Source organism: Oxyura jamaicensis, chromosome 12 (genome assembly GCF_011077185.1).
Source record: "Oxyura jamaicensis isolate SHBP4307 breed ruddy duck chromosome 12, BPBGC_Ojam_1.0, whole genome shotgun sequence".
NCBI lineage: Eukaryota > Metazoa > Chordata > Aves > Anseriformes > Anatidae > Oxyura > Oxyura jamaicensis.
Genome location: NC_048904.1, coordinates 14,612,637 through 14,673,116, shown reverse-complemented (window position 1 = coordinate 14,673,116; position 60,480 = coordinate 14,612,637). Strand labels below are relative to the sequence as shown.

Here is a 60,480-nt window from a genome sequence, read left to right as displayed (position 1 = left end):
TACAACCCAGACAAGCTTTATTTTACATAAAAAAGGTAACACAGCACTTTGAGGGGAGAAGAGACAGAGCAACATGTCCCTCAGCAGGCAAGGTTTCAGGCCCCAGACAGAAGGCCTTACTGAAGGTGCAATAACAGCAAGCCAGCTGGGGAATGTCTTTCTCTTTCCTGAAAGATTTATGCAGATTTGTGGGCACAGTGCGTGTGGCCTCAGGGTCCTGGCAGAAAGCTCTCCATGCAACACTCTGCTGTGCTTCACCCCCCAAAGTTCAGCGGGCTGGGGTGTGAGAGCTCCCCTGCAACCTTCCAAGTCCAGCAGGCTGTGGAGCTAAGTCTCATGAAGACTGAAGTATGAAGCAAGTCTCTTGGGGAGAAGCAGTAGCTGTAGGTGTGCTCATCAGAGTACGAGAACGAACCTACATCTCTGAGACAATAGTTGGAAACAGAAGCTGAAGATCTGAGGCTGAAACTTTCAGCCCAGCTCTCCTGACCCCCACTGCTCCTCTGGCAGTCATCTGAAAGCTCACAGACCTGCAGAGATGACTCAGACTTCTCCAGACAGAACTAGAGACACAGATCTGAGGCCTGCAGAGCCTACCTGAGCAGTACAGCTGTGGAAATCCCAGCCCAGGCCCACAGAGGTCAGGTTTTGACTAGCTGCTCTTCACACTGCCTTCACTTCCAGGAGCGGGATCAGGTATTGATACGATGTTCACACTTGCAGAAGAGTCTGTAGTTTTCATCAATTTAGCTGCCTGCTCGACTCCTGAGCACTTGCGTGGACTCTGCTATGAGAAATCAATGATGAACTCCTATCGCTTCCAATAGGAGCGAGCTAGGAACAAAATAAAGCACAACAGTAGCCTTTTAAGCAAGCTTTTAGCCAGCTCCCCAAGGATGAAGGCAGACATGCTGTCTATGCCAGATCAGCTTCAAAGCCGTCAGCTGAGAGTGCTCGGGGCAGCCACAAATAGTCTGAGCTAATAAAAGAGCACCTTCCACAGCTGAGTGGCAAACTTCTGCCTACGCCTACCTGTAAGAAGATGCTGAGGCTCTTCCAAGTGCATCCCCCTGCTTTTGAGCATCAGGCAGGACTGTGAAGGGCAAGTGCAGATCTTGCACACCCCATCCCCATTCTTCAGAAGCTCTTCCAGCCAGGCAGGAGTGGGAAGCCCAGTGTGGACTGGCACCCGGTTCCAGCTCTGCTACATGCACCCAGCACGCACTGGTTTCTCTGCACCTCTGGTTCTTTCCCTACCATTCCAGTATCTTTGCTGCTGAGGAATTACTTCTTACTCTGGATTTTTGCTGTGCTGTGCACAATAGGCTTTTGATGGAAGCCAGGCACTCTGGATGCTAGTGCACAACAGGGACTGCATTAGAATACGAAGGGTTTGCACATGGCGAGGTGACAGAGTGAATTGATCTGACAAAAGGCTCTGAAGTCATTAATTCAAGTCACGCAAGATTAAGAAATGTTTCAGCAATAACAGAAACTGTGTTAGGACCTTAGCGATTTCAAAGAACACTTTCTTAATTGGCTTCACAATATTGTTCCTTTTGCCTTTTTTGTTGTAACAGAGGGATATTAATAAATTCATGTTTTCAAAGTCATCAGTAGCTCTCAAACAAGCTTTTCAGGGCTATGCCATATTTTCTTTACTTTGGTAGTGGGTTTTCATGCCAAGGAGTTAAATCTGGTTACTCAGCTGATGTTAATTTCCCTCTTGTAGCACCAAAGGTTTTCATCCCATCCTGTTTTATATATATTTATATGTACCAAAGCTAAATCACTGTCACCTTTTCAACCAAGAGAGAGGAGAAAAGGAAAGGGGTTGAACTGTTTTGCTTATTCACCCAGAGGGCTGCTAAATTCTTACCGAGGATGCTCTGTTACCAGGGTGTGAGAACGCTTTTTGTGCCCCAGAGGACTATTACAGTGGGCTAAAAGCAGGCTGTGAGCCAGGACCTTATAGGAAAAAATCAAAACAAACATGAGGATGGTGAGCATTTAGCACCGAGGCCCTGGCCCTAACCAAGCAGGGTGGTGGATCCCACCCAGTTCCAACACCTGCACTTCATCAGCTGCCCTTTTCCTACCTCCCCTAGTCCTGACCATCCCTGAGCTTATCTGCCTTCTCTTCACATTTTCAGGAAATAACGTGCTCAGCTGACTGACATCTTCAACTAAGTCACCCCTCTGGCCACACGAGCACGCCCCTGCCAAAGGTGCATTGCAAAGGTTGGACTTGGAAATTCCTTCCGCAGAGATCTCTCACTGAACGGGCCAGCTGGAGGAGGAAACAAAAATAAATAAATAAAGCTCTATCCAGAAGGCTTAGTGGCAGGCAGAAAAGCACACAGACTAAACTCAATTCTTACTGAAGGCTGCAGCAGATTGCCCCACGGGTGGCGGTGGCAAACCCACCAGGGGTGCTGCTCCACGGACCTCCCTGGGGGCTGCAGGGCAAGAGCCAGCCCTGGGCTCAGCCCCCTGGGACAGACACAAAGCCCTCTGCCCTGTTTCACAGCTGTTCCTGCCAGGACACTGCCCACAGGCGCTTTCCCTGCACAGAAGCAAGGTCAGGAGGGTTTGGACAAGACTTTATTCCATATGAAAGGGGACAGCAGAGGGGATTCAGGCACTCGGTGTTATCTCTGCGCGTGTTTCTCTCCCGCTTTCCTTGTAAAGTGCAAAGCTATTTCTTCCTTTAAAGCACCGGTCATTTGGTGGTTTTCATGTTTTTGATCTCCTGCAGCAGGTCAGACATTAGAGTGAGACTGACCAGCAAGATCATGAAATCTTCAAAGTCAATTTTGTTCTCTGTCTCCTCATCCAGAGAAGAGATTACTTCCTGGTATTTTGGTTTGTTTTCTTGGCCCTATGGAGAATTTTAAATGAGAGAAAAAAAAAAAAAAAAAAAGGCATTAAGTTCCTTTTATATTGTATCATCTGTAAAGAAAAAAAAAAAAGTAAGCATAACTTTTCGTTTCCTATCTTCCTATTCAGGATTTTATGTTCACATGCATATTAGTTTTGTTAAAGCTATCCCAAGAAACTCAAACAGAAATATTATTGTAATCAAACAGGAAAACAACCAGTCCCCAAAGTTTCCTGGATGCATCTTTGAGAAGATCCCTAATCACGACTGAAAATCTGGCAGTGATGAGTGCAGCTGGTAATTGCAGCATTCCTACCACTTGATAAAACTCCTGTTCTTTTTGGTTTAGAAAAGGAGAAAAAAAAATGCAAGAAGTTTGCAGCCACCAGTACTTATGTACTGGTTTCCCACCACAGCTGGCTGCTGGTTTTACTGGAGGGTGGGCTATGGATGGCGAGGTGCTCATGGCTCCGTAGCATGGGGTCACCGCTCTGGCAAACTCCCAAATCCCTAATTAAATGCAATGGGTTTCTCACCCCGTAAACACACAAATACTTGGCATTATACCCCTTTTTGTTTGTTTGTTTGTAATTGCTCTACTTTATCAGCAACAATACAAGCAGGCACAACAGTGGTTTACTGCTGATGCTCCTCCTTTAGCCCCACACCAGACACAGGCTCAGCACAAAGCAACAAATTCACCCAAGGGGTTTTTACCAAGCCACCAGCACTTCACCTAGGATCACCCCGTGGATGGATGTGCACACAGCCCGAGATGTCCCCTCGCCCAAACTCTCACCTGTATGAAACTCACGAACTGGGTCTGCAGCAGGTTTTTGGTTTCAGCTTTGCTGAGTTTGCCCTCGGGGTCAGCAGCGTTGTTATACACCAGCGCAGCAGTAGCAACAGCTTTTTCAAGGTCTGAGCCTTTTTCTAGAGCTAGGGGGAAAAGTGTTGCCAGCCTATCAGAAAAAGCAGCGTTTGAGGTATAATTGAAAGGAATGTGTCAGAAACATCCTGAGTGGGTGGAAATCAGTGTAGTTCCGTTAAAGTTAATAAGCCTGAAACTGTTTGCACCCACAGAGGACCTGGCCTAGATTTTATTTGGAGTGGGCCAGCAACACACCTTCTGTCCCGTGGAAACACACCTGAAGGCAGGTTTCACATGGCCAGGGTGGGCACCAGCAGGGATGGAGGGTTGTGGGTGAGACCTGCCCAGCTGTCCCCTTCTGGGGACCTGCTGTGCCATGGGGACAGGCTGCTCCGGACACCTCTTGGGTGTGCGGGGACTCCCAGGGCCCTCCAGCAGGGGAAATGCGGCCCAACAGATGTGTCCATGTCTGAGTATCAGCAACAGAGCTGCACACTAGCATTGCCATGTATTCAGGATTCTGGCATTTGGCTGGGTTTATCCCCTCACTCCTAAACCACATCCTAAAGACCATGTGTTCCCAGCCTGCAGTTCCCAGCGGGTACCAGATGTGGTTTGGGCTGTGATTTTAAGGGAAAGGCAAGCAGAAGAGGAGAGGTGGATGAATGCTGGGGCATCCAAAGGGGGGTGAAGGGTCCCCTTACCTTTTATTGATGCCAGCTGCTTGGCTATAGGTATGCTGGTAGGCAGAGAGAAAGGAGATACAGTTATCACCTGGTGAACTGAGCAAGCATTTAGTTTCTCCATAATAAGCTTTCTCACGTTTATTTTATTTAATCCCCCAGAAACCCAGGGCTTCCCAAAGGAGACTGTCTTTCCTTGGCAGCAGGAAGATCAACATCCCTCACAAGCGGCATGCACCATCACACAGCTCCCAGTTCTTAACCTAAGCAAGTAGCCTGGAGTTTTTATTAAAGATGGTAATTAAATAACTTCATCAGTGGAGAGAGGCACTGCAGCCTGCGGTAAGTCTCTTCCTGGAGCACTTTCATGTTCTGAAGAAGTTCCTTGGTTTTGAGCCCGTCCCCAGGGAAGCACAGAGGGCTTTGCCATCCCCTGCCCAGGGGTGCTCCCACTTGGGAGCAGACACTGACAATAAATATAACATTTTGACAGATAAATAGATCCAGATAAAGCCTTTCATGAACAAATCACCAGAGATGCAAAGAGCAGAGCAGTCACTTACCGCTTGGGCATCCCTGCTGCGGCTGGAGGGCTCTTCTGGGGGGAAGCAGGATTGACGGAGTAGTGCTTTGTGCTGGGGACGCTGGCCTTGCAGCCACACATCGCGAAGGCAGGCTGTTTGTGATCTCTAAGCAACTGGAGTAACAGCAAACAGGTGCATTCAGGCTCTGCCCTGTGCAAGCAGCCTGCCTGCAGCCATGCCCCATCAATAATGTAAGTGCTACCTGCTGGTCACGGGACCAGCAAATACGTGGGTCTCAACGGCCTCTGTGACTTTGGCAAGTAGAGTTGCGCTTTATTTTCTGGGAGAACTTAACAGAAACCAGACTCAGATGGGGCCCGAATCCCCTTAGATCTGTGGGGATGTAAAATTGCACCAGGACTAACTCAGCCACCGAAGCCATTCAGCAGTACCCATTATCGTGTTAATCAGAAGCCTTCCTGCTGTGGGATAAACTAACTTGCCCCAAGCTATAAAGAGAGCTGCTCCTGTAGACAGTCGGAAACCAGGTGTCTCCCAAATCCTGACCCAGCATCATCCTAGGAGAGCACACTCCTGCCACGACATTCACTCCCCCAGCGCAGCACAAAGAGCTCTGCTGGTGCCCCAGCTCCTAGCACAGCAGCACCCAGCACCGTGCCTTGGCTTCAGTTTTTACCCGAGCAGACACTGCCTGCCTCCAAAAGCAGCACCGAGCCATCTGGCAGAGCAGCCGCGCAGTGGAGGAACTGGAAGGGCTCTGATGAACTTTGTTATTTATTGGCATGGATATCGCTACCAGAAGACACACAGCTCGTCATGCCGCCCGTCTCTGGGCACGTTCTTGCCGCGCATCCTTTGTCAAGAGGTGTCCAGACAGGGTGATGGTGACCTAAAGGACTGAGCAGCTATTTTCATCCTGGGGGGTCTGTCAAAAGGTGCTGACTTCAGCTACCTCGTCCAGCACATCCTTCCTGGGGAAAGGATATAACACGATGTCAAAACTTCCCCGAATGAGACTTTATGTAACAGGACACGCAAAGGAGACTGCAACAGATGGCCTAGAGAATTAAAATGTTTTCCTCGTTTAGTAGAAGCTAAATTACTGAAGGCTAATGAATAAGGATGTTCACCACCTTACTGTTCCTGGATTTTAATTATCTTAAAAAGCATGGGAAAAGAGAACCTTTAATTTTCCATCTAAGAGTGTCATTACTCAAACAATTCAGAGCCTTTTTCTGAGAGGTTTAAGCTGTCTTAGATCTCTAGTGCGTTCTTTAGGACTGGCTCATGAATAAAACAGAGCCTATAATTGCAATGACGCAGCCAAAACACATATAATCAATGCTCATTATCCCATCAATTAACACACTAAAATTAAACAAGAATTCAGGCTTAGTAATCTGCCATAAGCTCTTTTTTTTTTAAAAAAAAAAAGTCTTGATATCACGTTGAAGTGATAATTCCCTTTTACATCTGTTGAACCATACAAGAAAAAGCCTTACACCCTGGTTAATCCACAGAATGGTGGTGTCTGGTCTCAGCATCCGAGGTAAAAACGAGAGTGAGGAACAGCCCCCGTCGTGTGTTTATCACCTACAAGCAGTGCTGGGAGCTGCCGAGCAGAGCCAGCTCCCCTGGTTTTGAGCTCTTTCCATCGCAGATCAGATTTCTGTTCATTTTAATTTTTTTTTTTTTTAAATTTAACTGGCTTTTGGGAGCCTGTTCTCCAGAGCAGGTGATTTCCTTTGCTGGGGCATTAGCAAGCCCAGGCAAGCCCGGGAAACTTTATCTCTCTAGGATGTATTAATTAGTGTACACAGGAGTGTTAGTGCATTACAGACACAGGGTAGCACAAGGATAACCCTTGCTATTGCAAGCGTTGATCAGCTTTGAAAACAGCAAGATTTTGGCTGTGTGTTGGTGCAGTATTCTGGTCAGCAAGGTGCGAGGGAGCAGGGCCATCTGTTCTGTATCTATTTTCATACATTCTATTTATGTTTGAGATATCCAGGTGCTTCTATCAGGCAACTTTTAGCACATTTCACACATTAACAGTATTGTCTGCACAAAATATGCAACCTGATGCTTACGACTACACAATCTTTACATGCAGTTCAGTTCAGATTTTGCAAGCGCTGCAAAAAGCCTCTGCCTCCCCTTCCTTTTTGGTACTTTCCCAGAGTTTTCCCATCTCTTCAAAGAACTTCCTGCCATTCAGGACGACTTATGTTGCAATACACTTGTGTGCACGGAGTCCCGGCTCCCTTAGTGATGCCCCTACAACAGCAGCCAGAGGCAGGTGTGAGCTTGCCCGTGCTGGGCAGGGGCGGTGGCACAAGGGAGTGCCTAAAGCTGCAGATGCTCTCGTGCCATCTTCCAGCCAGCCTTCATTTCTGCAGCAAACTCCCACGAGCTGCAGGAGAAGCGTTGCTAACTTGCACCCAGGGTGCTAACAGCCTGATTTCTTTGTGACCAGAACTTGGTCATTTTGATCTTACCTGATGTTAATTTTTTCCCCCAAAGGGTGAGGAGTGGGAAGCCCCCACGCGATGCCCCCGGGTCTGACTGTTCAGGCTGAGCCAGGACCTCCTGGTGCTCCGTGGGCTCAATCCCAGCACCGTGGTGGCTGTGGGACCACGGCAGCCTGCTGTCCCCCTGCACTGCAGCCTGCTTTGGGGACATTTCCAGGTGAAGCCTTCACCTAGAGACAGGGACGCTTTGTCTATAGAGGGAAACAAAAAGGCAGCTCAACAGAAGGAGGGTAAAGCTGACACCAGCCTCCTGCTGAGGCTTCCTGATTGCCTTTATTGAGCTCACATGCTGCTAAGCATCCAGAAGAAAACAAAGCCCGAGCCTGCAAAACCTGAGTCTAGGAGTGACCAAGGAGAGGTCCCCATCCCCATCTGGGAGGCATGGACACCTCAGCCCATCTGCCCACCATGCGCAGGAGATGGCTGCGTGTGGCGCTCAGCCTGGGGTTGAGCTCTGGGGTCACAAACAAATAAAATGTTAATGAATCCCACTGCTGAGGCAGAGCAGGTAAAATGCCATTTAAGAAAAGCTATTAGAAGCAGGCTGTCTGCAGGGAAACATCGTTTGTCATCGTACGCCCAGGCACTTTTCAGACGTGGCACATAGCACAGGCCAAAATCTGCTCATGCCTCCCATGGGGCTGCCAGGGAGCTCAGTGGCCGCAGGGGTCCCTGGCACACAGACACCCAGCTCCCTCACTGCCTTTGAAGAGCTAACGTAGAAACAATATAAGGCACGATCACAACAGTTTTGGTATGACATTCATTTTCAGTGTGAAGCCTGAAAATATTATTACTAAATAATCTTCCCTCTGAGACACATTTTACTAAAGGAAGATTAAGCTTTAAAAAGGCAGCTATACTCATTAAAAATGGAAAATCTTATTAAAGAAAGACAACAATAAAAATGTAAGAAAAAAAAACTGGTTGCTAAATGTGACAAAAGGGATGCTCCCCCTGCTCAACTACTAAAATTTTATAGCAAAATGCTAGCAAAATCCAAATCTTCGCACTAAGGATGTATTCATTGATAGATGATGGAATGCCAGATATTAATATTGAAATGCAGATTATTGCTGCTCTTAGAAAATTCCAGGAGGAGAAGCTCTTGGGTTTAGTAGCAAGAGGGAATAGAAAGTAATCCTGGAAAAGAATAGCTAAGCCAAGGAGAGCATAAGCTAAGTAGCCCATCCATTCACATACATGCAGATTTTGATCTGCAAAAAGGGAGTAAAGTAGGCAGCAGAGGCAGCTGGTACCCAAAGTCACACTCCCTGCTCTCTCCAGCCCCTCTCCTCATCCCACAGAGGGGATAAGGCTGCAGCTCTGCAACATCCTTCCCTCCCAAATCAAGAGCAATGGGGAAATCCCGAGACAACACGTGAGCATACCTCTTGCTTGGCTGGGAGGCACACGGAGAGAAAGTCATGTGCTCCCACCTCCCTGTCGTGCTCACAGAAGTACCTGCCTCTCCTCCTCAGTGCTACACTTGATAACGCAAATATGCTCCCATCCAGGCTAACTGAGAAATGGGCTATAAAGAAAAGCACATGGGAAAACAGGAGGGGCAGCACAGAAGCTCAACTAACATATATATATATATATATATATATATATATATGTATATATATATATATTTTCCCAGGCTGACCTAGTTATTTAACTAACTGGCAGAGATACTCACTAATGATGGAGAAGAAAAGCAATCAGTCTGCCAGCAGCAGTTTCACAGAGGATGCTAGAGTTTACCCAGCTATTTGTCTTAAAACCAGGATACCTCAAATAAAGTCTTTGCTGTCTTGCTGCTTGACATTCTGCTGTACAGTCACTATTCCCAGTTCAAATAAACTTCCAATTCCTCAGCGATTGCCAAAGGATGTGATAAGACTTGAATCCAGATGAACAGAGGAAGCATTCAGAAACATTTTCTTGTGTAACACAGACAAGTACATGTATCATTTTTGTTTTCACTTGTGCTACTGCCAGAGTATATTAATCTGAGAAGCTGTAGATGAAGAGATTTTCCATCCCTTCTAATTCACAGTGAAGACTCTAGTCCCTGAAGGATTTATCAGACAACCACCAGCTCATCTGTTTTGTGTGGCAGAAAGGCAATAGCGTACCTGTGGCCAACCAGTAAAGCAAAGGACAAGTCCTTCATGAAAACATGTGCCTCTTTTACTGCTTTTGTCAACTACAGCACTAGCTCTGCCCTTCATGCGTCAATCTTTGCTTAGATTAGGAGTTACACAATTAATACACAAAATAAGTCTACGTCTCACTTCCACTAGGAACAAACCTCAGCAAAACTCAAGTTCCTGACACTCAGCATAGAAAAGTTTGGAAATGGGACCCTGATCACCTAGGTGGAAAAGTTGATGAAGACAAATTTGGATCACACAAAAAATGTACTTTTCTACCTCTAAGAGAGAGGCTCTAAGTACACAATTTACAATATTCCCAATCAACTAATACAAAGTGGATTAAAAAAAAAAAAAGCGATATGAGGGGAAGTAGGATGACACGTGAAGAGCTTACAGCCCATTCCCATCCCTCCCCACAAGCACAGATTTCAATTTCTTTTTGCTTGCCTATATTTAACTTTTTTTCCCCAAACTTAAAAATGAAGGAGCAAAAGAACAGAAAGCCAAAATACAATTTTTCACTGACCCAGAAAATTGGATTTTGATCCCATTTGGAATACAAGAACATTTAGTTATTCAAGTTTGTCTTTTCTTCAGGTTGAGAAATGGCTTTTCCAGCAATCCACAGAACTGGTGTAGTTAGCACAGCACAGGGCTAGTCCTACTGACAGATGGAAAGAGAGGCATAGAGGTGGGCAGATATTAAATTGCACAGTTTAATCTTTGTTCAAACTTGTGATAGTGACCTTTAATGACAAGTATCTGTAGAAGTGTTGCACTCCACTGAACATTAAAACAAACCTCATAAAGGTGTTGGAAAACAGTGAGAATATGACCAATAAGGTCCAGCACAGAGATAATATTCTATCCATCTTTTTAGCTATTTTGCAGTGACATTTTAATATTATCATACTCTGAAAACGTGCATTGTATGCAATAACTTTATTAGGGTCAAATAGATATCACAATATAGATTCATCCACCGAGTAGCCATAAACTGGTTACAACAATCATAGAAGAAACTAAGCTGTTTTAAGCTAATATGCTTTCAACATTACAGCTCATACAATAAGATTATATACTGATACACTTTTATTTAGAAATGCAGATGATCAGTTTGGATTAGTATATTGTGCTTCAGGCTTTAATTTCTGTCAATGCGTCCCATATGCCGTAGTGAGGAAGGGATGAATTTTCCAGGGAAAAATCCAAACAGGCTACGAACCTGGCTCTGGCTATTTTAGGGTGAGTTCCTCTGAACTTGGGATATTTGGTCAATCCAGTTACATTCTCCAGTAGCACCAAGCTAGCGCTCAAAGCAGCAACAGAACAGAGGGATATCTAACAATCTCTGAACAGCACAGATAGACTGTCTTACAAGAAGAGGGTAGAGAGGAATATTTATGCTTTGTGAGGTCACAACAGTACACGCATTTTTCATGTTTTGCTGTACTGAGCAACAGGGCATCTTCAGGTGGTTTTTTATACTGATATCTGCACCTCTTTTATTTAGTTAAATAAATACCTTTGTAAACATATAACACAGTTACTTGGTCCTTATTCTCCACAGCTCACATTAAAAGATTCACAAAACATCCATAGAAATAGTGATTTATAGAATGAATACTTAGCTCAGTTAAATGGAATAAACATTGGCTAGGTACCATATATACTACTGAATGCCATTTCAAGGAAAAACATTTTTGTTACAAAGCATTCAGAACTTGGGTAAGCCATATATTCAACTCTGCAAAATATATAAAAGATGCATACTTCTTTTAAACGGACATTTAACAAAGTGTAGTGGCAGAAGTTGAGAAGTTCCATTTTCACAGTCCATACATTTGGTAGTATGAAACTGCTTATCCATGCACTAAATTACAGATGACACGGTTAATTGAAATAATAGTAAAATCTTATGAAACGGAAGATATAATCAAAACAAATGCTCTGAAGAGTCACAGACAGGCAGTTTTGAAAATGTTACATGCATGGATATACAGAATAATCAGTAGAAATAACAGTAAAACACTTCTGTTTGTCACCAAAATGCAGAAGGAAATTCAGTTATATTATGCATATTAAATACTACGGACTTGAGGCTACAAAATGCTTCTACCATCTCAACACATACAAAACTACCATAAAGTTATCTCTACAGAACATACTACAGCACAGACTCCAGGTCATCACCTGCAATGTGCACATCCTGACATTAGTCAGGGGCTAAAAATGCCAGCCCCAGCCACGGGCCACCTCCCATCCACCTCAGAAGGTAGGGCAAGATCTTCGATTGACATTGAACACTGCGTTGTAGTATTAATTTGTGTGAAACCCTTAAAAACCTGGTGCCACTGAAACTCAAGACCTGTTAAACGCTCTGTGTGTGAGGGATGTAAGAGCTTGTGCTGCGTGAAACCTTAGATTTGATTAGCAAAGGAGGTTGGCCCACTCTGCCCGTAGCTCTGGGGCTGGCCGTAGTCACCCACCTGCCCGTAGGAGCCCGGCTGGTTGTAGCCCCCGGCCGGCCCGTAGCTGTCTTGGTTGTAGCCACCCTGGTTGTAGCTGCTGGACTGCTTCTCCATGGTGTCCGGAGGGTGCCGCTGGCCCGAGGAATGCCAGCCCGTCTCCTTAAACACAAACCAAATGTTGCCTGCCCACAGGATAAAGTTCAAGAATCCAAAGACCTGGATGGAGAGAAAAGGAGCTCATCATCCCACAGCCATGGTGCCACCGCCCAGCATGATGGTTGGGACCCTGAGTGGTCCTTGGAGAAGTCAGGGCTGCTCCCAGTCAGTCCTTCTTCCCAAATCTGCCAGAAAGGATCCTCAGCTGTGGAGCAAACACCTAAATTCACCTCCCTTAGCTCTAGCTCGCTAGGTTAAGTGCATTTCCTCTGCTGTTTTAGAACAAGGTTGGGATTTTCGGCCACTTTTTTGTTGTTTGAGAACATAATTTAGCTTAAAGAAACATTGGAAAGTTAAAATGGGAAGAAAATATTTTTAAAAGAGAGAAATTAATTGCTCAGCTGGCCTGAAATAATTTATTTTGCTCTTTAAACATTTTCTAAGCACTGAAATGACATTTAAACACGCCATTTAAACATGAAGACTGATTTATATTGCTCTTTTTGAGGGTTTTTAAAGGAATCTATCAGGCACAAAACTATTCCTTCCTTAATGAAAGCACAGACCGCTTTTCCAAAGTGTTGAAGATGGGTGGCTTACAAGCAAGCTGCCTGACAGACATGCTAGGAAAGGCACGTTGCTTCCCCCAAGCTCCTGCCCTTCACTCCTGTCCCACTGCTCCTGCTCTGAGTCAGGCTCTACCTTTCTCCACAGCAAGCTTCTACCTCCAGTGAAGACATTTCAGCTAATGGGTTTCCATCACCTAATTTAGGCCAACACACGGGTGGAAAAGATGAAAATACATTTGCAAGGTAATGGTGAAAATAATCAAATTCACTTACAACCGAAGTGTTCAGGCTCGACATAACGGGACTGCGAACAGGCAAGCATTTGTTGGACTGCTGTTTGCAGGCTGACATCAGTAATAGCACCTCGTCTGGGTCGGTCGCAATCTTTACATCTGACAGTCCTTTAGCCCAAGCAGATGAACCCACTAGCCACAAGAATGAGAAGACCACTGTCACAATGAAATCCTAAAAGACAAATCAGTTGGGAGCATTATACTGGGGTGTCCATTGAGAAGAAAAATAATTTATAAAATCACTAGAAAACTGAAAGCTTGCATCAGAGGAGAGAGAAATAAATAAATAAGAGCTGGTTATTTTGCAACAGGTTGTGATTATTTTCGTCACCTACAGCACTAATTTTCAGAAGCTCTGGACGTGCCCTGTGGCTGCCATCAACATCTCCAGCCAGAGGGCAGATCCTTACAAGCATGTGGATGGTATGCAGGGTGCTGAGCTGCCTTGGAAATCTGGCTGCTTGGGATGTCTGGCGCAATTTAAAAATTCAGATGCCCAGGAAGGAGCTGGGCCCTCCTGAGTGCTGTGGGTTTCCAATGGGAAGCGCTTCCATCAGCAGCAGCATCTGAGGCAGAACCTGGAACTGGCTAATCCTCAGCTACCAGATGAGGAGATTTCTCACAAGCTACAGGTAAGGCCAAATGTCCCTGTTGCATGAACTGTGCAGCCGCTAATTATGACGAGCAAACAAACAAACAGAAAGCCTTGCCAAGCACAGAGACTGCTCAGCTCCTCTGTCCCGGCAGCGCTTTTGCTCCTAATCCCCATCGATGAGAGAAAAGGGGAGAAGGTGCGGCGGTGCCTCCAGGCTGCAGTGACTCCCGGCAGCTCTGCTCTGAACCACTCTGCTCACTTTTCCCTCGAAAGGCTCTCAGGAGCACGCACAGGCATAAACTTCTCCTTGTCTTGGCCAGAACAAGTGGCCAAGTGACACTGTTGCTGTGTGGGTTTGGGGGGAGAAGGGGGAGGAGGTGTGATTTTTCAAGCTTTCTTGTGTCTTGCTAAAACAGAAGAGCCTTTCTGCTGTCATCTCTCATCCCATCTGTCAGCCCACAGCAGATGGTGGAGGTGCCAAAGTCTAACATACCGCTGACTGCATTGCTGCGGCTTGATACCCCAGCTCCCCTGGGGGCTGCTTCCCCTTTCCCGCTACAAAGTAAAGGTGTGCGAGAAGGGAGGAGAAAACGGTTATTAAGAACATGGCGTTGAGGGTCTGTATCCAAAGAAATAAGGGATCCCTGAGAAAAATCAGTCTCCTTTTCTACGGACACCCTGACATTTGGGGATTGGCTCTCCGTGGCACGAAGCGTGGACGCGAGCCTCTGCGATGGGAGGGGCAGCAGCCGATGAACCAGCCACACGAGCGAGTCCTGAACACAGCACTGCTCCGCTCACGCAGATGGGATTAAATTAAGGGTGCTTGGATGCGTCCCAAAGGATACATCCTTTTTTATACAGTGCCACAACTTATTCTCTGCAGGTCTGCGTCTGCCACAGCGCTTTGAGTTCCTCTGACCTCCCTTGGTGCTGCCCAAACGGGCCCCCTGGGAGGGCGGGCTGCGAAGGCCGGGAGCTGACAACTCTCTTAACGCCCAGCAGGACCCGGTGTAGGTAGAGGCACGTCACCCATGGTGTGTTCTCTTCTCGGGGAGATTTCCAGCAAGAGAAATTATTGTATCCCATCGACCCAATAGACTAGGATGCACCAGGGGTCTGGGGAATACTTTTGTTAAACAATAATGAATTCTCTCTCAATGTCACCACGCTGTTTTACTTTGCAAGTGAAATCAAGCTCTGGAATCAGTGCATTAACAATAAAATAAACAACCAGCAGGTAGAAATTCAAGGGAGAGACAAACAGACCAAAACTAATGTAACACAGAAGATGAAATTTGCACAAAAGAGGGAAGTATTAAACTGGGCAAAGCTCTCCAAGCAGGTGCCTACAGCAGAGGGGTTCAGAACCTCTCTCCAGCTCACACTCTGTTAGGCTCCTGGCTGAACCCTTCCTGCTCATAAGCATCACTTGTGAGCTGCTCCAGCACTTCAGGTAGCACATGCTGACATCGGTGCTGCAGTCTGAAGGATTCACATCACTTCAAAAACTGCAGGGACTCGAGCCAGCGTGGTCTTCAGCCACTAACACAAACCTTTCTGCTCCAAGTGGGGCAGGGAGGCTGAAATTTGACAGTCCTTAATGCCCCTTCCAACCCAAACCTTTCCATGATGCTGTGACTGGAGAATTTGCTCCATCTCTTCTGCACTCTGCAAGGAACAAAATATATGACGAGAGCAAACTTGCGTCTTCCTATTTATTTTGAATCTTTGCTAACCTTCAAGCTTTGGCTGGGACTTGAACCTTTCTTGTTTTCAAGTGGGTTTGGATTCCTGGCTGAACATTTTCACAGCTCTGGGTGGAACAGAGTTACAAGATAATGACATGCTGAAAATAAAAGTGAATTTCAAGCTAAGCTGTTCTGTGGCTTAATGTTTATCTGGGGAATTTCTCCTTGGTAATTAAAGCCAGAGTGCCTGCATACTAAAACAAATCTAGCATTTGAATGTTTAATATCCCCATAGCATGTTTCTTTTCTTTTCTTTTCTTTCCCCCTCCTTTGGAACAAAGTAATTTTTGTAGTTGCTGGCTTGAAATGATGCCTACAGATCTCTTTGGTGTGTACTGTGGTATGGTTACTCTATACATCTAATTGTGAAGTTTCTTTTTCAGATCTCAGCTGAGATACTTTGGTCTGCCTACAGGTGCCTTTGGGAAGAAAGCAAAATAGGAACACGTAGGAGAAAGCAGAAAACAAGATTTAAAATATGCAGAATATCCAAGGAGGGAATTTTTAAGCACTTGAAGTATGCACGGCAAAAAAAAATCTTGCTGTCTTACTCACATTGAAACTTCCTATTACCAACTTTGCCAAAAATGCCTAATTGGGACAATTTTATCTATTATGTCTTTTAGAATAGAACTGTGAATGTGCCTTTCCCTCTCATGGTAACCAAAATGTTTCTCTTAGCTATCAACCCCCTGGCTTCTGCCAGATTCACAGCTTTGGGGGCAGCAGTGAGATGTGGATCCAGAACCCCAGCACCTCGCACACCCTCAGCCAGCCAAACCCGCCTGCAGAAGGCACTGCTCCACACAGCAGCAGGTGCCTTTCCCTGCTCTGAGCTGCTCAGCACCTTCAGCAGTCCCCAGGGTGCTGTAAACCACGTCCCTGCCTGCCCTGCTGTCCCTCCCAGCCAGCATGGTACCAGGCAGGACAAACCATTCCAGAGCCTAGCTTTTGCAGTCGCACAGGAACCACCCCACCAACGGGGGGTACGCAAGAGCCCCAGCCTGAGAAATCAGCCAGTGGCTGCAGGTGACAAACACCTTCCTACAATTCAGCTCTTTTTCAGTAGCAAAACATGCTTCATCTTTTCCGATGTCACTCGTGCCTCTCCCCAAGGAGCCCCTGAGCTCACCGGTGAGGTGCACGCTGCTGCACCCTGGGGCAGGGCGGTGGGCACCCCTTGCTCATCATTTGCCCCTTGGTTTGCACAAGGTCCCACCCTGGATTTCCTACAGAACCCAGCTCTGAGCCAGTTACACACTTCTTGCTGCGGTCTGTGGCTCTGGGAGCTCACTGACAGCAGACACGTGGGGCTCTTTGGGAGCCACCAGCGGTTGGAGCAAGGTCACGGAGCTTTGAAAAAGAGATGAGAGAAGTGGGCTGAAACAGCTCTTTGAAATGCAAAGAACTATTCAGGTTATTCACATTTTTCTTGGTTTTGTTGTTGTTGTTTTGTTCTGTATTTAACTAAAAAGGAATCAGTCTTTGTTTTTACAGGTGGCCCTCTATTTTTTGCCTATTTATTTTCTAGAAGGCAGAACAAAGCAGAGGAAATTAAACATGTTTAATCAAAGGCATCTCCAAAGAGAGAATTAGTGGTATAGTTTACTGACTTGGTCCACAACATATGTAAAGAACCAAATGACTTTCTGCTTAATGTGATTATTCACGGGACTCCAGATGCGAAGGATCTCATCTCCTTACCTGTAAGCATCTTTATGCACTGCAATCATGAGATTATCAAATCACTACAAAAATTAAGTATCTCTTTCCAGGGTTACATCAGTCACTTTTTTTGGCTAAATCACTTTATGCTTTTATATCAATTGACTGGGATACTGATCAAGAGATATACATGTACACACGGGTGCATGTGATTTTTCCCTCTGCAACTTTAATTCCAGGTAAACTCTCCTCCTACCTTTTAGGAATTGGTAATCTAAGGTCTTCTCTCAGATTTATTGATCCAGGAGGAAGACACCCAAATTATCTGTCTGTGGAGCCAGCAAGACACGATGAGGGTACACACATTAGCTATTGATGTTGCTCACTGCACAGTGAGTCCTGACAGCCACAGGAGGAGCTAGCGGCTCCTCGTACTGGGAATATTTCCCTGCCATGATGTCTCACTCCTCTCTGAACATTACAATATTTTTCCACAGTTAAAGTGATGCTCAGCTGAGCTCTCAGCACAGGCAGTTGCTCTTCTCTGTATTTGTGAAGAAGGTGAATGCAAAACCTTTGTGACTGAAATTCTCTCCATGCATTTCCTGTGACCAAGCAGCAGTCATTTCATTCTTTACAGTCATATGGTCTGCTTTCAGTCAGGCCTGCTGCGATTTGGGATGCATTGATATTGCTTTACCGCATGTGCAAGGGATTTTTTGATTTTTTTTTATTTATTTTTGCCTCTCTCTACTTCTATCATACTTATTTTTCAAATCCTAAGAAGTTGTGAGGAAGAAAGGCAGCCAGCTCTGAGAGGGTGCAGCCAAAAGGCAGATGCCACCCCAGACTGAGCAGCTACCAAGCCAAGAGGAAGTAGAAGGCTTAAAATGGTAAGAGTTTTAAATACAAAATTGTGATCAGGCTCTGCAGCAGAAGCAAGGGCAGACAAAACCATCTCCAAGCTCATCACTAAGAGACAAAAACCTGGTAGCCTGGCAGCGGTGCCTGACCCACTGATCCGCTCTGCTAAGGAGGGACAAGCGAGGACAACTCTGCCTCCTGCGCCGATGCACTGGGTGACAGCTGGTGCAGCTCCGGTGTGCACAAAGCAACCCAGATCTCTGCAGAGATTGTCTTTGGCAGGAACAATTTCAATCAAATATCTGATTTGTTACAGGTGTTACCTCGTTGGGTGCTTCACTGCAGGGTAGCATCTTTCCAGAGCTGGGAGATGTATTGCCTGCCTCCCTTGCACAACCCTCAGGTAAGCCCTGCAGCCCAGGGAAGCTGGTTTGCACTCTGAGCATCCCTAAACCCTTGAATCCCTTCTGGCTAAAGCTGCTTTCTTTTTCTCTGCCTTAGGCCCTGCATTTTCCTTAAATCTCTACCAAACAGGTCTCACACCTTGTCCCAGGCAGGGGGCAGATTTATGCAAGCACTGCAGTGGGCAGCCTCTGAAGAGACCACTGGGGATGTGATACAGGTGAAAAGGTTTTTTTTTTTTTTTTTTTTTGGTAAACAAAGAGCTGCCAGCACAGAGGAGATGCTGGAGCACATGGGACTCCCCTCCTGGCAGGCGTAACTGGACATAACTCTAAGCCACCGTCCAGTACCTCTTAGCCCAGCTCCTGCCCCAGCAGAAGCTGCTTTTGCTGTAGGGCACAGAAGCATCTTTACATTCAGAACAAATAAGGTCATTTAGGCTTGGTTTAAAGACTGGAAAACTGCAATCAGCGGCTTTGGTAACAGACTCCAGTTAAATTTAACCTGTAGATTCAATTACAATCCATTACACAGAACAAATTAAATCAATGCCACGCTGATGCTGTAGCGGATTGCACCGTGCATCCTGTGAGAAACATGACTGCAGCAGCTGTGTCAGGAAAGTCCTAGACAATGGCAAATGGCAACATCATAAGCTGACATATTAGTGTTATTTATCTTGTTCCTTTTCCTATTATGCAGGATAGCATGGTTGGGCAGGAAAAGAAAAAGAATTATTTTCCACAAGAAAGTTAAAATGGCAGATCTCTGCAACTAATCCCTTGATGAGACAGTTTGAAATGAGATATTACTTGGTACCAACTGAATCAAGCAAAGCAAGGCACTATTTATTTACTGTTTCTAAAGGGACCCCTTCATCTTGCCCAGTTTACCTCTCCTTTTACTGTGATGATTTCCCTTCCTTCCTCCTTAATTCTTCAGGGTGAGATGGAAATTCCCAAAGACTTCCAAAGGAAGAGGCTTCATTCCCTTTAATGCAGATTGAGAATCTTTACTTGTGTATCAATTCATCAGTTTTGAATGATGCAACCTTAAATTACTCACATTTTCTTGCAGCAGGAAAATCTTTTTCTCAAAACTGCTAAGATTACCTTCCCTGAGTTTTATCTTTCACCTGCTGTTACTGGAGCTATTTCCTTTATCAGGTACAGACTTTTGGAGCCAGTGATTTATTTTCCTTTCTATTATGTTTTTCTGATGTTATTTTTTGGTGGCTTTCAGTCATTTGAGAAACAGGTCTCACACAAATGCCTAGTTTCTGGGAGTGTTAAACTTCATATTTTATGAAACAGAGAATCAACTTTTTCCTTAGCTATGTCCTGACTAAAACCTTGCCTTCCATTTGAATTGCTCTCTTTGCACCAGCACTTGAGCTGGTGTTATTTCCTTTCCTTTGGTGTAACCTTATTCTCATGGCCAAGGAGGAGAGCATTCCCTGTAGCAGTGTGATGTGTCCTTAAAACCTGCAGATGCAGGGACCTGGCCAAACTTGATGCAGCCGAGGTTTGGTGCACAAGCAAGACCAAGGGGTCTGTCACAGGTCGTGATGCACTAACAGGTAAGGGACACCTCAAACAAAATAGCTGTCATAGGTTCCACAGCCTTGATTTATAACAAAATGAATACATAGCAGCACTCGCTTCTTGTCATGACCCTTTCAGAATTAGTAAAAAGAAAAATAAAGGCAAAAACAGACACAGGTTGATGGGTGCATATAGTGATAAGTGGAAGGTGAGGAAGCTCCTAAACCAGCATGGAGACAAATGTGCTGGGTGCACATGGTAATTGTGGAAAAGCCACCATGTAATTCTCCAAAGAAAAGTCAATCGGCCGCACCCAGCAGTAATTGCACACTTACAATTAGAGGTCCCCTGTTGTTTTCACGGTACTTGTTCTGGAAGAAGATGTAAACCACGGTGGCAGCCAGCGAGTAGAGGAAGGCGAAGACCGCAATGGTGACAAAGAACTCCGCGGATGAGGAGAAGTCCCCTATCAAGGAGAGCTTTTCTCGGCGCTTCCCTTCACAAGTGGGAGCATCAAAATTCACTTGATGCAACCTGGAAAATATTCCAAAGAGCAGCAGGTGAAGCACAAAAATAGAGAACCATTACCTGAACAAAGATACATTGATATTTGCTGTTTCTCTGTCTCATTCCTGATGCGCATGGATCTCCTGTTTGAATAACTAGCCCTACGAGCAGCCTTATGAGCTGTGCTCTTCAGGGCTGCTTGTACACGTGAGGTTACTTCTAGGTGAGACCAAGAACCTGCACACATGTTTTCATCAGACTTTTAATCAATCTGAGAGAAAAGTTGCTGTTCCAGTGGTTAGGTACAACTCACCTGCTCTGGGGCTTTGCCATGGCAACAACTGAGAAAGGGTGACACGAGAAGTGATTTGAGTCTTGAATTCTTACCACCAAGGAAAAACAGAACAGGTCTTATCCTCTCTATCAGTAACATGGAATACCTACATTTGGAAACTCAAAACTTGTGTAAAACAGCTTAGTGCACAGCTACCTGCAGCTGTTGGGCCGTGGGGCTGAGAGCTGTACGGAGCCCTCTACGCTGAAGGCTTTTAAAGCTGAGCTGCAGCAGAAATACACAACTCGAGTCAAAGAAACAGCCTGCATGCCTTGGTTTTAGCAATCAAAGCTTGTGCTCACACACCGTTTGCAATCAGCCACCAAGCTAATAGATTTGTGGGTGTCTGACAGCTCCTGCCAGAGCCTTCTTTGCTCTAATGATTTTAATTTCTGATTCAAAAAGAGAAATGGGATCCCTTGGGTGTATGTGAGCGTGTGCTTTGGCTGGTACCACCATGTGTCCCAGATTAGCATCAGTGGGGACATGGGGCCTGATGAGGGATCATGCAGTTCTGCTCTTGGAGAGCAGAAGGGACAAAGCCAGCAGAAAGTCAACATCAGCAATTAAAGAAGTTATGATCTGGTGCTGAGAAAGGATGAGGCCTTTTGGGAGACATTTCTCTGCTCAAGGGCAATTAATGTGCACAGCAGCGAGCCACCGGCAGCAGCAGCCGTGAATGTATGACTAAATGAAAAGTTCAGTCCCTAGGGGAAAACAAAGAACCCACAGCAGAAATCACAGAGGATGGATTAATGGACATGGGAGGATTGCATGACTTTTGTTTCCTGGTCCGAACGAAATGTATCCAAACATGTAGGCAGAACCTTTTCATCAGTGGCTGATGCGTAACGCCAGTTATCTGCCTTGGGCACTTTCCTCCCTGAGTTCCTGTTGCTGTAGTAGCGTGGGGTGGAAGCATAAAACGTGTGCCTAGATCACGGAAACAAGCAGCAGCTGCCTCATATTCCCTGTGAACGCAGCCAAGTCTGATGAGAGCTGCACACATGAGACTGATGCCTCTGAACACATCCAACAGCTTCCTGACATGATTGCAAAGCTTTGTGGCATCAGTGCATGTGTGTTTTTTATTAGGTCTTATTGCCCTTTCCTAAAGGTGGAGAAGAAAAGGAAGGTTTCCTAGTGCCTGCCATGCAGCCTGGAGAGAAAGTGGCTTCATTTTAACCTTTGCCAGGACTACAGAAAGTTTTGAAGTGCATGATGTGAATGGTCAGAAAGGAAAGCTTTCTCTGCTTGGATGCTGTATGGGCATAGAACAAGAGTGGGAGATAAAAACGTGTTTCAAAACCCCTTGACATCAGTGGAAGCCTGTGCAGTGTCTGGATCAGCACAAAACCCCAGCCCCGATCTCCCAGAGGAATGCAACACCACACACAGAGGCTGTGCCCATGGACCTCCTCTGGTCTCATCCTTCCTCCAGGGCTTGGCGCCAGGTCCAAGCACTCTGTCCCCTTCCACCCAGAATCCTGGGGTGGGAAGGACACCCACAGTGGTGTGTGGGGCCCAGGGCCCCTTCAATAATTAACTGTATTTGCCCTGCCATGCTCAGGTATCCCTGCTGTGCTTTCAGGGCCTTGCTGTGGGTGCTGAGGCAGGCAGGCGCAGGCCATCCCCTCATGGAAGGCCAGGCCCTGCCATGCAGATGGAGCCGCACGGTGCTGTGTTACTGCCTCATGCTGCAAACAGCCTTCAGAGAACTGCTCTGGCCCTCAAGTTACTGTCACATACACCATGGAACCAGGATGAGCTACATTAAATACAATCCTACTGCTCTGGGGAACAAAAAAACAAGCCCTATTTTCTGGGCTGCATCTTAGTTATGAATCACGATGTTACCATCTTACTCTTATCTTCCCAGCAGTGCTTTTCTGGCCAAGCATCTGTCAGTGATACCAGATACCCTGTGATCACAGCAGAACTTCTTCCATCAAGTTATATTTATTCACTAGCTTTTCTTTTTAGATTTCTCCAGCCTCTAAGAGGATGTGCAGTAATTGGTGTCTCTTGGGGACACCACACCTCTGCCCAAACAACTGAGATCCCAGCTGTGCAAATGGCCCCAAAATAGTCCATGACACAGATCTGGGAAGAGGAGGCTGTGGCAGGGAAGGGAGGTGGCTGAGGCACTGGGGTGGTGATGGAGGATGTTGGCTTTTCAAGATGCATTTGGAAAGTTCCTTTAAGACAGAGGAGGGTCAGTAATAAAGAGTCTGGTTTTACTAATCAAGTCTTCTTTGATCTGGAAGCTCGAATTTTTTCCACCAGTGCTGCTGAGTCAGCCTTTCTGGGGGCAGAATTGCTCAGTGATGACTCAAAAAATTAATTGCCTCTACCTCTGCCTCCCACTTTCAATGTAATTCTACCTGTTATGCCTCCTATTTCCTTTGACTTATTCTTCTTTCATCTTCTCTCATCTCTCATTCTTTCCACCCCACCTTTTCTTCCGAGTCATCCTTGGCCAGTGTCTTCCTTCTGCTGCTTTTCCATCTCCAGCACCGCCCCTGCATTTCATCTTCACCTCTCCATTTCCTAGAGGAAATCAGGAGCCCTGAGAGCAACTCTTTGCAATCACATCCTTTGCACTTCGTTAACATCTGAGCAATGCTGCTGAGATGCATTAGCAGAAGTGATTTTCACTGACTGATAATACAAATAAGAAACACTTCAGTGTTTACCTAATTAGGGGAAAAAAAAGTCATGGAAACCTTTCCTCCTGAGTTCCTCAAAACCTGATCTGGACAGTGCTTTTTGCCTTGTGCTGTGCTAGGTGTTATTAATTGAGAAATAAAGACAGTGACTCAGGAACATGACCTTACAGCCCGCGCTCAGCCGAGCAGCACTAGGGGCTGCCTCACCACTCATCGCTACTAATATCAACCCTTTCACCCACTGGGGCTGTTTGTTAACAGCAGCCACCATTGTCAGGCTTTCTGGGTCTGTTTTCCCTCCAATTCACATGAATCTGAAGCAAAGTCCACCAAAGGCAGTCGAGTCGCACAGATGAAGTCACGGTAATTAAGGGCTTGTGAGATTTCTACCACTTGGCAAACTTTCCGCTGCCGTGGGAAATATGATGACAAGACAGCTGTATTGTCTGGCTTGACAAGATCAGAAGAGGGTAGGAATGTTTTACAGTGGAAAAAAAGGATTTTTACATTGTTCCCTGACAGCAAAGAGCGGTTAGGTTTTCAGACACTAATTACTCATACTCTGAAAACAATGCATGAAGCCAGGCACACCGAACAAAGCTACAGCTGCTACATGTGCGTGGGGAACAGAAGTTGTGCTCCCTTCATGTAAATGTGAAGTTGCCTTTCCTTGCTGAACTTCCTTGGTACAATATTCAAGACAATTTGCTTTTAATTATGGCCCCTCTCTTTCTCCAGCAGCCTAGGCCACCTGATGATCCCGGAGCACAAAAGCAGACAGAGCCAACTGATCCAAAAGCCCAGCTCGTACCACATCCCATTCTACCAGCGTACAGGACAAGAGCCCAAGCAGGAGCGTGCACAGGGCAATCTGATCTCCTCTGTTTCAGGAAATCTCCTCCTTCAGCAATGCACTCAGGGCCAAACCTTGAAACCAACAGAACAGGCAATTAACAGCAAGTGCGTGCTCAAGTATTATTGATGAACAGGCACAGATTTCCTCTCCCGGGCTCTGATCAGTGACTGGATTAATAAATAACAGATAAAGTTCTGCCTCTGAAAATTCTCAATGGGGGTTAGTGTTTCTCCATTTCTTTACTAGGATGTGGTGAAAAAAACATGAAAAATCTGTTTTGGCAGATTGTCCTATTTTCTGAAAATAGCATCTTGTAATCCACCCCCCCCACACGCGTCTATGACATGCTTGAACAAAATCTGCAACACCCACACACACACTTGCAAAAGCTCAAAGATCCATTATCCTTGCATCGGCTTTCTTTCCCCCTCGCTTATTTCTGGTAGTCACACTGTCAATTGTATTTACAGTCTGCAAAGCAATCAGAGAAATACACCACTGGAAATTAGTTACTGCAGGTAGTGCCGGCAGAGGAATTTGTTGCAAAATGTTTATCTTGGCTGGTAATCTCTAAAACAAGGGATAAGTGATATTTCAAAATACGATAGTGCAAGGCTGAAATATACAGGACAAAGCTGTTCTGGCAAGACAAGAACGTGATGGGAATTTTTGCTTTTCTCTCTCTGGCAAACAAAGTAAAGGCATTTTTTCTAGTCACCCCTAGAAACACCGCGGGTCCCTCATTTTGGAGGACTGTGCTGATGTGCTTTGTCACCAGCATCTCCAGCCAGCCTGTCTCTGGACATATTCACCTTCTCAAAGTACCAGATGTGGATTTTCCGTAGGTTTACTGGAAGAACACTAATAAATGGGACCCTCTCCTCTCACAGCAGAGCCCATCATTCCCTGGAGATGCTCCCTGCATGAAGAAAAACACTTTAAAAGTGACCTTTAATACTCAGGTGAAAGCAGAAGTCTGCCTGAGAAGGAAATGCCTTCTCTTTAATGAAATCAAGGTCCACTGACTCTTCCAGAGCCACAACAGTGGAGACACAGCAAGCCCTCCAGGAAGAAGCAGTACACATATAACTCCTGCAAAAAATGCAAAGAACATTTCCCCTGGCATTGGACATCCCTACATTTTTGGTGCTAAATCTTGGTTATCCAAAAGGCTGCCTGCACAGCAAGGAACAGACTTCCTTCCAGCTTTCAGGAGGGTGGCTGGATCTGAGCTCCACACCTTCGTCCTCCTCTTCCTCCCCCAGATCTGCTCTCTGAGGACATACTGCTATAGGAGGGGAACCCTGCAGCAGCAAAGCCATGCCGTGAGCTCTCATACAAACCACAAACACTTGCAGAGGGAGCCACTGCTAAGCAGTTGTCCTACATCTCTTTTTTATTTTTTATTTTTATTTTTTCTAATTATAACCATTATTCAGTAATTCCCCTGGGATCTGAGTCTTTGCATCCAGGCCTCCCTGAGCTGTTGAAGTCTCTCTCTCTGAGGCAGCCAGCCCATTAATACCACATTTGATCTGTGTCAAGTCGTTAATACTAAAAAGTTCTCTCCAGCCTTTCAAAGTCAAATACCTGATACGTTAATAGACCCCTGGGCAGCCAGGGGGATGTGAGGGGCTCAGCTCAGCAGCAGGTACCACCGAGGTGATTGTTCCCTGTCCCTTTTGCACCTGTGATGTTTTGGCAAAAGCTGAGTTTTCCACCCCTTCGCTAAGGATGACAAGACTGTTCCTTTCCCTAGCCTGCACTGACAATTTTTTTTTTCCCCTAAAAGAATTAGCTTTTTTTTTTTTGAGCTTTCAGTCCCCTACATTTCCCACTGCCCATCTGCCACAACATATCCCAGCACTGCTCAAACACACCACAGCCATTCAAAAACTGAGAGGTGCTTACCCATATATATATATATTTTTAGGTGTCCCATTAATTTTCCATACCTCGGTCTATTACTGCCCCAAAAGCAGCCTCCCCCTCTTCAGTCTCCCCGGAGTCCAGAGGTGCCTTCAAACCATCCTCTGTGCCCTCCTCCACTTCCAGAGCAGCCGCAGTGCTGCTTGGCAGCCCTGCTGCTTTTCTTTAAGGAAGCAGAGATGGACTTCAGGACACTATTTTCTGCCACATCTATCACTACAAAGTCAGTTCATTTTTCTCTTGAAATAGGAAAAAAAAATCTCCATCTGACTCAGCAACCCAAGCTTGGTCTTTTCTTTGCTTTCTAGAGAAAGCAAGCAAGCAGTTTGCTGATCAAAGAGGGTTTGAAAGTATTTCACATTGAATTTCTGCTCTCTCAATTTCTCCCAAAAAACCCCGATCTCTTTAGGATTATTCTGCATCTTCAGTAGTTTCACACTTCCATATTCACTTCATCTTGAAGACAATTATTCCTAACTTCTGTCCCAGACATTTGAACATCCTAAAGGCCTACCAGCCTATGTTCTCTTCTTGTTTATGTCAAGTCAAAATACTGGAAAATATTTCCCCCTCCATGTTTTCATTTTCTTAAATTGCCAGGTTCCCAGTCCCCCCTCGCAGTGCAAACATGTGGCCAGTGCTATATTGTTAGGCCACTTTTTCATAGGACAAACTGTCAGCCACAGCTCCTGTCTCATCACCACACAGTGTGTGCACACAGAGGTGGCAATTCCCCCAGCACCAGCAGCACAGAGCAGGCACACCACAAAGCCTGCCCAGAGCCATGTGGCATGCACGTCCTCCGCTCCAGCCTCCTCCATCCCTCACCTCCTATCTCTTCTCTTTAACACAGCAAGACAGAGAGCATCCAAGGTGCCCAGGTCTCCGGGAAGGGAAGAAACAAAACCATTTGGAGGATGGAGTCTAAAGGCTTTAGAATATGGACATCCTCATTAAGACAGAGACCTGGCCCTGGTGGTGTCCACAGCTTGGGAGTCCTCTCATGGGGCCTGCTACCAGTGGTTGTGTCCACAAAGTTCTTGGAAAGCAGCAACAGCCTCACCATGTGCTCCCGCAGGAAGATGTCCCAGCCGCATGCCGCTTGTAGCAGTGAGCCTCCCCAGCCTGCACCCGTAACAGCAATCCAAGCCCTAGTACTACATCGTAACACCAAAAAGGAAATAAAACGGCTCATTATAGAACATGCTGCTGCAAGCACTCTCAAAGCTGAGTGGGTGATCCCAACCCCAATTCCAAGCCCACATCCAGACCCAGATTTATCTCCCGAGAGACTTTCACAGCTCTCCTCGGAAAGGCACACTTTCCCTTTCTGCGCAAGCAGAGCACAGCAGTCAAAGACATCCTCCACCAGTCTTGGCAAACCCAAATACTTTCTCAGATCAGGCTTTGTGGTACAGGCTGGTGGGATTTCCCCTCACTAAGCTATTTTCTTGGGGGGAACTGCTTCCTAGCCACCAGGCTTGGCTACTGTCTTTGAAGGGAGGTAACCCTAAAGGAGGACTATCCTTTAGAAATGTCAATGACTCCATGGAACAATGCAAATTAGGAAGCCTGGAAACGTCACAGGCACAAGTTAGCATTGCTGCACCCACAGCTGCCCACCTGTACCCAGTCCCACAGCAAGGACCTGGGGGATCCCACAGCCCGACCGGCCCCCACGCGCTGCCCTCTCCCCCAGCCAGCCATGGGAGGCAGCTCACAAAGCAGCAAGCCTGTCAGAGCCAAACAAGAGCTTCCATTTGGAGAAAAACCTATGAAGATCTCAACTTCTAAGGTTGTATTGTAAGGAATAGCAAGCATAAGGCAAATTCCTAAAAACCAACAGCTGAATCTAATGAGACCATTCATGGGCAGAGGGTGCACCAGGCCCCTGGGCAGTGCATCCACGTGGAGCAAGGTGGGAGCTCTGAGCCCCCCTTCCTGCACCCCACCAACATGCTCCACAGCTGCTCTCACCAGTTCACGGCATTTACACCACCTCCATCTCACCTTGCCTCCCACAATCTAATGGCTACAAACTCTGCATAAAGTCAACCCAAATTCATGGGTATCACTGGGTGTTCAGCCAGAATCACCCAAAACCATAAATCCTTTACCCTGCGAGAAGCAGGGTTCACATACAATTTAATCTTAAGTCTATAAACCCTGAAAGCAGCAATTTCAGCTTCAGGACCAGCAGACATAAATACAAGAGCAATTACAGAAGGTGCAGCAACATTCATTCCTTTGCATTGTATTTTCACATTAACTTTGTATTTTAACTATAATTTTTCCAAGTATATTGTCCTAAGGCATTCCAAGCAATCAAATTCAGTCCTCTGTGGAGTTTTACGGCATGACTCCAATAAAACTCCCAGTCAAGATGTTTTTATTCAAAGTAGAAGCCAGTACATCCTCTCAGGGACCCTACAGTTCTGGGGAAACCTTCAGGGCTGCTGCACAGCAAATGCAGATTTGGGAGCAGAGGAAGGATTTGTCTGATCACTGCCACCTGGGGTATGGGATCAAACCCCAAGCAAAGCCGAAGGGTTTCTGCTTTGGTTGCTTCTGTATTGGCAGCATGAAAATAGGCAAAAAAAAATATGCAAGGGAAGTGGTAAAAAGCCTGACTTTTAGAAAAAGCCTTTGTGGCATGCACAGATAAAACACCATCACCATACAATGCTGCAGAGACTATTCATGAATATATATTAAAAATTCAAATAGGGAAAAAAGCTGCGTATGTTAAGAAATTCAAGGGTGACTTCCACTTTAAGATCAATTTACAGTTAAAGCATTAAAGAATTTTTCTTACACCAAAGCAACGTTAAGCATAAAATACAGCATCTACGAAGCAAAATAAGCTAGCCAGTGGATCAATACCATCCACATTCATCGAGAATCCAATTGCTTTGAGTGGCAAAAGCAAAGCTTCTACAACTCAACGAAGATTTAAGGAGCAACATTCTCCCTGTTCTGCAGCAGACACCCCCTCCAGAAAGTCGGTGACATTTTGGTAATTTCAGCAATGGTCACTTCTACAGTGTCCATCAACATGCATGGAGAACAACAGAGTTTTAAAACAATACTAAAATAAGCTGACAAAGACTGCTGAGAGGAGAGACTTCCATAGTCGCCTGAAGTCAGCGTTGCAGATGACTACTAATGTTTAAAGACCTATTTATCAGCAGCTCCTTGTCTCCCAGCAATGACAGACATTTCTAATCTTTTGGTGAAAAGGTTTTCCACTGAAATCTGAAGCAAGACTTACTACAAGTGGGTTAAAAAAAATGAACACTGGTACATTCTGGCACAGAAATGTGCTAATATTGACAGAGGCTTTTTCCAAAGAAAGATAGCTGTAAAGCACCGAATTCGCTGCTTTCCCCTTAATTATCATTTGTAGCTTCTAAGTAGGCAATTTAGGCCTGACTGTCATATTTCAAAGGAAAAACTAGCCTACCCATCGCATGCAGATGAGGTGTACACTTTAAAGGGTACTCAGTGGAAACATCTTTATTCAAATGAGATGCTTAAAGAGTGAAAAGCTCTCGTAAAATACAATTTCCTTTTCCTTCAGACACAGGGACTACTTCAAGAGACAGTTTTACTAGCACACTGGAAATATAATGTGAGATTTAAAATAAAAAGGGAAAACAGCATTTGTTTTGCTCACTGCTGTAGTGCAAAGGCATGCACGGACATCTCCCCTCATCAGGCTTTCCCGTTAGCACTAGAAGGCAACCCTGCTCTACCCCACTGACGTATAAGCCTTTATTTTATTTTAAGTCAGAAAGATAGAGCAACTACAGAGAAATGTGGTGGTGAGCCACAGTTTTCTAGACCCTCCACCCCCAGCTGGACACAGACCTGGCCAGCCCAGTCCAGCCACTCCTGGAGCTCATCCCCACCATTGTGCTGCAGCCAGGGTCTGAGCAAGGCTCTGGGTCAAGACAGGGATCTGCAGAAGCAAGCTATCCACAAGACAGCAGATATGATACTAGCAGATAACCTCTCTGCCTGACAGCACGGCATCCTGAGAGCACTGCTCCTTGGCAAAGTTTCATTTAAATCAGCTGCTGAAGCCCAAACACTTCAGTGCAACTCTGCCAGTTACAAGAAAAATGTTAGGCTGTGACATGAACAATAAAGTAGCAAAAATTCTTCAGTACAAACTCAGTAAATAAAGCCTGTCAACCAAGCTGGCAATCAAGAAAAAAGTGTTTCTTAGAGGACTGGTTAAAAAAAAAAAACAACCTTAAAAGATGAATACCAGCAAGAAATATACGTGCACAGCAGGTGTACTACTCAACCACTTGCTGTCAAAGCAAAACCAATTAATAGCCAAGTGTGCAGCAAAATTGTGGCTGAGATCAGAAGAAAAACACAAATAAGTTTATAGGATCTTCACCAGGACCCTTCCCCAAAGAAAAACTATTGCTTCAGGGCACTTGGATGAGTGACAAGTCCAATCTGAAATGGTGGCGGACTGCTCAACTGTAACAAATAATTCCAAGATGTTTTTTTTCCTTAAAAATCTGTACTGGGGTGAGGGTTAAGTTGATGAACATCCAGGTATGTGCCAGATTTGCAATGTACGCTGTACCAAGCACAAATCCTAATGCTGAGAAAAACATATTAGTGTTGGACCAGAGATGTTCCAGACCCCAAAATAAGAACTTGTAAAACTTTAATTGCACATACAGGTATCCAGTAGAAAGGCTGGCTTGTGTTTTAAAGCATGAAGAAGAAAGTAATCTTTTGTAATAAAAGCAGAAGCCAGCAGAATAAACAAGGTAAAAACCTAGGGTGATCATTAGAAAAAGCCTTATGCAGATCAGCTTGTACATGAAAAAGCCTGGCAGAATTGTGGAAAAGCTCGGCAGAGCTCCAGGAAACACTGCTGGTGGGGTGGTAGGGATGGACTACAGGTTTCTTTGCACATTACAGCATGACTACAGGGTCACAGACGTAGGCAGCAAGAAGCTTACATGAATTGGTGTACCACTTTGCCACAACTCTTCTCCAGAGGCTAACGTGCTTATTTGCGTTTCTCCATTTCCTTTTCAAAGAGCAAACAAATCCAGGCCCAGAGTTAAACTGGAAATCACTTTGTACTGGATTTAGTTTACTTGCTTGAAACTCTCAACACTTGTCAACTAGCCATGGTCTAGCTGTGCACCTTCTAGGAGAAGAAAATGAATATACTCACACTTACAGCAATGAGAACAAAAGCAGGTGATAGTACAGCTACACACTTTTCTACATGCTAAGTCCTGTTGGAAGGTGCAGCTTTAAAAGCAGCACTCAGGTATTTGACTGCTTCAGTGCAGTCACTGACAGCTGTGACAGTGCTGTGGTGTCAGATGCTCGGCAGCATCCCTTCTTCCACCCACACCTGCTCCAGTTGTCAGCCAATAATCAGAAAACTGAAGGCACTGGAAAGGAAAATGCCATGTGAATATGGACTTACTCAGACCCAGATGCAAGACAATTGGTGGGAAATTCATCCTACCTACACAAAGCCTACGTGCCCATGCAGGCAGATAAGCTTCAGGATCACAGACCTGATGAGGGAGCCTGAGCCCAAAGCATCTCTGATTTTTTCCAAGGGTATCAACTGCTCTGACAGGAGACATTGCCTTTCCCAGCCAAGGCCACTCCTGTTTTTAGAGCTTCCCCTCTCCATGTAGGGGAAGGAGCACTAGAAAAAAAGTGGAAAGATCAAATTCATAAAAAAAAAAGAAACATTTAGATAAAACAATAAAATGAAACCAAGTTTCACAGGCAGCACTGGGTCAGATTTTCCATGCACACATCTGCTACCCCACGTGCTTTTTGCATGTTCCTCATGTTTGCACGCAAACTGGGCAGACTGCAGGTATATTCATACCACATGAATATATCCAGGTGCTGGCTCCTCCTCACATCCCACACTGCTCAGAGAGCACCAGCCACAGCTGGCAGCCACACCAACAGCTTGAGGGCCATCTACAGCCTCAGTCCCAGCTGGATCCCTCCTGCAAATAAACCTGATTTTGTGTCATATGCTGCAACTACTCAGCAATGTCTCTAGCTTCCTAATAAGCAAGACTGGGAAATTGCAGATCTGGCCACTTCCTTCCAAAAGCAATGATCAATGTGCCTGATAAAACACCGGGAGATATTTGCTGACTAGTTTTCTCAGTTTTATTAACTTTTTGTATAAAGTACTATTTAATAATCTTGCAAATTAAAACCACTTTACTGTAGGGTGTATTCTGTAATGAACGCTGAAAAAATGACCTATTTGGAAGTGAATCACATTACAAATTCACGTAACTCAATTTTCAGGATCCATCTCATGCATACTACGCAGAAATGAAAGAAAACACAGACAAGCTGAAGACAAAAAGTAAATATCTGTAATACCAGGAAATAGGACTTCTGGGGTAATAAATGTGTGTCAAGTGACAACAACAGTTCAAGGAATCAAATCCAGTTTCTGCTGTTTGGAAACTACTACATTTTAGAACATGTTAAAGTAATAGATGCTATTACATCTGGTTTGTACATACTCATAAGCAAAACAGCATGTGATTTCCCAAGGAACCAAAATAATTTCAGTCCTAATATACTGGGCCTGAGACTGGATTATGTATTTTTTTTTCTTAATCATCTCAATTCCTTAAAGAAATCACTTATGCAGAAGTGAAAGGTTTCTAGAGTGGTCCTAACATCTTTAAAACCAGAAGACTGTGGGTGTTCTTTCAAAGCAGGATCCTAAAACATAGGAGCATTTAATGCAAATTTTTAACCTCATTATAGTTTTCAGATGTACTTGAACAACAAAACCTCCTCCTCAGTCACTAGTGGTCCAACTTTAAAGCATTAAGGCACCAAGAGATGCCAACAGGCAATCAGTGTAATTTTCAAAAGAATTTCAAAACTGTCATTAAAACTTCCTTCATTTGCAGCTTAGTTAATGGCTACACCACAGTTAATGACTACTTTATCCCCTTTTTTCTTTTTTAGGTCAGCATGCCTTTTTTCTTCTTCCCTTGCCTGCCATGCCCCCCCGTGCTGTCCTGGCCTTTATGAGGCTCTCCATGCCCACAGCTGCTCTTCTTTACGGAGTTCCTATTCCCCAGTGGTTCCTACAGCCCCATCCACACCAGGTCCAGCCAAATTAATTCCTCCTGCCCACCCAGAGTCTAAACAGTGTTGTGAGCAAAATTCAGGAGCCCCAAACTGGCGCTTCACCAGGAGCAACCTGCAAATGAACCATCCCGACCCAAAGCGTACCTGAACGGGTAGGCGAAGGCTATGTCAATGTTGAGGTCACTCTCTGACTTGTTTGCACAGTCCACACTGAGGCGCAGTCCTCCAGAGTACCCACCGCATGTTGCAAATGCAAAGATTGCAAAAAGCTGTCAAAAAAGAAACAAGATTCTTATTTTATTTCATTTCAGCGACCACCGCAAACAGATCTGTGCAGCAGCAGCCGCCCCCTTGGTAGGGTTATCCATCACTCCACGCACTCAGAGCTTTGCCATGCATTATTCCTGCACCCTTCCCAAAAGCCAATACAAAGTGCCATAAAAATTGAAACTCTGTTGCTTCACATAGACAGAACCATCACTGTTTGTCTGTATCGGGCATCTCAGCCCTTCCCTCCAGTCCCAAAGCCCACTTGGGATTCACAAGGCAGGCAGCTATTTAAATCACCCGGCTGATGGGCAAGTTCGGACTAGAAGAGAAGGATGAATATTGATTGAGCATAATGAGTCAATCCTGACACAAATAAAACAGGGGCAGAACTATTTATAATGAGCAGACAGGGATAGCAATAGTAGACCAAGACAGTTCATGTAGCCATCATCCCATTGCACAATGAAACACAGAGTCATGCTGCCCTTATTCCATTTAATATAAAATTTGGGGAGAAAAAATGACAACTTTTTGATAATTCTTCCTAAATTACTACCACAGCTCAGGATGGACACACAGATGCCATAAAGTAAAACTCAGCATAAAACAGAAGAAAATCAAGACATATGATAAGCTCAGGCAAAATGGGCAGGAACATAGAGTTAGGGTGGTTCTCATGCAAACCCATGACACATTTAAATCTTGCAGGAGAAGGAAGGATTGGGCAGACCACAGACACATCAGCATTTATAGTTATTCCAGGTGTTCAAATAGAGAAAGAAGAAACTTCACTGGTGTAGGCTGCCTTAGAAGATCCAGAGCAAAAGTGAGGACATCTTACTTACACAACTGTAATCTAAATTAAAGGACATGCTAGATTTTGTTCCCATTGAATCAGTATAGACCTGAAGTAAGTCCATCAGCTTTAACTGAGCCATTCTGAGATCAGTAGTGGGGCAGATATGGTAACAAGTAACCCCCCCAGTCCCAGCCACAATTAAATATACCAGAGACCAGAAACCCAAAGGAAACAGTGCATGAATCTGGAAAAATATCCAAAACACAGCTTCCCCAGCACAGATGTACACTTCCATACCATTCACCCTCCTTAAGACGGCTAAGGTTGGAGCCAGCAGGGAGCAGACCATGCTTTGAGAGAGGAAAGGAGGGCAACCAAAGAACAGTGCATGGAGCAGTGCACACGCCTGGGAAAATAATTCAAGGTGCCACCCAGCTACTCACTTCCACTGCATGTCACTTAGATTTGCAAAAGTATTTAAGTGCCTAATGATAATGATAAAATTGTGATTGATTTTTTTTTTTACACTGGGCTTACTAAATAAAAAAGGAAGCTGAAGTTTACTATAAATTGGCTTGCTAAGTAATTCAAAATAAATCTTCATGCCATAACTTGAGTAGTGTTCCTTAATCCTAAACCAGGCATTTCCTCTGTAAATACAAAGAGTTGTTCTGCCTTTACATGTGGAACAGCACTAAAATCAGTATTAATCATCTCACTGTAATTTGTGAGGCAATGTCAGAAAACAATATATTAAGGAGAACAGGAGAGATTAGGGCTGACCTGCTTTCTGGCCTAATTAATGGAGTCACAAATGCAAGTGTTTTGCAGATGCATAGGGAGCCGCAAAGATTAATGGCTTGCAATAAATAAAGAGAGAAGCGAAGGGCTGCAGTGCGGGACAGACGTACCGTAAATGAAGAGCCATCACCTGCAGCTCTCAGCGTGGGGACAAGGAGAGGAAATGTGAAATTCAATGCACCTCCTTTAGTGGCGTATTGGAAATTAGCACATGTGCCACCATGTTTATTTATGGAGACCAAAGGTCCATCCCAAAACCCACTGCTCAGGCTACTCCTTCTCAGGAAGGATCTTCTCCTTAGGGAATATCTTTGACAGAAGGCTCAGATCCACACAACCTCAGTCCCTCAGATCCAGCACCACTCACCCTGAGTGCCATGAGGCTTTTCAGATGCCTCCTCTTGCTCAGCAAACCCCTCCTGCTGCTCCCCCTGCAGCCACATCCCACCAGGGCTGCCCACCAGTTTCTATCCTTGCTCAGCACACGCTCTGCTACAAGCACCCAGGCAGCACCCACAGTGTGGGAACAGGTGGGGAAGGGAAAAGGAACCAGCTGGAGATTTTTATACCCAGCTCCAGCAAGGGCTGTGCCAGCCCCAGCCCAGCTCTCAGCTGCAGCTGGGTCAGATGCTGCTCGCAGCTGTGCGCTGAGGCCACGCAGCACCTTTTGGAAGCACAATGAAATTTTATTTCATGGGGGAGCAGGGCAAAGGCTTTAAATCCTGGGTATTTCCCCAGGGTGTCTTGGCCAAGCAGCAGGCATAATTCTCCTTTTGCCAAAGTAACTCTATGTCTTTCTTTTTTTCCCCCAAGTTTTGCTGCTTTATGTTGCCAGTGGAGCGCCTGGTACATTAAGCCAAGATTTACTTGGTGGGTTCTGTGCGTGCTGTAATTCTGCGGCAGTCGCAGGAATGCTGTAAACACTACTGTATTTTATTATATCAGGATTTGTGTAAATGGCAGTTGTAAACCCCATAATGGGAGCTTTATGGGCCAGATTCAATAAAACCTCCATCTGCAAGATAATTTTATTGAACCTAGCCTCTCTGAAATTGAAAAGTTTATGGAGAACGGGAAAGCGTTTCCCTATGTTCCTATTTACTCTTTGCCTATAAATCCATGCTCAGCCCTTGTCCCATCTGCACCGTGCATGGATATCGCTTTTCCCCTTCACATCAGATCAATCTCCCAGTGCGTGCTTACCCCTGGTTATTTATTATATGGCCTCTGCCCCGAGGGCCAGCACCGTGCCTGCCTTCCCCAAGGAGCAGCTGGGAGAAGCACAGTGCCCTTGGTGCATCGCATCCCTGCCCATGCATGTTCCCCACCCCTGGTCCAGCCCCGGCTGGAAGACCCTCCACGAGATTTGGACACATTTCTAACAAGGCAGCATGTCTCCGAAGATGGCAGTGCCTTTCTGTATGGCACATAGATGTAGGTATTAATACTTAATTAATTCCCTGCTTTTCTAACGATGATATTCTCCCCATGACCTTGCAGCCTTGGCCGGTGCTGTTGGCATATTTTTATAGGGAAGCCAGGTAAATCTCACAGTCCAGCTTAACAGAAATTTATTATGGTACTGTGCAGTCATAATGTCTTTACTGTTGAATCAGATCAGCATGTTTTAAATAGAAGTTGGACACTTAGCACACTGAGAAAAAATAGCAGTATAATTCCCAGCAGGGCACGTGCCCCTCACACCCACCCAGGGCAGGCAAAGATGGGAAGACCAGCCCGTCGGCTGGAGGCCCTCTCTTTGATTCCAGCTTCACTGCAGTGACAGCAGCTCCTTTATTTCTGTGGTCAGGAGCTGCTGGCCACCCCACAACAGGTTCCCCCTGCAGCCACCCGACCAGAAGCCCCTATTTGCACACACACCTCCAGGTTTTCATTTCAGCAGCCCCTGGAGCGAGGCTCTGGCCCTGCTCCCCTTGGTGCCTGGGGCTGGCACCCCCAGGAGCTGGTCCCAGCTGTGCCGAGGCAGGTGGCAGTGCCACAGCACGGGACCCCAGGCACCGCTCCTCCTGCCACGGTAGGGACAAACGGGATGGTTTCCTATCGCTTCTCAGCGCTTGGCTTTCAGACAAGTCCCCTCAACAGGTTCGCCGTGAGGACCAGAAGAAAGCAGAGCAGCTCCCGACGAGGCGAGCTAAAAGGCTTATGTAGAACACGTTGCGTTAAAGCATCCTGTTAGGAGGATAACGCTGTCATTTAAAATTGATGAAACTTTTATATAAGCCACTTGTCTTGCCCAGGAGCATGCCAGCCCCGCACAGCAGCCCTTGGCAGCTCACTGGCAGGTTTTGCGGGGCTGGCTGGGGATGCACCCCGCGATGAGGGCTGGTCCTCAACACTTCTGCTGGGCCAGGAGGGCAAAAGGGGACTGAAGCTGCTGGAAACCCACCAGGAGAGGTCCTGGTCCCGGATCCTGCCTTGGTGATGGAAAGCTGAGGGGAACTTCTGATGCTTGTGAAGAGCAGCAAGCAATTCTTGAAACGCCTCCTCTTTTATTAGTCACTTTACACATCGAAAGCGTTTCACAAAGGCAACTATTTCTGGCAGGGCTTTTGGATACAAGACTTCCTTTTCTCCGTCTCCCCATAATATAGACACTGAGAAGTGTCTGCCAAAGCTGCGTGGCTCTGTGCCTCCCCTGCTTGCTGGGGCCAGGGGAGGGAGCACCCCCGTGCCCTGCAGCCAGCATCGCCCTGCGCGCTGCCTCCCTTCACTTGGGTTATTTATTTATGGAGCACAACCAGTAACTGAACATCATTATTAAGACTGTAAAGGGGAGATTCAAATGCACTGAATGACTCTACGGGAAAACATTTACTGCAGAGCCGATGGCCCAAAATATGTCACTGGTGAAAGATCGGGGAGCGCTCTCTCCTCCAGTTGCCTGCCTGTTTCTTTTTTAAAAATCTGGCATTTTTCCTGCGTGGATCCAAGCTGCAGACTTCCTGGAATCACTTCTCCTACGTACAAGCCTTCGTGCACTGTAGATTATCAGATTATTGACTTTGGGATTCCTAATTATATCAGTTTGACTGGTTGATGAATTGGAGGTGGATAGCACTGCAGCCAACGCAGCGCTGGGGGGGAGGTGATGACTAGCAGGGCTCATTTTCCTCCAACAACTATCCAGGGAGGGAGCTGAAATATATTCTCCTCCTGCTGAAAAATAAAGCCTAGAGCAATTGTCCACTAATTGCCAGGATTTAGCGTGCCCTCTTAGAAATAAACAGCAGCATTGCAAAAAGCAAGCCTGTGCCTGCCCAGACCTGGCTTGTTTGGAGGAGCCTGGGGATGAGGGAACATCTCAGGATGTGGGGCTGCAGGAAACCCACGTTGTGAATGTTGTGTGCCCCATCGTTGCCTCACTTTTAGCACATCAGTGAAGGACCACTCAAGCAGCTACCCCACAACCTCCAGGATGTGGTGGCAGCTGGGAAAGGACTTTTTGGGGTCACCACTGGGACTGGGCACACATGGCTTGTCCAGGTCTCACACAAAGCACCTCATAGCTCTCACTTGGGTACCAGGCTTCATTTCCAGTGCATTCTGAAAGGGGAATGGAAGTGCAACTACCTAGTTGTGTCGGAAGAAAATACTTGCATCAACAATTTTGCCTGGCTTTGCACTGAGCTAAGCAGATCAGGCCTCTCTCACACAGCGTGGTGAGGACAGCCATCACCTAAAACACCCCGTCCTCCATCCCCAAGGCCAGCAGAACCCTCACAGCAGGCTCCAAAACGTCCCAACGTGGCTGGGCTTTTCCCTGTGCCGTTTGTGGCAGCAAGGCTCTGGTTGGACTTGGTGGCAGCTGCAGAGACCGTCCTCAGCGCCACCAGGCAGGAGCCCTGCAGCGGGCTGGGGCCCTGCGGCATCCTCCGTTTAAAGCACAGCATTTCACTTAATGCCTCGTGTTTTTAAAATTAAAAAAAAAAAAAATACTTAATTTGATTCTTAATGGAAAGATTTATGGAAATGAAATTGGGGTATTTTTAGTGAGTGAGGATCATGTTATAATAATTCAGTTCCACAATACTTTAATCCCAAGGAGACAATTTTCTCTCTTTTTCTTTGAAGAAAATCTTTATCTTTTTTACTCATCTTTCATTGATTATTCTAAAAATCCCATTTAGGCCCGCCACATAATGGTATGGTAGTCTTTTCTCATTATATTTTAATGGAATAAAACCCAACCGTATATGAGAGGATTAGATAGCCATTCGTTGAGGTAAAGAACATTGTTCCTCCAGATGGCCAGACAGAATCTGTGTAATGCCTTTCCTATTTATTAAGTTCAAAATGTAATGCAAGCTGATGAGATGTTTCATCCAGTGTTTAATGGGTCAGCCATAAAGTTGAAAGCTAATGCTAAGGTTGGCAGCTCGCACGGAAGAGTTAACTGGCAGAAAATAAAGACATATTCCGACATCTTCTTGGACCTGGTGAAATGAAAAGTTGTCAGAGAACAAAGCCACTCGCGCAAGCAGGGCAGAGATGTTAAGCTCTTCCAGCCCCTCCAACCACTTGCCAAGGGGTTGAGATAATTGAAGACATCTACAAGGACCTGCTTCATTATTACTATTACTATTCTTAGTAGCCTTATTGTATAAATTGCCTTTTGCACATGGGCAGTGACAGGTCGGCAAGGAAACCACACAACTAAATGCGTCGATGCTCACCGCCGACAGATTTACGAGTACCTGAGTAATTAGTGGGTGGGCACCTGCTTCACTGGGGAGGTACCACACAGAGCTGTAGCTCTCTGCAGCCAAAGCTCGCAGTTCTTCCCCCCCCCCCCCCCCAGCAGCCTGGAAGTTACAGCTCTTCCCCTGCTGCCTTCCTAACTCCACATCCCTACCCTCTTCTTTCAAGGAGGTGGGAGCAAAAGCGAGACAGATTTGTTTAATTTGTGCATGCGATCCCTGAATAACTCATGTTGTGACATATGCCACTCCAGCGGAGACATGCACTCCTTTCTGGGCCTGAAGACTTTTCCAGCCTGCTGGCACAAGAAGGCAGTAGTGATGCTCTCGGCGGGGATGTTCGCTGCCACGGTGCCCCAGTGCCAAGTGGCCACCCCCAGGCTGCTCCAGTTCATGTGTGAATGCAACTCTGTCCCTGCTCCCTATTGAAAACACGGGATTTTTTTGCGGGCGTTCGAGTCTGATTATGTGGGATTTACTGTGTAATGAGTGTAAACATTTAATTATGAAATTAAAAAGGTTGGACGGTTGCTCATTTCCTTGCTTGCCTGTTAGGTTTAAAAACATCTGGGTTTAAAACAGCCCACCATATAACATAACTGCATACAGAGCGTGATCCAAAGCATTACTAAGTCGGATTTACTCTCTCCAATAAACACAGGGATTTACCTTATGGCTGAGCAGTGTCCACACATGGAGCACTCTGAGAAAGTGCCCCAGAACCTAATGTCACTGACACCCCTGATGGGGGTCCCTTAGGGGCTCAGCAGAAGCCATGACGATCCCATACCTCCTGCAGCATTGGATGGCAGAGGAATACACAAGCAGCTTGTAAAAAAAGTGTCGTACGGGGTAGCTGCACCGTCTGCCCTGGGACAAGGCACCTTCCTCATCTGCTGTAATGCTTCGTTACCCAATTTGCATCTTTGTTCTTTCCGCCCGCCCCAGCGCTGCCGGGCAGACCTGAGTGCCGGAGGAGCATCTTCCTGCTCTGATTACAGCCTGCCACATGCGGCAGCGGCAGCGAGAGGTGGGAGCTCTCCTCTGACCAGAAAATGCGCTGACGGCCGGGTGCCCGCAGCACAGCGCAGCGTGGGGGCTGCAGAGAAACCCTCCCCGGGTCAGGAGCAACTCCACATGATTACTCCAGGAAAGGCGCCTGTCCTTCAATCACGCTGTATTATTTATGACCTAATGATTGCCCATTGACTAGCAGGGATTATACGTTAGCTGAGATGTTTCTGGGTGAATGAAAGGGCATTAACCTCATTATTATTATGGCCGTGCTCATCAGAGGCCATTAGCAGCTTCCTCTCGGCTCCCCGCGCTGCTGCGAAGCCACTTGGTGTCATCTGCTCCCTCTCCACCCGCCGCCCCGCCAGCACGCATGCCTGCACTCGGCTCTGTCTCATTTCTCAGGCAGACTTAAGGAAATGGGTGAGAATTATTTTGTTTGGGAAGGCATCCAGAGAACTCTTGGGATGAATAATCCAGCGCAACAGCTTTGTCCCGTGAGGATTTGAGAGTGCTTTCAAACTGCTAAGCAATGAGGCCTCGCTTCCTCCTCACACCCCCAGCAGTGCTCTCTGAAATGATGGCTGGACGTGTTTTTTTTCAGTTTTTTAGTCTCAAAACACCCTCAGGAGCAGGACCACTGGGAACAAGGCTTTCCTTTGGAAGTCACGGCTGCTTTTGTAGGCAATATGTGTGCGCAGCCAGTCCTGGCCACCGATGGGTGGCCCACGGTTGGTGTCCTCACCATCGTAGAGTTGCCCTTCTTGCTCCAACCCAACCTCCCCATGGCACCCTTTGTGACAGAGGAAGGCTCGAGCTGTGCCCGGGCTCCCGTGCAGGACCCATCCCCTCATCTCAGAGCAATTTTGGATGGAAAATTCCATCAGCACCAGCTCCAACCTCAGCACCCGCCTCTATGCAAAGGGCTGGAAGAAGAATTTGCTCCTGGCTAGCTATCAGCACTCATGGTAAAAATAATTTCTTTTCTAATAATTAAAATGATGGGCTATAAATGAATGCTTGCCTTGTTGAGCTCTGGGAATTCACAGGGAACATTTTGAGCAAGAACCGTTTTCAACACTAAAAGCTCCCTTCCCTCTTCTTTCCTCCACTCCTCTTACGCTGTCCCCAGAGATGGCATTGCTCTCCTTCCTGACACTAGATCATAAAGAGCAACACCTAAACATTAACGTGTTAAGGAAACAGTAATAACAGTGTCCTTACATTGGAAAAATAAATACATATTCCATATCTCACTAGGTCTTGACACACTTCATCTGGCCAGCTTAAGCTCTCCCCATTTCCTCTCCATCCTCACCCAGACCATATTCCTCCACACCTCTTCCCTGTCTCTTTTTCTTTCCATGCCTTCTCACTGGTGTTCCCTGAAATCTGCAGCTATAACTGTTTCTAAACACACACACAAAAAAAAGATAACAGAAAAACGTGGCAACCCCCTTGCCTGAACGCTCCCCATTTCCTTCGTGTTTCAAAATACTTGCAATTTGGAAATAATCAGGCATACTTTTCTTTCTCTCAATGGCCAGCAGCTGCTGTGTATCTTCTCTGCCACTTCCCAATGTACTTCAAATCCTACCAGAACCCGGAAAAAAGCAAGCTCTTGTTCAAAACCCAGATGCATCAATATGGGTTTGGCTGTAGCAGTCTTTATACCTGCACTGCTGGAGATGATTATCCAGCTTTTACATCTGCAGATTCAGGCCTGTGGAATAAAACCAGGACTGATAAAATACGGAAGCAAAGAAAACACAAGCAGAAAATGAAAAAAGCAATTGAACATGCTATAAATTCAGGATCAGGTAAAAGCTAATTATGGTCATGTTCGCTAGGAAGAAGAGGGCACAGAGAGGGAGATAGACTTATTAATTATTTGTGTTATGGTAGCACTTAGAAGCCCCAGTCCTTTATCTGGGACTAGCTGTGCTATACATGGCAAACACTCAAATATCTCCGGGTAATTGCACACATTTTTAAGAAAAATGTGCAAATGCTCTGTTCTTTCACCTTCAGCAGCCTCTGCTTTGTTGCTGCTGCTGGAGGAGTCCAAGTTCACCTCTGGCCTTGTTCCGAGCAGCTCGCTGGATGCTCTCATGGGTCCGAGAACAAATAATTCAGCATGGAGGCATCCTCCACCCATAGCCACAGTGGGCAAACAGCAGCAAAACCTCACTGTGGGCACGAGGCTTATCCATCGGCAGCCCCATCCCCTGGCCTGGGGGACAGAGCGCTCACTGCTGCCAACAGGGATGTTTCATCCTCATTGACTCTGTGCAAGTTTGATTGCTTTTCTAATTAAGATACATTTTATGGTAATCTACCAGGCCCCTTAGACTAAATCACTCAGTTAATCTGTTGTTAGTGCCCATATGTTTACAGCTTTCGAGCCTGCTGCAGCATATTTGCTTTGCCAGGGTGCTGGGGAAGTTTGGTGAGAGATGAGCTGCGGCGTGGTCCTTCAGGTGGTGGGACGGCTTCCATCCAGACAGCCTGTGCATGGACGGGAAGGGAAGGGAAGGGAAGGGAAGGGAAGGGAAGGGAAGGGAAGGGAAGGGAAGGGAAGGGAAGGGAAGGGAAGGGAAGGGATACAGTGCAGATACAGAGCCCCATGCTGATCACCTGTCTCTCCCACTGTATGCACAGAAGGGGTCAGCACATCTTTCTCATTTTCCTTTTTTCCTTCCAAAATAATGATTGGACATGACAGGAGAGGAAGGCTAAAGACTGTCACAGTGTTGCCACGTCTCCAGCCCCAGACACCAAAGTAAAGAGGAATTTCATTGCAAGCTCAAGGGCTCTGAGCCTCCTCTCAGGCAAAGGACCATCACCACTTCGCAAACCAAGGGTTTGGTTTGACTAGCAAGAGTCAGCCCCCTCCTCAGCTGCACCAGACACTGAATGAAACAACAACTGAGCAAGTGCTGTACCATGCTGCCCCTGCAGGACCCCAGCCTCCCCCCCAGCCCACCACACGACCATGCTGCATCAACAGGGGGCACCAGGCTGCTCTCTGAAAGGACTTGTGCTCAGCTTGCTGAAGGAAAGAGAGCCCAGAGGCAAAATCAAGAAAGACCATCCTCTAGGTCAAGTTGCCATCTGCCATCCTACATACAGGGAAATATTTTCTGAAAAAAAAAAACGGTCATATAATTGTACAAGAACCCTTAATCAAGAATGACACGACGAATAAAGCACCACCTGCCATCAGCAGCAGTGACAGGCAGCTGCTACCCAATATCAACACAAATACCTTTCCCCCCGTGGAGCACCTATTGATCTGAACGGGATTAACAGAGGTGAGGAAAGTATTCATTAAGTCTTCCAAGGACTTGGCTAAAAAAAGAATATCTGGCATACAGGAGGAGATATTTAAGAAAACAATCTTTTAAGAGCTTAAGAAATTTCTCTAGGAACTGAGTGAGCTAGGTGCCACAGAGCCAACGAGACCGGTCTCAGAGGAGAAGCAGCTCCCCAAGATGCCTCCCCTAGAATAACATTTTAGCTCCCCCAGAATAACATTTCTAACTCCTTCCAAACCCTAATGCACCTGCCAGAAAGAGAGAGCCACTCCTCCACCCCACTGGCACAGCTCTCGTGGTTTCAGCCCTGGAGGTGTGTGAGGCTCTTTGGGTATGGTCAAGAAGAGGTGGCAGAGGATGCTCCAAGGGGGCTCAGGTGGGGAGAAGCCACCCCCAGACCTGCCACCACCAAGGAGCAAGAGGTGGAGGAGGACCATACGTTGCAGTGCCAGGATGGGCAAAAGGCAACAGAAAACCGTGAGCGTGGAAGACTTTTGTATGTACAACATAGGGAGCAGGGCAAGCTCTGCTGTCCCTCCAAGTTTGTCTTGGCCATATCTTGTAGAGAGAGCATGTGGGGGTTGGAGGGGTCATTTCTGCTCAGCCAGAAGCTCCTCTTGCCAAGGAAAAGCCTTGCAGTGATGGACGTAACCACATTGCTCACAAAGGGCCTTCCACTCCTTCAGCTGCTGGTGAGGATGAGCCCTGCCCTGCCTGCAGTCACGCCAACCAGCCCTGGCCACTTTTCCTGCTTCAAATCCATAAAGACAAGCCGAACCATCTTCTTAATTAACCACAGCATGCCCAGCTTTCAGGGAAGTCTGGCACCCCTGCTACGATGAGTTAGACAGCACAGAAACCCCAGCCCTTCAGTTCTGCAGGGCTGGAGGCAGCAACCACACTCCTCAGCTCATGCCAGCCAGCCCTTTCCCCTCCAGGGGCACCCAAACGTGCTCCTCGGCCACCTTCCTGCTCACCTGGAGGTTACTGCGCTGAGCCACATGCCTCAGGCTCGGCAAAGCTGGAAATGCTTAAAGCAGTCCTCAGGCAGGCAGGATTATGCTTAGGAAGTGTGGGAGAAATGTGCTGCTTGCCCATGCCCTCCACACCTGAGAGATTAAACGACTGGGAAAAAAAGATTAGATTGGGAAAAAAACAATTATGGTTACGCACCTTGTCCCCTAACACTGTGCCGAGCACACACGCTCATGGGAAGCTGTGCAGTATAAATACACACAGTACTTACAAAATAGCAATCATGTAAAAATGGGAAAAAAACTGAACTGGGAACAGATTCACCCCATTTTGGGGTGGGAAACAGAGCCCCAGGGATGGGCTCCCTGCTCCAGCAGCCACCGCAGCCCCCAGCAGGGCTCAGGAGCTGGCTGCAGAGGGGGCACAGCCCCCAGGGCTGCCTGCAGCTGCTGTGCACACAGGTGGGAAGGCGAGTGCAACTCCTCCATTTGGAGAAAAAAACATTGGAACAATTAAGCTTGCCCAAAAGCAGCTTAAAATGACAAAGCACTTACTGCCAATTTGAAATTTCACTCTGGAAGAGTTCAGCCTGCGCTGCCAGACACATCCCTACCTCCTCTTATGGGCTTAATAAAGCCAGTTACAGCCTTACTGGAGCACACTTTAAGCATCTATTAGCATGCCCTGGTATCATGAGAGTAGGTGGATTATTCCGGGTATGGTGTGTGAATTTTCCGGGCAGGTAACTAACTACTCGAGCCTGTTCTCACAGCAGCTCCAGCTTGTGGAGTTTTTAAAGACTTGTGAAGCACTGACGTGATCGACTCTCAGGGATATGATTCAAGTATGAAAGAATCAAAGTGCCGATAAATTAATGAATATAAAGCAGTGAATTCAAATATTTATCATGCAGTCTGGAGGTTTTCCAGCTATACATCTTGCTTTCCTCAGCCGTACTATTGCAATCACTGTCTGGCATTGCCTGGAAAGCACACGGTGAGCTATGATGGGGAGAGAGAAATAACTGCACCTCGCTGTTATTTACAGGTAACAAAGAGGTCTCCAACTTAGCCGAGAGCACAGAGGAATGAGGCTGCTGAGCTGTACAAAGCAGAGGCAGGGAGCAGAAAGTCAGAGCAACAGTCTATTGACCTACATTAGCGATATCACACGCCGAAAAGAATGCTATGCTCTTAATTACTTTAAAGATTTTCTTTATTTCAGTAATACGTTTTGGTGAGGAGCATGTTGCTGCCCACCTGCCGTACTTCAGATTGATCTCTCCAAGGTAATATGCAGTCAGAGATTCGTGCTTCAGGTTGATCGATATGAAATAGCTCTTACTGATTTTTCTATATCAAATATTGCTGCATTATTTTCGAGGAGCCTTTGGTTAAAAGTGCCAGAAGAAACATGACAAACGTTATGTTTAACATTCCTTTAATGCTCACTCTCCACATTTCTGCTGTAAAATGAAGTGCAAAACAAGTTTTCAAAGCAGACACCCCCCCCCCCTGCAATGCAAAATACAAACCAAAAATATTTCAATGTATCTAAAAACCATGGAACAGTTGGGCTCAGCATGAGAGTACAAAGAAACCAAAGCTAAAAACAATTTGGTGGGCTTTGCAATTCCTTTCAAAACCCACTTCTCCCCCAAAACAGCACAGCTACACAAATAAATAGATATGCATATAACTTACCGGAGCAAATATCACCATACACATTTACAAAAGGATTTATAATCCAACTTGCGTCTCCTGAAATAAAGCAAGGTTTGTCTCATACTAAAAATAAAGGCTCCCAAAAGCTTCTCGCAGTGGAGAGGGAGAGAGAGAGGGAGGGAGGGAGGGAGCGAGCACCAGCTCCTTGCCTCTCTTTTTATGAAGCAAATAAGGAGAGCAAGAAAATCAATGCTGAGAGAAAGTGAGCTGATATACCAATCAGGCAGCAGCCCCAGCCTTATTTGCGGAGGGATAGCAAAATGGTCATATTATTAGACAATGACTACACACAGCCTAAGTGGAGAAATCTAATACTTTCCCCGTGGCGAGAGGCTGATTGCTTTGTTGTGGTGCAGGTACCACCACGGCGTGCTGCGAGATGCAGCCCTGTCCTCCCCACGGAGGATGCAGAACGGCTTTGTTCTGGGTGCACACTCTGGGGAAAGGAGCACCTCGCCATTTCTGGGCTGAAGTTGGGCTCAGCTTAAAGAACCTCCGAACCTGACACTTGCAGGTTGCCCCCGGAGTAGCGCGTCTTCGTTGCTGGCTTTTGGGGGCTCTTTGCTGTGTTTTGCAGACCTCCCTGCTGTGCCTCTCGCTGCCTCTCAGAGCCTGCAGCTCCAGCAAGGAGCCCACCCAGAAAGCGGATCAGACCTTCCAGGTCGCATTTACTGTAACGTGCACTGAGCTCCTCCTGTGCCCTCACAGAGCTGGACCTCCAGAGCATCTCCCTCTAACTCAAGCTTTTTCCACTTCTTTTGTGTCAGAGAAAGCCTAGGGGGAACCCACGGGTTCCCTTCACCAAACGGGAAAAGTTCTGCACTATTAATTTACCCAGACCAAACCTTCACCATGCCCCTGTTTGCCAGGAGGAGGAGAGCACAGCAGGAGCTTAGCTCACTGCCTCCAACATGCAGGCATCCGCTTGCCAGCGGCACTCATCTCTGGCAGCTGCACACCGGGTCCTTGGGATGCTGCCACACCTGCTGCCCCAGCACTGCGACACAAGCACCCCACAGCCCATTCCCCGCAGACCCCTCATCAGGTTTCAGATCTTGGCACAAAACAGACCCACAGCTCCTTCTCTTTGCAAGGAGCCTGGCTCTCATCACAAGCCCACTGCCCCAGCGGTGTTTGGTGTGAGACCGTGAATCACACTCCATGCTATTTATTTTTCTCACCAGCCCTGGGTTTAATCACCGTTTTGCCCTCTTTTCCAGACTCTACAACAAACGCATGTGACTTAATAGATGAAACACAATGTGAACTTTCTCTTTTATTTGGAGACAGAAGTTACATGCTGGCATACAGAAACACCTGCTGGGTGACAACAGTTCTCTGCAGAGCAAAATCTGAGCGCATTTACTTTTCCAAAGCAGTGTGGAATTCAGATTGTGCCAGCAGAGCTGGAATTCACAGGGAAAAACATAAAGATAAAAACCAAGAGGACCAAACGCATCTGATAATTCCGATTGTCCATTTGGGGCTGGCACTCCCAGCACTGGATGCTCACAGCCCGGGCACAGAGGATGCTCACACATCCCCTGACGAGCTCCCAACCTCTGGGCCTGTTTCCCACGAGTGGGAGCTGCACCACCACGCTGCCAGATGTCCCTTCTGGCACCACAGCCCTGCCTCTCCAGAGGCAGCTCGCTGCCAGCCAGCGCTGCAAGGAGACGACATGGTGCCGAGCGAGTTCTCCTGGGAGAGATGCTGAGGCGCTGCTCCACAGCTTGGTGCATTCAAACAGAGGGGAAAGCATCTGCCTGCTGCTGTGCCTGCTGCCTACCCGAGTCACAGCCACGCTGATCAGACAACCACGGTCTTCTGTGTTGTGCTCAGGTCTACGGCTGGCACCGAAACTTGCTGAATCTCATGCGGAGCAGCATCCTGTTGCAAGGTGTGACAGTGAGTGAAATGCAAGCACCTCTCCGTCTCATTTTCTGGTGGGATCATTTTATCTTCCCTCCCCACCTCACCTTGCATTATCAATGGCTACACAATTGCAGCTACTTAAAAACTCACTGAATTCTTGGAAAACCTTGAAAAACGTCCATTAAAACAGCTTTGCAGAGGTGCCCCTGGGAGCTGCCAGGCCTTGGCCCTCCAGAACATGTGCCCACCTGGCTACCTGTACAGGATGCAAGGGAGCAGAGTGCAGGTTTAGCCAGAGCACAACGGGTGGCAGCAGGTGATGCCCCATCCCATCCCACAGCTCCTTCAAACAACACCACAACACAGACTCCGTGATGGAAGGAGACCCAAGCTTGATTTTTTTTATCCCAGAGGGTGACACGCCATGAATGGATCAGGTCTAACACTGCTGACAGCAGATGCGTTGGTGCTTGCTGATGAGGCAAAACTCTCATCGGGATGCAGGAGGCCCTGCAGCACTGGTGCTTGCTTTGGCTTCATTAGATCCCTTTGGAAAATTCCATTTGAAATATTGGATGGGACACTTTACATCGCCAAGCATAAAACCAGGCTCTGCCAGTGTCAGCACTGCTAGGACACATCTCTCTCCGTGCTGTATCAGAGCTTTCCACTTTTGATTAAGCTGGGAGTTTCAGAGCAGACTAAAATGCTTCATGGGATTTGAGCTCCAGACTCCTTTAGATACCACTGCAGAGCTGTACACGTCCAGCAGATTTTTGCCAGCTTTGCTGCACCACTGCAGGGTCTAAAGAGCCTCAGCCCCTGCCTGCAGAAGGTTCCTGACCAGAAGCAGACTTGGGAGGCACCCTCAGGAGAACAGCGTGAGATGGGGCTGCTCTTCTCCTGACTGCCCACTGCACTTTGCCATCTCCCCTTACATCCCCCAGCCCAGTGCACAGTGCCTAAAGCCCACGTGCTGTGATGGGAAGGGCAAGGAGGGAGCCCAAAAGCACAGTGTACACTTAGACCCTCTTACTGCTGTGCTGCTTTGTTCTTAGTACATTTGCTCTTATCACCCCAGCAGCCCTGTTTCACACATCCCACCACGCAGGACCTGAGCCGGAAGGTTTTCAGCATCGGGCACCACGGTCCTCAGCTCTGTCTGAGGCTGCATCTTACCTGCCTGGCTAGGCTAAAGCAGGAGCAGGCAGCTAGATCAGTGCCCATGCCACATTTACAGGACCTAATTAGCACTATCAGAGCCTCCATTCCAGCTGTGCTGTACTGAAAACATTCCTGAAGCAGCCGCTGCAGATAACCCGTCAGCCCAGGAAACACTCACAAGGGCTGCCCGTTTGCCAACAGAGATTTTTCACATTTCCCTCTCAATCTCTATTTAAGTTTGGGAAGGCAGAAAATTAAAAAAGTCTGAGATCTAACTGGAAGCCGTTTGTTTTTCCCATGGAAATGGAACGTTTCCTAATGAACCTCCCCTCCCCCTGCGCCACCCAGCTCTGGATGCAAATATTGCTGCAAGTTTATCAATCTGCGCCTTGTTTCACGCTGTTTGCAATGCTAATGAGTAAACCAATTTTGACATATTATGTAAGCCAGTTTCTGAAACAGAGATTCTTGGCAGGCCAAATGTAAACACAGACACCCTCTTGCATCCAATTTAAATGAGCATGTTGCTGAAAGCACGGAGGGCTTGATTCTGTGACTTATTCCTGATTTACTCCAGTGGAAAAAAAAAAAGTGGAAACAACAAAAACTGGAAAAAAAACACACCACCCTTCAATTCAATTACTAGCGCAGCAGCAATTTGCAAAATGGATCTAATTTTGTAACACAAATATGCTGGAATAAGCTAATGCAGGGTGGTGACTGGGGCACCGTGTGAGCATCAGCACAACGCACAGCCAGGAGCACACATGCCATTCCAGATGGAGCTAATGGAGGAGATGACAGCTCTCCCCTCCCTACCTCACCAACCAAATCCAGGTCCAGGTAGGGACAACCCAGAGGACGACTCCTTTTAGCCTCCCAGCCCTTCCACCATGGCTTTGCAAGAAGACCTTGCATACCTTGGCAGCCCCACGAACCACTCATCACCTCGTCCACCCAGTCTACTGTGAGGTCCCCAAACTGGCACCTGGCCCCAGCACCGGGACAGCTGGACACCCTGATGGATGGATCGTATCCAACCTTTGCAGGCTGTCCGAGCAGAACAACGTGCTGGAAGGCACACAGGTTGGATGGCAGGCCGCAGTGCCCAGCAGTGCTCTGCCCAGTGAGAGGGATGAGCTGATGCAGATTTAGGGGTAGCAGAAAGATGGCATGCATTTTAAATACACCTTAAAAACAGCTCTACTAGAGAGCTGGACAGGATTCATTAAAGAGAAGATGGGCTGGAATAAAATCTCTAATTTCCACTTTTCACAATACCATCTGGAACATTTGCATCTGCCAAAAGCACAGTGTATTTCTGCGGAGAAGCAAAAGCAAATGGGTTTGCAACATACCTGGAGGTGGCCTTTGCCCCTCTAATGGATCTGGGCATCTCCAGAGTGTTTTAAAGCTATAACACAAGTGTGAAGCTGAACTGTGCTGCTCCCGCCACAGCAGAGGAAAAGAAATGAGATGCTCAGCTGTGAGGTTGGGTGTGCTGCTGCAGAAAATATTTATTACATGTGTCAGAGATCCTGCCAGGCATCAGAGCCAACCCCACGTTCAATCCCGTGTCACTTCACAACATCAGGACCAGGATGTCATTAATCATAGCAGGCTCTTTTGCATTATAAAAGAAATGAAAGCATGAGGAAGAATACTTTTAGCCTCCAAGCAAATATCCCATCCTGAGCTTTCAACGATGACAGCAAACCTTAGAGCTCTTTCCTTCGTGCTGCATAGCACTTTCAAGTTACAATCATAAGCAGCCGAAATGTCACACATTTGCTGGCTCATCAAGTTCCACCCTGCAATTTTGGAAGTACACAGTTGCTAAAGTAATTCAAGGTTTTAGCATTAAGTTTTTTCTCATGCCGTGCCTATACATGAAAAAGAAGAGGACAGTGCTCAAAAACAGGGCAGCTGACAGGTGAGCATCACTTGGGATGGAGGCAGCAGGGGGATGAGATGCTACCACACACTGCAGCAAAGATTGGGGAGAGAAGAGGCCCTGCAGACCCTAGAGACCACCCAGGACCTTGCCCAAACTAGTCTGAGCCCAGGTCTTCGCCAGACATCTCCCACCCCTCTAAGCATGGATGCTTAGAAGTCTGGCTGCTAATCCTGGCAACTCCCTTTGGAAAGCCCTCACTGCCCATCCAAACACCTCCTGCATTTCTGATGGGGTTACTGCCCACTCCCCCAGCCTCCTTTTTTACGTTGCTTTCCATATTTTCAACATTAAGTACTGTTTCTGCACTTCTAAAATACCAAAGACTAGAAAAACACAGAACAAAAATAACCTGAAAGCCAAGTGGGCACGGACTGGATGATGAGAACAGCATGGAATAGGAGTGAATCAGATTAATTTCTATTGTAATTTTTGTAGCTATTTAACAGGAAGAATGAAAAAAATCTAATTACTGTCAACTGTAAGTTTTCAGCTTCCCAGCCAGCAGAGCGCTGTTATTAAACTACTGCATAATTGCCTCTTTTACTCCGCTTCCCACAAAGTTGTGTTATTTCACTCATAGTTAAACTCATAATATTGGCTTCATAACTAATCCTGTCAATTGAAATCCCTGGGCTTGCGCAAGGATAAAAATAGCCAAGTTGGTTCATTCCTCAGCTTTCCTTCAAGGCCCATCTTACAAGTGCTGGGGCTGCAGTTCAGCAGGGCCACGTCCCTCTGACCCACAGCTACCTGCAGGAATTTGTCCAGCCAAGCACAGCACACGGGGACAGAGAGAGCTCCTGCCCATCTCTGCCTCCTGAGGGCGAGAGCCGAGGCGAGATACTTAGAGGTGGGGTTCAGCTGTGCAATGCTAAGCCCCAACCTTTCTGCCCACCCTGAGACTTCAGGCCTGCGCTGAAGTTTAGGTGATGCTTGCAAAGGCTGCAGGTGCACGGAAAGCACATGTTTCTGCCTTCCCCATACACCAAGCACTAGATATTTATCTCACACACAAGATCATGCCAGGGCACCCGATTCCATATTCGAGCAAATAAACTCATTGAGATGAATGATCGTCAAAAAGTAAAAGATTTGTCTGTGCACTTCCTCAGGAGACTGCCATTAAGCACTGGACCTTTACCAATCTGAATTTTGGACGTTTAGGCTCTGCCTGAACCCCCACTTGCTCCGTGTGTGTTGGGCAGACCCTCCCTGCTAACCCCCAGCACCGTCCTCCCCTGCAGACACGGTGTGCTTGCTGCAGGAGAGCCAGGCTCTCGCAGTGGCACATCCTCCTGCCAGTGGGATGCTTCCCTTGCCCAGGACACACAGTGGGGTGATAACCTTCACCCAGCTCAGGTTTGGGGAGGTGACAGGACTGGAAAGGGTAAAGGAAAGTGGCTTTGGTCTCACACCCAGCCCTATCATCCCCAGCTCTGTCTCTGGAGACAGCAGCCCTGTGCCAGGGATGCTCTCTGGTGGGCACGCACAGAAACTGCTGAGAGCAGGCAAGGAGCAGATGGGAAAGGATGCAATATCCAGCACAGGTGTCTGGCCAGCAGCTGCTTCCCCTGCAAGCCCAGGACCCCAGCTTCACCCTCAGACAGAGCTGCAGAGAATGGGAAACAATATTTAACCCCTCTCCTAGGGCTTCCACACACACCTAGAGCAGCTCTGCAGTTTCTGCATTTGCCTCCACCCTGTTCAGCTGCTTGCTTGGCTGCAACTGACGCTCAGCCCAGAGCACAAAACAGCACAAAATGCTCCAGCTGCGCCCCTGTGCCTGCAGGGGAGCCACGGGAGATGGCTTCAGCTGAGTGTTTTCCCTCCTGGCAGAGCCACCAAACAGCAGTACTAACCCCTTTGCTTTCCTGGTGGAGATGAGAGGATGGAAAAATAATTAACGCCATTGCACAGTCCCTCGGTGCTCAGACAAACCAGGGCTGCTCTCAGCCAGACCAGCCTGCAGATATGGGTGTCCCCTGGGCAGGGGCCAGCAACCCCCAAGATTTAGAATGAACACAGCCTGATGTAGTGCTTGTTCTCTCATTGATGTTTGTGCAAGCGGACCTGCAGGCCAAGGGACCTCCTTGTCTAGTAAGCCTCAGAGATGCAGGGGAGCTGTACTATAGGCCAAGGTTAGCCCTGCTGGTGGTGTCCCTGAACTGCCAGTGCCGGCCCTCGGGGTCAGGGAGCACAGCCCACATTGTGGGGCCTGCCTCCACACCCGCTGGCCATGGAAAGGATGAAGGAGGGGAGGACCCAAGTACCACAGCTGAAGCAAACCCCTTAGCCTGACTAAGAATTGTCCCTGCACAGTTCTCTTACAGTGTCCAAGTAGAGGATGAGAGGAATAGGCAAAGAAAAGTGAAGCTGCCGGATATGTGGGCAGCAAGACCCCCAAGAGGAAGAAGTGCTGGTGATGGGACACCACATGCAGGTACCCAGAGCACCACAGCAGAGTACAGGCCAGTCCACATCTGCTAAAGGTGACAGCAAATGTATCCTCTTTGGATGCTCAGCCAGGTCCTCGAGGAGACATGGCAAAGCAATCACTCTTATAAACAAAGGCCTTGATATCCAGATGTATGTCCCTGCGCAGCACTCTTTCAGCATCCCAAACGCTGCTAGGGGCTTCTGCTCTTCCATGTCCCCAGCCTCCAGTGCTTGTGGCATGTCCATTTAGTTCTGTCAACTCTTCACCCCCCAAAGAGAAGGAGAAATGAGAGTCCCAGGCTGTCCTCTGCTCCTCATGACGTGACAATGTGTTTTGGTGGCTTCCCATCAATCACCAGCAGGTTTTCGGGAGGAACCTGAAAGAGGAGAGCACAGGCCATGTTAACACCAGGTAAATCAAAATTTTAGAGAGTAACTTTCAAATTTACAGCCTGGTTTGAGCATGCAAGAATATGTGCAAGGTCTCACTATTCCCCAGATTCAAGTACTATGGGTGAGAGGGTAAAAATGCATTTCAACTGAAGATTTAGCCAGGGGAAAAGGATAAGTGCGCTTCTGCTTCAATAGCATCTAATTAGCAGGGGGATTTTAGATGTAAAAGCAAAACATAGGCCTTGCCACCAACTTCTAATTTAACAGTTCAATCAAAGAAGTCATCAGCTTTCCTTGACGGCTATAATTAAGGGTCTGCATGGAATGCAAGGCCTGTTGTGCTTGCAGCTGAGAGGGGAAACTCTCTTTTGGCAAATCTTGTGCGCCTGGGTGAGTCTGCAGGCCACATCTAACAGTTTTCAGCCAGCTGTTAGCACAAGGTTTGTTCCCAGATGTGGGGCATCCCACTGCTCCAGCTCCCTCAGATCTGGGATCCATCCCCCACCACATAACTATATCCATCACAGGAGCAGGAGACAGCTACCTTGGGTCCTCACCATGCAGCAGACATGCCCGTGTGCCTGGGGGCAGGGACTGTCTGAACGTGCCCATGTCATCTTGTAGAACACTTAGACTTCAATCCTGCGATGGATGCTCTCCTAGTCACACCCAGAGCAGTACGTGGTCCTGGGGGTCAGGGACCACTGACAAATCTCCATGTGGAGAAAGAGGCTGGAGGAAAGTAGTGGGTTGGCCGTTTGGTGAAAGATTCCACCTCTCTAAGCAATGCCCAAGCAGACAGCCACTTTCTTGATCATGCACTGCGCTATCTCTTCAGCTCTAAGACACAGTGACCACAGAAGGTCACGAGGGCATCTTGTATAATCCCAACACTCAGTAAAACCAGCCTTGCCCGTGACAGAAAATACTATCCTTTTTTTCTCTGGCTATATCTTACCAGAATCAGCAGCAGCAGGGGTCTTCCAAACACCAGCTTCAGGAGGGTCGGGTGGTGAGGTACTGTATGTCCCCTGTGAACGAAGGGGAATGGTGCATTTTTTAAGTTCTGTGTTAGGCAGCCGCACAAGTCCTCTAGGTGGAACTTCCCTGTGGAGCGCAGGAGACTGTCCTTGTCCAAGCATCAGAAGGTGTCTGTGCAAGCCATCTCATCGTCATTTTTTTTGCACATTTTTGTGAATATGAAATTCAAGCATTTATTATTTCTTGATGTGAGGAACCCCCCAGGAGCACTCCAGTTTGCCCAGTCTCAAGCAGCGCACACAAGCTCTCACGTATGAGCTCTGTGCCAGTCACTTCCAATAAAGGGATCTTAAGTGAGCTGCCCAGTATCAAGAAATCTTTCTGAATGAACTGTAGTATATATAAATCCATCGTACCCCAGCTGTTTCAGGCTACCACCAGTGGTTCTTTGTAGCTTTCTACCCCATCCACTTAGCCTGGCAATTTACTCTTTTATTCTCCAGGCACCTCACTTCTCTTGGTAGAAAAGCAATGCCTGCTGCTGCCATCTAGATGAGCTCCACCTCATTAGCTCTCTGTTTCATTCTGAAACTTGGCTGAAAACTTATTTGCTCTCTTTCTGCTCACACCTCTCCATTTCCCTCTCTCTGCTATTATCTCTCTAATTATATTATTTCATCCTGTAATGAATGTAGCGCTTGTAGGAACGATGCTTTGCAAAATTACCTTCTATTTGCATTTACATCTGAGCTTTTATCATTACACAGAATAGATAAAGAGGGATGAGGAGGGATCTGACAGTTACCAGGAAGCAGCTCTGGCTGAACTTCTCACTGGCTTTGGAATTACTAATGCCTTTTTTTTTTCCCCCTCCAATCTCTCCTTCTCCCCCACTTGCATTTGCCACTTTTGGCAGGAACCCTCTGCAGCAGCCTCTCCTTCTCCAGAGGCACTGACAGCTCTCTGCTCAACCCAACCACCTGGGCCACCACACCTGCAACCTCAGTCAAATTTGGTTACACAGGCTAACAGGGCTAAAATCCAGGGGGAGGAGGAGGGAGCTCAAACAGTGTAATCTTGTAGGCCTCATTTGCTTCAGAAATCAACTTGGAAAATACTGCCAAACAGGACTTATAGAAAACATAGGTTTCAGGGGAAAAAAAAAGTTAAAAAAAAATCACTGTATGCTGACTAGTAAAGCAGCCAACCCCACATGTGGGCTATTTATGCAACAGTCAAGTAGTTCTGGCTTCAATGCCAACATGAGAGCTGCAAGACCCCATTAAACTCAGAAATTCAGTATCTTGAAATTCTGCGTGAGATTCCCCCACACCATCGCTACCCATCGAGGGGTAAAGTGCTTCCAAATTGGATTGTCCATTCCTCCCTAAACAAATTCCCAGCTCCACAAGATGATAATCTCATCTTGGGAGCTGAATTGTGAAGCATGTGAGACAAGGCTGTGAGCCGATGATCAAACTTTATGAAAATGCCCTAGCTTTTATCAGGACAAATCAAGCTAAGATGGATCAGAGAATTGAAATCTCATCATTTCATAAACCAAACCACCACCTGCGTGCTCCCACTGGCTGCCCAGGAGCACTCACGTTTGAAGGACTAATTGCAAACCAGTATGGTTTTCTTTGCACTTTTCCAGAAGATAAATTAACAGAGTTATCACAAAGATGCTGTTCTCCAGGCAGCAAGCCATCGCTAAGTCTGCCCAGGTGAGCTCCCTGCATCTCATCTACCTTACCAATGCAGTGGAGGTTTGCAGACACCTGGTTTTCTCTCACCACTGTGCTTGCCTGGTTTATTGCCAGTGCAGCAGAAGCAGCCAGCTCTTCCCTGCCATTAGCATGGGATTTGCTGTGCCCCCAGTGCAAGGCACTGCTCTGCAGTCCTCATCCCTCCAGAGCAGCAACTTGTTTTTGGTGCTGGGGCTAACCAAGCCCTGTGGATTCCCTGGTGTTAGCAAGAGGTTGCATGTACATTACTTCTGCATGTACTCTCAGAGGCAACACAGGTACTATTTAATATTTCTTAAAAAGAAAACTTGCAGAAACACAGGCTCTTTGAAGCCATGCCACCCAGTCCAACTGTGCTGAAGCTGGCCAGCAAATTCAAAATTTATTTCTGCACCTTGCTGAGATTCGGGGAGCCAGCGTGCACACAAGCTGACTCACAGCTGAGTTATTTTAGCTGATGCTTAAGACAGGACTTGCAGACAATAAAGCAAACATCCTGCTCAAACTAATTGCCCTCCCCAGAAGCCAGGCAGGTAGAAAGCCATCACTTCAAACCTCAGCTAGCACTCCCAGGCATCTCTAAGTGCTCATCCCCTCTTGATGCAATTAACTCCTAACTCATTGACAGTTTCTGTCTCCAAGAAGCAGTTCCCAAATTACTGGCACAGGACTCTGCATTCAGATCTCAAGCTTCTGTGCTCTTATTCCCTTTCATCTGCAAGGCTTTGCACGGGTTTGTGTCTGGGCGTGTTTTCTCACACCAGTGTATTCATTATTTATGGGGCCGAAAGAGCCAAGCTGCTCAAATGGCTGCTCATCATTTAGCTGCTCTGCATGTCTCTCAAAGGCATAATAAACATTATGGGAAAGCAAATATCAGGCTCCGCAGGGCTGCTTGAGTGAAAATAGAGATGTGACCTTGTGGGTGCCGCGCAGAGGGTGTGCCACGTGCCACGCTGTGTGCCAGACCCCATGCCAGCGCCTGGCACTGCCAGGTCCCAGCCCTCCCACAGCACCCTCCCTGTGCATCCCCAGGGGTCTGTGTGCTCCAAGGGATGCTCTGGGTCAGGCACCTTCCCAGCATCACCGATGTGCTCGGTTTTAACAGCTTTGCCAAGCAGCACTAGAGGGCAGAGCTGTTTACCCACAGCATATCTGACACCAGGTAAAAAAAAAAATATATATATTTTCAGCAGCATCTGAATTCTAAAAGACTGCCCACTATGCAAGCCTGTTAATGTGCAAAAGCCACCCAGTGTATTTCCATCCAGAAGTCACAAACACAGGCATTAACAAGCCAACATTGAGTCCGGGTCTCCTTGCTCTGACTGCCTTCCCGAAGCCTGGAAGACCCACATGCGGGGCTGCCTCTTGCTGGCAGCACTGCCAGCCAGGGCTTCTTGCAATCGAGGACACAGGGTAACTCCAAATATCCTCCACAACAGGCAGATAGCAAAGCCTGTTTTCTTCCCATCACCGATTTTGGGAAAAGGACCTTGCTAATCAGCAAGCTTTGATCAGAGCCCTGAGATCACACACCACACCGACACTCCCCTGGCCAGGCTTGCTGCTAAGCCTCTCAGCAGCTGAGAAATGCTTCTGAACAGACACAATGTTCCAGGCTTTATTTAGCTTTGATTTTGAGAGCAGAGAGCCCACAGGAGCCCCCCTAGAGAGCGAAGCAGGGCTGTTTGAGGGTACATCCACCCACCCACACTAGGAGCCTCGGTGAGCATCTCCACCAGTGACCACCACGGCTGCCCACCCTCGGCTCCCTGCAGCTCATTCATTAGGGACAATAATTCCTAAACCTGCCTGCTTGCCCTATACCATCCCAAAGCCTTTGTCCGTCACACCATCCCCTAACTTTCTTATCGCACTTTGCTGACGTGCTTCTGGAACCAACTGCCCGGGGCCCGGCTGTGTGGGGAGACGTCCAGCTGATGTGCAGCCACAGAGCAGCAGGGAAGGAGCACTGAGAACCCCCAGGTGAGGATGCAGGTCCTAAGAACCCCACTCCAAAGCACTCAGAAATCATTTTCTTATTATTTCCCCAGTGCACATACAGTGTGCTTTTCTTTATTATCATCAAAATCAGTCACCCTGCAGGTCTGCCTGCTGCCAGGAAGGGAAGCGGAGGAGCCTTATGTGGGAAAGTCACTGTTTGTTCCAGAAACAGAGGAACTTGCTTATGAAGAAGCATAATGCATCGTACTGGAGTGCCTGGCCCCGCTTCCTATGATGGCACTTCATAAGAAAACCTCTCCTGAGAGGGAAGAGAAAGGCCTGCAAGATACAGCTCTGAGCACAGTACATTAATGGCTTAGGTGACAGCGTAGAATAAAGCTGGCTATCCTAATAGCATGAAGAAATAAATCTATTATTAATACTTACAGAGCAGGAAGGAAATTATAGTTATATTGGTTTCATGTCTCAGTCACGTTTTGCCCCTTGCCACAGCTACTTTGCACCACATCTCTTCCTCCCAGGCACAACCTGCATTTCCTTCCTTGCAGGGAAAAGGCACCACATTGACTATTTTTGTGCAGAACTTGCTCTTAGTGTGACCCAGCAGAGAGGGCTGGAAGGATCCTCAAGCAGAGGCCAGGTAGTCCATTGCCCTGCCCAAGGCAGGGGCAGCTGTGCCATTTCTGGCAGATGTTTGTCCAATTTTTGACTGCCAGCAACTGCAACTCCCCAGCTTCCTGGGGCAAATCTATTCTGGTGTTTCTCAACCCTCATATTCAAGATATAGATCCCTTAATATCACTTCTGCTCATCCCCACCACCACAGATGCAGAGAACTGCCCATTCCTTTCCTTTCTGTAGCAGCCCTGGGAAACCATCCACAGAGATCTCATCTCCTTGCAGTTCCCTCCTCTTGAGGGTAAACAGCCTTAGTCATACC

At 46.9% G+C, this 60,480-nt stretch overlaps 2 protein-coding genes and 1 long non-coding RNA gene across 4 annotated transcripts; all 3 read right to left on the bottom strand.

Moving 5' to 3' along the window:
* Positions 1-2,579: 2,579 nt before the first annotated feature.
* On the bottom strand, positions 2,580-5,223 carry SNTN (sentan, cilia apical structure protein). The gene is made up of 4 exons (XM_035337345.1): positions 4,999-5,223; positions 4,457-4,491; positions 3,681-3,820; positions 2,580-2,881 (listed from the first exon to the last, which is right to left on the bottom strand). The coding sequence occupies exons 1-4, from the start codon at positions 5,097-5,099 to the stop codon at positions 2,723-2,725; spliced, it is 435 nt and encodes a 144-aa protein (XP_035193236.1). The 5' UTR covers positions 5,100-5,223; the 3' UTR covers positions 2,580-2,722.
* Positions 5,224-10,357: 5,134 nt separating this feature from the next.
* Positions 10,358-47,365, bottom strand: SYNPR (synaptoporin). Of its 2 annotated transcripts, none has more exons than XM_035337342.1 (5): positions 46,998-47,365; positions 33,545-33,669; positions 20,301-20,499; positions 13,125-13,316; positions 10,358-12,342 (listed from the first exon to the last, which is right to left on the bottom strand). In XM_035337342.1, exons 1-5 carry the CDS (start codon positions 47,019-47,021, stop codon positions 12,076-12,078), a joined length of 807 nt encoding a protein of 268 aa, XP_035193233.1. In that variant the 5' UTR covers positions 47,022-47,365; the 3' UTR covers positions 10,358-12,075. The 2 variants fall into 2 exon arrangements, with proteins under 2 accessions (XP_035193233.1, XP_035193234.1); XM_035337343.1 differs by lacking the exon at positions 46,998-47,365 and adding an exon at positions 35,638-35,751.
* A 916-nt stretch (positions 47,366-48,281) lies between these two features.
* On the bottom strand, positions 48,282-55,875 carry LOC118173090. Its single transcript, XR_004754000.1, has 2 exons — positions 55,802-55,875; positions 48,282-54,827 (listed from the first exon to the last, which is right to left on the bottom strand). It is a non-coding gene; the product is annotated as an uncharacterized LOC118173090 (long non-coding RNA).
* Between the last annotated feature and the right edge of the window lie 4,605 nt (positions 55,876-60,480).

Bases quoted from the DNA above. Each gene is read 5' to 3' on its own strand.
- SNTN (XM_035337345.1), bottom strand. From the start codon at position 5,099: ATGTGTGGCTGCAAGGCCAGCGTCCCCAGCACAAAGCACTACTCCGTC. The intron at 3,821-4,456 runs GTAAGGGGACCC...TTTTCCCCCTAG, and splicing joins GCAGCTGGCATCAATAAAAG to CTCTAGAAAAAGGCTCAGAC. The intron at 2,882-3,680 runs GTGAGAGTTTGG...AATTCTCCATAG, and splicing joins AGTTCGTGAGTTTCATACAG to GGCCAAGAAAACAAACCAAA.
- SYNPR (XM_035337342.1), bottom strand. From the start codon at position 47,021: ATGTGTATGGTGATATTTGCTCCG. The intron at 33,670-46,997 runs GTAAGTTATATG...CTTTTTTGACAG, and splicing joins GTATGGTGATATTTGCTCCG to CTTTTTGCAATCTTTGCATT. The intron at 20,500-33,544 runs GTACGCTTTGGG...AATATTTTCCAG, and splicing joins GCCTTCGCCTACCCGTTCAG to GTTGCATCAAGTGAATTTTG.